Source organism: Eurosta solidaginis, chromosome 3, assembly GCF_040869045.1.
Source record: "Eurosta solidaginis isolate ZX-2024a chromosome 3, ASM4086904v1, whole genome shotgun sequence".
NCBI lineage: Eukaryota > Metazoa > Arthropoda > Insecta > Diptera > Tephritidae > Eurosta > Eurosta solidaginis.
The window spans coordinates 197,366,537-197,438,625 of record NC_090321.1 but is presented as its reverse complement, the minus strand read 5'-3'; the positions used below and the strand labels follow the sequence as shown (position 1 = coordinate 197,438,625).

The following is a 72,089-nucleotide window of genomic DNA, read 5'->3' as shown; positions in this document are numbered from 1 at the left end:
GACGGTGCAAACGGAGGTAGGGATTAAGAGTCTGTTTCCCTGACCTGCATGATTGCTGCCAGAAAAGAGGGGGGAGAAGAAGACGGGGGCAGGGGCTGATGCTCAGCATTGCTACCAGCTCTACTACGAAGGTAGTAGTTATGAGTGGTTACAGCTGTTTGAGTTGTTGGCGCCGTGGGGCGCGAGCAGCAGCGGGTACTTGTTGTGGCTTGCTGCGCAGCGAGGCTGCTGGAAAGTAGGGGGGGGGGGGCTTAGGCGTAGACTACGGGACGCCCTTGGGCGTGAGCAGGAAGGAGCCACAAAAGATTTATAAAAGTTACGTGGACGTCGAGTTTTGGGATCAAGCCCAGAACAACCTGTCCGATGCAACCATCCCTTGCACGAGACACACTGAACAGAGTATGACCGTCCTAAAAAGATTCTTTTCTGGCAAATGCAGCAAAACCATTTCTCAGGACCGGGGTCAGGAGACGGACCCGGATTGGGTTCGATACCTTCCCGGAGTAAGAGAATATGTAGCAGTCCTGCTGCAAGGAGCTGCTGGGAGGATGACAATTTGTGGGAGGGACGAAACAAATTAAATGGGGTCACACTGAAATGACAGTCCTTGGTCGGGAAAAATCCCGAGTCGCTCCGGTACATAGAACCGACTGCCTTGGGAAGCGGTCACAAGATCGTCAAATGGGAGTCTTTGGAGACTGCAGTTCCTATAGGTTTGTACGACGGTTATGTTGCGGATGGGAGGCCACATGCGGTGTGCATCGAGCTACTTGATATCGTATCTTCCGGTCTTTTTTCACTGACCAATTCCAAGGCGATGTCAGGACACAACGGATCTAATTGCATGATCAGTGGCGCAACTACCGGCACCATGTTCCCTATCCCAAACACTTCGCAGCCAGATCATTGATACCAAATTAGCTAGTAAACGGGTGTACAATCACAAGGTCTCATATTGGTTACCATTTTAAGGATAATGGCATCCGGTTGCTTCAGCAACACAGCTACAACAACAAAAACAACAGCAGATAGCGGCAGTAATTTTATGTTTCCAGGCACTGATTAATGAACCCCACCGATTCACCGCGTTTAGTACTTACCTTTTCCTTGGCACGTCCCGCGTGTTTTTGTACGGATTTCGCCAGCATGATTCCTTTGTTATTATCTGCCATCAACTAATTTGCGCACTATTTTAATTTAAGATTTCCCACACCGCTAACGGTTACAAAAATAGAAACGAAAACCGCAATTAATTGGATTGGCAACAACTCCAACTTCACAGATGCAAAATCGCAGTTTTAGTTTGCAATTAAATATATATGTATGTGTATCGAATGGAGCTAAGAGTTATTTGATCAAAAATGAACAAAATCACTACAAAAACAACTTTAATATAAAATTGTTTAGCTTTTCCGAGGTACTAGTCTAGAACAGGGGTCGACTGCTAATACGCGTCCAAAAATATCGAGAGAGGCGTCAAAAGGCGCGTATTGTCCTCGACAACAATAATGCGAAGGCGGAAAAGAAATATTGTATCTCTGTCCGGAGATATTTGCGGTACTTTTATTTCATAAAAAAAAATAGAAACTTTGGAATAAAAAATAGCGCGATTAAAATACATTGAGTCGTTTCTTTATTTACACATATTTTTAAGTATGGTAGCACCATATTTGCTCAATTCGCTGCGTTTTCTTGCTTTTTTTGGTGGGGGTCGTGTTTTTAGGATCGAGGGAGGATCACCCCACTAGGCCCCCTGGACCTGTAATGTAGTCTACAGTACCTTACTAAGTTGGTGGCCTTCGGCCGCGCTTATAAAAAATTTGCCATCCACCATAAAATTAAATGCGTGCAAAATCCCTTCGTACACAAAAGTGCACAACAATACAATACATGAAACTGCAAATATCTCCGGACAGAGCTGGAATTTTTGGTTTCCGCTTCGGATTATTGTTGTCGGAGTCAATACGCGCCTTTTGATACATCTCACGATGGACACGTATTACCTGGCGACCACTGTTCTAGACTTTTACCTTTTTCGAAACCTGCGAATTCCTCTGCACTTGCACAAACGCACACCACAACAAAAACTTAACAAAAAAAACAGGTGCTAAATATGAATGAATTTGGAGAAGTTACGGCGTTGTACAATTGGCGAACGCGAATAATAGTCCAACACAATAAACACGCGAGTGAATCCGTTTAGAATAGTGAACTAAATTTCCAATATTTTTTTACTACTGCGTATGTATAGAGCTGCACCTAAAACCGAAAGTTGCAATTACGAAAGGCAATGGAAACGTCAACAGGGCGCTAAGTGAAGTTGGAAAATAATCGATTGTTTTTAGTACAGGGGTATTGAGTGACCAATTTGTTAATTCGTCGTTTATAGGTCCGACACATAAGCAGTTTTTCATATAGATGAGTTTAACACATGCTTATGCATTGAGTAGATTGCATTTATTTTTATGGAGAATGGTAGAATGAGCGACACTATCGCCATCTGATATTGAAAAGTAGCCAACTCCCCAATTTTGTTCCAAGCACATCATAAGAAGAAGAATATGACATTTGCTTTGGTTAAGGGTGTCGGTACAATTTGCAAGTGAAATTATTTTTCCAACTGGTTGGTAAATTTTCTAACATGTAAATTTTCTAATATGTTAGCAAGTATTTTTGTTGTATAGGGAGAATGTTTACAACAGTGCTTCGCGAAATTTTGTATGTGAATGGGCAAGGCGTAATAAACTTCAATTGCCAAGTCTGAAGTTCCTTCATATTTACAAACGAGACATCTTGGTTGATTGTGGCGATGTTATTTGAATCCATAATCTTGCGTTAAACGCATCTATATGAAAAATGTCATTTGCCGTCTTTTAGTGAGTTTTACAGCTCCGGTCCACGCTCAATCCTTACGGGAATTCTCTGGATCATTGAGAGACTTGAGAAGCAGATGTCGTTAAATTTTGGCACACGTTAAATGTGATAGGCAGATGTCGCCGCTGTTTTTCATTTAACTCATACGACGAAAGGCTAAGCAGCGACATCTATTTTTGAAAAAGTAGGTATATTAAAGGCCGCGTTGCCAATCTAAAAAGAAGTAATTAACAAATTATCTGGCTCTCAAATTGAACCAGACTTCTATCTGGATTTATCTGACTCAAATCGTTGTTGTTGCATTTACATGCAAAATTATTTATCTGGCTCAGGATTTTGCCACCGGATGATAGCTATTGTGTCACCGTCTTATCTAAAACTTGTTTAGCATTTGCCGTCATCCGGTGGCAAAGATCCTGAGCCAGATAAATAATTTTGCATGTAAATGCAACACAACGATTTGAGCCAGATAAATCCAGATAGAAGTCTGGTTCAATTTGTGAGCCAGATAATTTGTTAATTACTTCCTTTTAGGTTGGCAACGCGGCCTTTAATAAACCTAGTTTTTCAAAAATAGATGTCGCTGCTTATCCTTTCGCTGTATGAGTTAAATGAAAAACAGCGGCGACATCTGCCTATCACAATTCACGTGTGCGAAAATTTCACGACATCTGCTTCTCAAGTCTCTCAATGATCCAGAGCATTCCCGTGAGAATTGAGCATGAGCAGGAGCTATAAAACTCACTGAAAGACGGCAATTGTCAATCAAACTTAGTGTGATATCTTATCTGTCAACTGCCTGACAGGATGTTCAATATAGCTGCTTTTTAGCGTTTTGACAGCGTGTTCAATATGGCGGCGCACAGGGACGGCTATCTTCAGCGGGTGATAGAAAGAGATACAGAATGAGACAGCGACAGTCAATTACAAATCAGGTGATCCAATCACTTTGGAATTTTGACGTATATGCAGAAGATATCACACTTAGTTTGATTCACAATGTTGTTTAGTCGCTGTTCACACACAAATATATTCGATGCAGACTTGTTACTTTGAAAAGAGGGGGGATTACAGGAAAAGCGGACGCCTCCGAATTTCTTGTGCTCGTTGTTTTGCTTTGTGCTGGCTTTCTTCTGGTGTCGGGTTCTGGATTTTGTAAATTTTTTTAATGATTAATTTTTTATTGATTTTGGAGGCAAATTGTTGTAAGTTTATTTGATATTTCTAATATTTCATAATTTTTTAAATGTTCAATAAATTTACGAAATTTTTAGAAGAATTGAAATAAAATGGCAAATTGTGGCATAGAAAGAGTCACCGCATGGTTCAACTACAGCAACAAAATACCTTTGTTCACATTAGCCGTGTTTTTTTACACCCGTATACGTTTTAGTGGTGGGTAATAACACTATTTTTTGAGTGTTAACACAGTAGCACAGGCACACTTTGCTGTGTTAACACATTGTGTTGACACAATTGTGATATAACTGATTATCGAAAGTCGATGAGTGTTGGCACAATATCAGAGCACAGTACTGTGTTACTTACCTCTAACCTAACGTTGAATGGCGAAGGATGGAGAGAAAACATAATCAGCCCAATTCTAATTATTCCCTCGGAATTTTGTTCTCGCGGTTTTTTTTTTATTCCCGCGGAAAAATTCCTCCAATTCTTTTCTCCTAGGGAGAATAATAATTGGGAAATAGGAATTTTCGAAGTCAGATGTTTTGTTAATTGAAATTACGTTGCGCATTTCTTATTTTGTTTAAAAAAATTAATAGTTTAATTATTGTTGCGAATTTGTTTGAAATTAAGAAATAAATATAAACAATTAACAGTATTGCATTTCAGGTGGTATTCTCTGAAATGAGTAATGAATTGGTGTCACAGTAATATCAACAGAGGAGCATAAGAAGAAGAAGACACCGGGATAACACAAATTTTCTGGGGGCGAAGTCGCCTATCGCCAAAATCTATTTAAGCCTTCTTAAAAAATACATGCGCAATTTCTGGATGACTACATCATATATACCAAGAGCTCTTCCGTTGCTTATGATATGCTTTTCGACTTAAAGTAAAGAATATTGTGGTAGAATGTACATTTTAGCACAAATTTGTACAAACAAGTGTTCTTTCTTAAAAGAACCAATTTCCTTTAACTATTTTGATGTATTCCCTTTAATTTAACAAGTGAAAAAAATCCTATGAAATGGCAGAGAAATCTCCCTCTCCCTCACATTCATAATACCTACATTCCTCCCATAACCGGTTTCCGCGTTTTCGAACATTGTTCAGAATAAGAGGAATGGAGAAGGGAAAAAACTCACACGGAATTTTTGTTAGAATTGGGCTGAATACTTCGCAATTCTAGTTTAACTAATGTGATGTGAAACAATTTCTTTATAATACTTGTCAATGTGTTGGTTACATTTTTCGTTTTACATCTCCCTTTGACAATCCCTATACTAGTGAAATGAGAAAAAAAAAACAAGTAAGGAAGGTTAAGTTCGGGTGTAACCGAACATTACATACTCAGTTGAGAGCTATGGTGACAACATAAGGGAAAATAACCATGTAGGAAAATGAACCGAGGGAAACCCTGGAATGTGTTTGTATGACATGGGTATCAAATGAAAGGCATTAAAGAGTATTTTATGAGGGAGCGGGCCATAGTTCTATAGGTGGACGCCATTTAGGGATATAGCCATAAAGGTGGATCAGGGTTGACTCTAGAATGCGTTTGTACGATATGGGTATCAAATGAAAGGTGTTAATGAGTATTTTAAAATGGAGTAATCCTTAGTTCCATAGGTGGATGCCGTTTCGAGATATCGCCATAAAGGTGGACCAGGGGTGACCCTAGAATTTGTTTGTACAATATGGGCATCAAGCGAATGGTGTTAATGAGTATTTTAAAAGGGAGTGGGCCTTAGTTCTATAGGTGGATGCCGTATCGAAATATCGCCATAACGGTGGACCAGGGGTGACTCTAGAATATGTTTGTACATATGGGTATCAAATTAAAGGTATTAATGAGGGTTTTAAAAGGGAGTGGAGGTTGTTGTATAGGTGGTCGCCTTTTCGAGATATCGCCATAAAGGTGGACCAGGGGTGACTCTAGAATGCGTTTGTACGATATGGGTATCAAATGAAAGGTGTTAATGAGTATTTTAAAAGGGAGTAATCCTTAGTTCCATAGGTGGACGCCGTTTCGAGATATCGCCATAAAGGTGGACCAGGGGTGACCCTAGAATTTGTTTGTACAATATGGGTATCAAAAGAAAGGTGATAATGAGTATTTTAAAAGGGAGTAATCCTTAGTTCCATAGGTGGACGCCGTTTCGAGATATCGCCATAAAGGTGGACCAGGGGTGACCCTAGAATATGTTTGTACAATATGGGCATCAAACGAAAGGTGTTAATGAGTATTTTAAAAGGGAGTGGGCCTTAGTTCTATAGGTGGACGCCGTTTCGAAATATCGCCACAAAGGTGGACCAGGGGTGACTCTAGAATGTGTTTGTACGATATGGGTATCAAATTAAAGGTATTAATGAGGATTTTAAAAGGGAGTGGTGGTTGTTGTATAGGTGGTCGCATTTTCGAGATATCGCTATAAAGGTGGACCAGGGGTGCCCTAGAATTTGTTTGTACAATATGGGTATCAAAAGAAAGGTGTTAATGAGTATTTTAAAAGGGAGTAATCCTTAGCTCCATAGGTGGACGCCGTTTCGAGATATCGCCATAAAGGTGGAGCAGGGGTGACCCTAGAATTTGTTTGTACAATATGGGTATCAAAAGAAAGTGTTAATGAGTTTTTTAAAAGGGAGTAATCCTTAGTTCCATAGGTGGGCGCCGTTTCGAGATATCGCCATAAAGGTGGGCCAGGGGTGACTCTAGAATTCGTTTGTGCAATATGGGTATCAAACGAAAGGAGTTAATGAGTATTTTACAAGGAGTGGGCCTTAGTTCTATAGGTGGACGCCTTTTCGAGGTATCGCAATAAAGGTGGACCAGGGGTGACTTTAGAATGAGTTTGTACGATATGGGTATCAAATGAAAGGTGTTAAAGAGTATTTTAAAAGGGCGTGGGGCTTAGTTCTATAGGTGGACGCCTTTTCGAGATATCGCCATAAAGGTGGACCAGGAGTGACTCTAGAATGAGTTTGTACGATATGGGTATCAAATTAAAGGCATTAATGAGAGTTTTAAAAGGGAGTGGTGGTAGTTGTATATTTGAAGGCGTTTTCCAGATATCGACCAAAATGTGGACCAGGGTGACCCAGAACATTATCTGTTGGATACCGCTAATTTATTTATATATGTAATACCTGCCAAGATCTTAAGGGTTTTTTATTTCGCCCTGCAGAACTTTTTCATTTTCTTCTACATAATATGGTAGGTGTCACAACCATTTTATAAAGTTTTTTCTAAAGTTATATTTCGCGTCAATAAAACAATCCAATTACCTTACCATGTTTCATCCCTTTTTTCGTATTTGGTATAGAATTATGGCATTTTTTTCATTTTTCGTAATTTTCGATATCGTAAAAGTGGGCGTGGTCATAGTCGGATTTCGTTCATTTTTCACACCAAGATAAAGTGAGTTCAAGTAAGCACGTGAACTAAGTTTATTAAAGATATGTCGATTTTTGCTCAAGTTATCGTGTTAACGGCCATGCGGAAGGACAGACGGACGACTGTGTATAAAAACTGGGCGTGGCATCAACCGATTCCGCCCATTTTCACAGAAAACAGTTAGCGTCATAAAATCTATGCCCCTACCAAATTTCAAAAGGATTGGTTAATTTTTGTTCGACTTATGGCGTTAAAAGTATCCTAGACAAATTAAATGAAAAAGGGCGGAGCCACGCCCATTTTGAAATTTTCTTTTATTTTTGTATTTTGTTGCGCCACATCATTACTGGAGTTGAATGTTGACATAATTTACTTATATACTGTAAAGATATTAAATTTTTTGTTAAAATTTTACTTTAAAAAAAATTTTTTTTAAAAGTGGGCGTGGTCCTTCTACGATTTTGCTAATTTTTATTAAGCGTACATATAGTAATAGGAGTAACGTTCTTGCCAAATTTCATCATGATATCTTCAACGACTGCCAAATTACAGCTTGCAAAAGTTTTAAATTACCTTCTTTTAAAAGTGGGCGGTGCCACGCCCATTGTCCAAAATTTTACTAATTTTCTATTCTGCGTCGTAAGTTCAACTCATCTACCAAGTTTCGTCGCTTTATCTGTCTTTTGTAATGATATCGAAAAAGTGGGCGTGGTTATAGTCCGATATCGTTCATTTTAAATAGCGATCTGAATTGAGTGCTCTGGGACCTACATACCAAATTTCATCAAGATACCTCAAAATTTACTCAAGTTATCGTGTTAACGGACGGACGGACGGACATGGCTCAATCAAATTTTTTTTCGATCCTGATTATTTTGATATATGGAAGTCTATATCTATCTCGATTCCTTTATATATGTACAACCAACCGTTATCCAATCAAACTTAATATACTCTGTGAGCTCTGCTCAACTGAGTATAAAAATCAGCTGATGAGATGAGCCAACCATATAATTGAGCCATGACTCCCCGTGTGTAAATACGATACTCAATTTCAAAAGAGAAATTGCCGATAATCAGCAACAAAACTTTTTGTGTGTTAACAGACATCTGATTGGAGAGACTCCGCCTCCCAGAGACGGATCCATCCGGATAATGCCATCTCCGTAAGCTGTATAAAGAAATCTGGCACTTATGAATTCAGCAGTATTAAGAAAAGGGGCATGAGAAGGCCCTCAAATACATCCACTATGCCAGAGATTGCACGGTGACTGCCGTTCTTAAAGCTGGAGTCATTGGTGCCGTATGTCGTATCGCTGTATCCGTATCCCTAACGTAATCAGCTGTTTATCGTTACGACGGTAAACTAAAACCCAATTGGTTGGCTACGATACGGTTACGACCTTAGCGGCACCAATAATCGATTGCATTGATTCTCATAAGATTGGTCGAATCAGCTGTTATAAGGTTACCGATACGGTTACCGATAAAGCACCAATGTCTCCAACTTAAGGACAAATACCCCGAACTCGTAGTTTAGAAAAGCAATTTCCCCAAGGAAATGCGCATCTTTCTAGCTAAACTTCGATCGGAATACTGTGAACTTCTACTTGCCCAGAACCAACCCCGACATAGCCAATGTATGTTCTGTTTTAACGTCTTGGTACATGACACCATGCAATGTGAAACCAACGCCTCAAACATCTCCAACGCTTCCCTTATCTTTCTGGCCCAGCCCTGTTGAAACAGCAAGTTTTCTCGGACTACCGTTTGAGGATAATGTTGAAAATTTAAGAGTCTTCGCACCAATTGATGTGGCACTGTTACAACAACAACAGCTAATTTGCTATCGAGCAGTCTGGCGAACGCTCTATACAGTCCATCGTCATATTGTGTAAGGAAAAGCAAAAACGATAATTTCGTGCACGTTTTTGGTCGATATCCAATTATGGAAAGGCACGCAGAAGAGGGGATAAGACACCACCGGTATTAAGAGGCTTAGAATATTTCCGCGGAGGGCATACTTGTCTGAAAACCGAAGGTTCGAGAGGTGTAAAAAATAGTGCCAGGGATATACCGGACTCATATCCATAAAAGAACTAACCATATTCGGTTTAATGTTCCTATGTGCTATGATTGGCTGTGTCAAAAGCCCATGACAGGTCTAGGGGTACCCTTAAGTGGTTCGTAGAGCAACGGAAAAGTCGAAAATATCGATCTTTTCAAATGCAACCAACAACACCACTAACATCTCGAACACCTCCCTCATCTCTCTAGCCCCACCCTGTTAAAACATCAAGTTTTCTCGGACTACCGTTAGAGAATATTGTTGAAAATTTGTGGTTGCTCGCACCTGTGGATGGGGCGAAGTACTGCTACACCAACAACACAGCTAATTTTCTATCGAGCAGTTTCTATACTATACTTCGCCATATTGTGTAACGGAATGCGAAAAAACGATATAAATGCTAATAAGCTAAAGCGAGATAACTATCAGACTCCAGCTTACTCGATGATACTAAAGGGAGCTAACGCTGAGACTCCGGTTTTCACCGAGAAGATGATGAACGCGGAGGACGCGCTTAACATTCTGCAGCGGCAGAACCCGAATATACCAACATGAGATTGGAAGGTACTTCATCCTACAAATTAATGAAGCGTATCTAAAATGCAAGCAATGTAGGTCAGACGAGCATACCATGATTTCAAATTTAAGACAAGGGAAGTAACAAAAGCCATTAAACGTCAAAAGTTCTTGAACGACTAAAGCTGGAGTCATTGGTGCCGTATGTCGTATCGCTGTATCCGTATCCCTAACGTAATCAGCTGTTTATCGTTACGACGGAGACATTGGTGCTTTATCGGTAACCGTATCGGTAACCTTATAACAGCTGATTCGACCAACCTTATGAGAATCAATGCAATCGATTATTGGTGCCGCTAACGTCGTAACCGTATCGTATCCAACCAATTGGGTTTTGGTTTACCGTCGTAACGATAAACAGCTGATTACGTTAGGGATACGGATACAGCGATACGACATACGGCACCAATGACTCCGGCTTAAAGCACAATCAAATTAGTTACTTCAATAAAAATAACTCACTGCTTAGCCAGTATCAATCTGGATTTAGACCTAACAGGAGCTGTATCACAGCTCTTCTAAAGGTCACCCATGATATAAGGTCAAACATAGACAAAAATAACGTAACATTTCTAACTCTACTCGACCGCTCCAAAGTTTCGACTCTGTAGGTCACACACTTTTATGCATGAAAGTCGATAAATTGTATAATTTCTCTTCATCGTCACTGAGCTTAGTTCAAGCTTACCTTTTCGCATTGTACAGGTCTACAAGTAGGATATGTAGCAGCACGCACATACACAGCCACGCTCACCTGATAAATTGCTTGTTCTTGTTCGTTTTTTGTGTGGATGCTATTTGGCAGTGTTGTACTTCTTAGGTCCAAGAAAATTTAGTAGCTGCTAACGAAAACTGTGTAAAATTTTTATTGCAAAATTACAAAGAAATATCCTTATTTACTTTCAAATGAGCACTTAATTACATCTCTTTTTAATATGCATATGTTTTAGACAATTTTAATTAACAAATTGTGATACTTTATTACTGGGGACGATTGCTAAAACATGGCCACAACCGTTGAGGGAAGTATTAATAGACGCGTTTTTGCCTCGGTTCCAATAATTCGAATACTTTTCCGCCTTTGGACTATTGATAACAGGACAAAACGCGTCTTTGCATTTTTCTTTCCGCTTTTTTGGACGGGTTATTGTAGTCGACTTCGGTTTCAAACTGTTTTTCGCGGAGAACTTTTGAACGGGTAGAAAAACTTAACTCCCGTGTTTGTATTCTTAATACTGAAATAACTACGCGTCCTCAGATACCCCAATTGAAGACACTTTATAATTTTCTGAAGGACCCATATGGGTGCACTTAAAATTTCCTACTAAATTCGTTCAAAAAATTTACCATCACAGCAACCCATATCTGATATTCCGATCCCTTTTTTGCTTCCCTGTGTCGCTTTCGACGAAGCAACCCCGGTAATTTTGACACTTCGTTCAGTGTCAAAACTCATGTTCCACGCAGGTTCCACTGGGTTCCACGCTAGTTTGACACTGACCGAAGTGTCAAACTGCCGTGTGTTAGAAAGGGAAAGAAATTGTTTCCCTCTCGGTCGTTCACGAGCCGTAAGTTTGGGAGACTAAACGTCGAAACTTTTGAGTGTAACAAAAGGTGTCCCCCAATGATTCTTGGTCCACTTTTATTTGTGCTTTATATAAATGATATCGTGATGTGATAAAGCATTGCAACATTCATCTCTATGCAGATGACGTTGAACTCCATCTTGGATCGACCTAGATCAGATCTACACTTGAGCTTGTCATAATGGCCTAGTCTTGAACCCAAACAAGTCCCAATGTATCGCAATATATAAAAAACGATTTGACCTCACAAATTTGCAAGAGATAAAGTTGAAAAACACTGTGATAAAATAGACACTGTAAAAAATCTGGGTGTGATTTTTTATAGAACGCTGACATGGAACAACCAAATATTTACTATGTAGGTCATGTGTATGGAATGCTGGAGTGCCTATGGAGTGTCCAGCAATTCACACCACCTAAATAGCTAAAGCGTATCGTATACCGACATTGCTATGTGGCTGTGAACTATATGCCGGTTGTGATAGCATGGGTAGGAGGAAACTTAATATCCTATACAACAACGTGGCTAGGTATATTTACAGCGTTAAACGTTATGATCACATCTCAACATTTGATCTAAAAATATTTTCCATCTCATTTGAAAATCTCTTAAAACTCAGATGTTTAACATTACTATATAAAGTCATAGTTACACATGAGCCAGATTATTTGAAGGAGCGTTTTAGTTTCATGAGATCCTCTCGATCACTCGCTATCTGTAGCATGACATATACTTACTCGGTTACCGAGCGTAATTTTTTTGTTTTCACAGTTCGCCTTTGAAATAATCTACCAATAGCGATTAGAGGTTTGAAAAACAAAACCCGGCTCAAACACGAAGTTATGCAACACTTGCCAAATGATTTGTATACCTCTCTCTATTTCTTTATTGTATATGTTTTTCATCTATTTTATGTACTCCAAAAATTGGTTTTCTGCAGATATTCTCAGGTTATAAACTTCAGCTTAGTTATCTACTTAACTGGTTAAGGATTATTTTCTTCTAGAGTATTTGTATGTGCTGCGTAAAAATTATAACTTATTAACCAGGTAACCTACATGAATGGCCTTTCAATATTTATATTTACAATGTTAGTTTATAAGATATCGGACACTGTAAATATAACCATAGGTTGTTGTGTGTCATTAAAGAATAAAGATTAAAAATAATACTTTACTATGGAGTTATTGTTTGGTGGACAGCCACACAAAACATTACATTTACCAAAAAACTTGAGGGGGTATGCAGAGTATCAATGATTACCATAACGGCAACCCTAAAAACTACCCCGACAGCAGCATTGCACGCCATTCTACACATCCCGCCTGCAGACCTAATGGTCAAAAGCATCACGTTAGCATCTGCCACAAGGCTTAAGGTCTCGGGGCAGCTTGGCTGCAGGCCATATGGCCATAGCAGTATAGCGCCATCTAATATTGGGCAAACGGAATATATAGTCCCGGGCCTGAGCTTCGAAAGAGATCTTGAGACCACAATTGGTGCAAGGTGCAGAAAATATAACACATGTGTACACGGATGGTTCCAAATTAATGGGAGGTGTCGGGTCTGCTGTTTACTGCTTCGAACCAGAAACAAGTAGATCCTAAAGGCTGCCAGATTACCGCAGCGTCTTTGAGGCGGATATTATAGCCGTGAAGAAAGCAGCACAAATTCTGGAGGAAACGTGCTGCAGTCGCGTCAATATATATATTGATAGTCAGGCGGCGATTAAGCAATAATCTCACTCAGTACTTCATCAAGACAGGAGTTGCATATGATCCACCAAGCAGGAAAAGCGTGCTCAAAAGCGCGGAGCTGTACAATTTTTAAGATCATGTGCAAAGCTTTCGATATTAGACTCACAAAGTGGCTCATATCTCTGAAGAGAGAAGACTTGAGGCTCATGATGGGCATACTAACTGCACACTGCTTTCTGGCGTCACATGCAACAGCAGGTGTAGGAAGTGAGAGCTGCAGGAAGAAACTGATTAATTTATTTAAAAAAAAAAAAACAAGTAAGGAAGGCTAAGTCCGGGTGTAACCGAACATTACATACTCAGCTGAGAGATTTGGAGACAAAATAAGGGAAAATCACCATGTAGCAAAACTAACCAAGGGTAACCCTGGAATATGTTTATATGAAATGGGTATCAAATGGAAGGTATTAAAGAGTATTTTAGAAGGGAGTGGGCCATAGTTCTATAGGTGGACGCCATTTCGGGATATCGCCATAAAGGTGGACCAGGGGTGACTCTAGAATGTGTTTGTACGATATTGGTATCAAAAGGGATTGTCCCTTAGTTGTATATGTGAAGGTGTTTTCGAGATAACGACCAAAATGTGGACCAGGGTGACCCATAACATCATCTGTCGGGTACCGCTAATTTATTTATATATGTAATACCGCGAACAGTATTCCTGCCATGATTCCAAGGGCTTTTGATTTCGCCCTGCAGAACTTTTTCATTTTCTTCTACTTAATATGGTGGATGTCACACCCATTTTACAAAGTTTTTTCCAAAGTTATATTTTGCGTCAAAAAACCTATCCAATCACCATGTTTCACCCCCTTTTTTCGTATTTGGTATAGAATTGTGGCATTTTTTTCATTTTTCGAAATTTGCGATATAGAAAAAGTGGGCGTGGTCATAGTCGGATTTCGCCCATTTTTAATACCAAGATAAAGTGAGTTCAGATAAGTACGCGAACTAAAGTTTAGAAAGATATATCGGTTTTTGCTCAAGTTATCGTGTTAACGGCCAATAGGAAGCACAGACGGTCCACTGTGTATAAAAACTGGGCGTGGCTTCAACAGATTTCGCCCATTTTCTCAGAAAACAGTTACCGGCATAGAATCTACGTCCTTACCAAATTTCACACGGATTGGTAAATTTTTGTTCGACTTATGGCATTAAAAGTATTCTAGACAAATTAAATGAAAAAGGGCGGAGCCACGCCCATTTTGAAATTTTCTTTTATTTTTGTATTTTATTGCACCATATCATTACTGTAGTTGAATGTTGACATAATTTACTTATATACTGTAACGATATTCAATTTTTTGTTAAAATTTGACTTTTAACATTTTTTTTAAGTGGGCGTGTTCGCCATCAGATTTTGCTAATTTTTATTTAGCACACATATAGTAATAGGAGTAACGTTCCTGCCAAATTTAATCATGATATCTTCTACGACTGCCAAATTACAGCATGCCAAACTTTTAAATTACCTTCTTTTAAAAGTGGGCGGTGCCACGCCCATTGTCCGAAATTTTACTAATTTTCTATTCTGCGTCATAAGGTCAACCCACCTACCAAGTTTCATCGTTTTATCCGTCTTTGGTAATGAATTCGCGTGGTTATAGTCCGATTTCTTTCATTTTAAATAGTAATCTGAGATGAGTGCCCAGGAACTTGCATATCAAATTTCATTAAGATACCTCAAAATTTACTCAAGTTATCGTGTTTTCGGACGGACGGACGGACATGGCTAAATGAATTTCTTTTTTCGCCCAGATCATTTTGATATATAGAAGTCTATATCTATCTCGATTAGTTTATGCCGTTACGGATTACCGTTATGCGAACAAAATTAATATACTCTGTGAGCTCTGCTCAGCTGAGTATAAAAACTGGTTTTGTCCAATACCCAGCCGAGTGTGGTACAGTGTTAGCTATTCGAATAATCTAACAAAAATGACTGTTCGAATAGTGACACTTGATTAATGAACGCACAAATAAAATTGTTTTAAGAGTCCTAGTCTGTCGATAACAAGTAGAAAGAGCTTTTTTAAAATTTCTTTTCTCTTTTTTTATTATTTCCATCAAACAATACATTGTGTGTCCTGTTTTCTTTCAATGCTGCAATATGAAAATGTGTTAGAATAAAAAGTTACTGTTTGTATATACATATGTATGTATGTATACGCTTTTGACATTGCCTGCACTTTTTCTCAGTATTAACTACTGCATATATCTAAATATAATGAGGCGATTTTAGTGATATTACGAATAATATAATTGAAATGAAGCCTAAAATCATAATAATGCTTTTAATTAAATTTTTAGAGATAGAAAAAGTGGTAATATAGGTATGATATTACTTTATTTTCATGGATTTTTTCTTGTATTTCGTCTTAAATTTTTTGTCGCACTCCCTCCTAATACGGCTTCAGTACTGGTGTAAGTGTGTAAGCTATAGTCCAAAACAACAAAGAAAATACAAGAAAAATACTATCTAGTTTGTTAAAAGAAACGAGCCAGTTTGTATTTCGTTAGGTTTTTTTGACATTCAGTTGTTTTTCTTAATCTTTTTCTGACAAATCAAAATTTTGTTTTTAGTTTGAATATTTTGTGCATAAATACACAACTAAAATGAACTTTCGTGTGAAAAAAGCAGGAAATAAAAGTTAAATCCGGACTTTTATTTTTAAAAGTCCGAGTTAACTAGTTCTATCGGATTCAGGTAATAAAAGTCCGAAAATAATTTTTATCTTGATCTAAATATATTAAAAGTCCAAAATTAACAGTTTTGCAAGGAATTATATTATAAGTGACCCACCAGAGTGCTAAATAACTTTTCTGTTATTTGTATTGTTTTTGTTGTGAAAAATGTTAATGAAAAAATAAAATTTAAAAAATAAATAAAAACATGTCAAATTATTTTATTTTGTGGACAATATTGGTGTCTCTTTCCTCTTGTTGGAAATTGTTTTTATTGTAATTTAGACTTTCCGATAAAGTTTCGTCAGTATTTTAGCGTGGAATCCAAGCAAAAATAAAGTAGCGTCATATACATATGTATGAATAAGAAAAAAAAAAAGAAACTAATTTGGCATGAGGAAAATACAAAATACAACACTGAAACCCAATAACGAGGATTTCAAATATGTATCATTTCAGCAGTGTTCTGTGTTGACTGAAAATTAAAAAAAAAAAAACTATGCTTAAATACAAATATGTATTTATATATCAATAGCAGCGTGATTATTTGCCTATTTCGAAAACGTTATGCGAAAAGTGACGTTAAAGAAATAAAGAAATTCAATTATATAAAAATTTTTATGCTAATGTGCTTTATATAGTATGTATATGTATTATGTTTTGTTTGATGCCCTTTGCACTGATTTACAAAACAAAAAACATAAAATTGTTTTTTTTGTTTACTTGCCAAATTTGCTGTTTATGTATGTTGTATGCATGCACGTATTTATATTAATAAACTTACTGCACAAGTAACTAATTAATGCTACTAAACAATAAACTAAAATCTATTCTTATACCGGTATGATGTTGTTGGTTATCCCGATATATGTATGTATATGTAAATACTATATAAGTTCTTGATTTTATTTATATTCCACCCGACTTCTGCGTACTACATACAAGTTTAGGCATTAAATACAGTAGGCTCATTCCATTTCAAGACACCCGGTCCGCGCAGGACACGATTTTTGATTTCGATGAAATTTTAATATGTTGTTCTTTGGTCAAAATAATAGAACACGTGTTTTTTTTGCCTCAAAAAATTTTTTTTCGGATTTATCGGCAATTGAATTCGATAAAATGCAATTGATATTTTATCGACCTATGTTTTCAACTGTCAATAACTTTGTCAAAAATTGACATATTCTCATGATTTTTTCTTTGAAATGTTCATTATTACTTTTACTTTTATATAAATTTATAAACAATAGCATATATGTAGTTAAAAAAAATTTTTTTAGTATTTAGTAAAAATGTATGACTTTTTTCAAAAATTAATTTCTCAAAAAAGGTTATTTTGTTTTTTTGTTTAAGCTTTTTCCATATTGAGTGAACAGTTCATATTTCAACTTGGCTAAATGCCATTAGCCAAAACTTGTTGTTTTCGAGATATGAATTTTTGAATATTCAACATTTTTTCCCCCATTTATTGATGCAATGCATTACAGCATACAATACCTTTGTCAAAAATTAACCGATTCGCATGATTTTTATTTGAAATGTTCGTTATTACTTTTAGTTTTATATAAATTTATAAAAAATTGCATGTAGTTAAAAAAAAATTATTTTTTTTAGTATTTAGTACAAATTTGACTTTTTTTTCAAAAATTAATATTTCAAAAAAAAAAAAAACACGGTTTTTGTATTTTGTTTAAACTTTTTCTATATCGGGTGAGCAGTTATTGCATCAATATATGGCGAAAAAAAAGTTCAATATTCAAAAATTCATATCTCGAAAGTAAGAAGTTTTGGCTAATAGGCATTTGGCCAAGTTGAAATATGAACTGTTCACTCAATATAGAAAAAGTTTAAACAAAAAAAATAAACTTTTTTGAGAAATTAATTTTTGAAGTCATAAATTTTTACTAAATACTAAACAAAATTTTTTTTAAACTATATGCTATTGTTTGTAAATTTATATATTTTTGAGGCAAAAAAAAAAAAAAACACGTGTTTCATTATTTTGACCAAAGAACAACATATTAAAATTTCATCGAAATCAAAAATTATGTCCTGCGCGGACCGGGTGTCTTGAAATGTAATGAGCCTGTAGCAAATAAACAGTAAATGAACGAGATTTTTCCACATAGCATTTATGGCTCTATGGATCATTTTCGAGTCTTCTAAGCGATTAAAATAATGATGAATCATTTTCTGATCATAAAAGATTTTTGTTGATAGAAAATCTTACTCCACATACGAACGTTTTATAACTCCCTTTTAAGACCAGTTTTAGTCTTCTTTGATTGGATATAAATACGCTTTATTTGTGATTGATTCTTGTTAATGTATTTTTAATAAATTACTTTGAAAGCGTACGAGGGAGTCATTTTCGAGTCACCTTTTAAACTCTAAAATTTCATCATTTTTTTCTTCGTGTAATATTTAAAATCAAATTGTGAATACTGTACATTTTGTTCATTAATGGTACTCATTTAACATTATAAATGGTTTGTAAACCGTATAAATTTACGACGTCTATTTATCAAAAGTCAATCATATATGTGCCCCGGTCTATGAAAAGGTAGCTTATGAAATTGCGAGAAACAGCTGTTAACACCTGTTTTTTTGCGAGTGTCGTAAAACCGTATTGGTTTTGCTGTTTCCGAATGTAAATAAAAGCGATGTTTGAATCAGCTGTTTTGCAGTGTTATCGGTGCACCGGCAATTTTGATGTTAATTTTTTGGCAAAATTTTATAAAATAATTGTTTTGTGCATCTAAACAGAAATAAACAAATTTATTGACATCAAAATGTCAGCAGTTGTAGCATTTATGTCATTGGAAGAAGAAAGTTGCGAGGTCAAAAGAAAATTTTGAGAGATCGCAGCAATCCATTTGAGTTGCCAGAGACAGCGTAATTAAAAATATTTCTTAATGTGGGTTTCTAAATATTTATAGTGTATTCGCAGTTACATTGCATACTATCGCATAAACAAAGAGGCTTTCCAAATGGTATTGGACACCATTGAAGGACGCTTAACTCGCTCGAAAGTTCTGCCAGTGCTACAACTACCAGCTACGTTAGGATTTTTAGCTGAAGGATCCTATCAAAGATCAGTTGGCAAGGATTCTAGCATGAGTGTAGGAAGAAACACGGTGTCAACGATTTTAGATGATGTGCTTCGTGAAGACCCTCGCAATATCTGTATGTTCCTCCATAAATTCAATCAAAATACTGTTTTGCATTGAATTTTTATGCTTTCCCCTATTAAGAGTGAAAATATATGTATGTAAATTTACATTTATTTTTTTGAAATAAACCTTTATTTATTTAAATTTTTACGAAATATTCAACTGCAAAAGAAAACCAACTATGAAAAAATCAAATCCATCGAAATCCAACAGCATTTAACTGATTGGTTTGTTTCCGATAGCAAAATCAATATTATCGGATTCTGTGACACCTAAAACGACACTAAATCCAATTCGAACATTAAACCGATAACATTGGATTTCATGACACCAAAGTAATTTTTAATTCCGATTCCGACAACAATTGGTTTCCATGACAGCCCTGACTAATTGTATTTTCAATAAATCAATTGCAAGCGCATGATTCAATCACAACAGGTTTGATCGACAGACAAATTTTTTGACAATTGCAGCCATTTTGTTCCCAAATCGAATTGACATACGTTAACTGTGTTGTTTCTTTGTGAGTTTTCGAAAAATATTAGTAGTAGAATAAGGAAGCAATCAGTTTACAAATATCCGATAAGTACTGAACTGCATAATTCCTTGGAACATTTTTTTATGAACATACGAAACCTAAACCAATTCAAAATTCATCGTTCAACGTCAACACCTCGACTATTAAATCGATTCTCGTAAAAATGTCATTAGCAAATAATGGAGATGTCATAACGAAATGTACGCATTGGGCATGTTAACTTATTCAGGTAAAAGTTTAGATCAGGAGTCCTACTGCTAATACGCGTCCAAAAATATCGAGATGTGACATAGACAACAATAATCATAAGGCGGAAAACAAAAATTGTATCGCTGTCCGGAGATATTTGCAGTTGAAGTTGGCAATTTTCATGTGGTTGTTGTAATGTTTTTGCGCACTGAAAAAGATTTTGTGTATAAAGGGATTTTGCACGCATTTAATTTTGATCCCACCTCATTGGTGGACCGGCCAGGGTAATTTTTTATAAGCTCGGCTGAAGGCCGCCAACGCAACCCGCGGTCATTTTTCGCTTTTGCTAAAATTTCCATTTCCGCCCACGAATTAATGTTATCGAGGTCAATACGCGTCTTTTGACACTTCTCTCGATGTTTTTGGGCGCGTATTAAAATTCGACCTTCTGTTCTATTAATTCCGTATGTTCGGAACATTCGTCTCCATTTAAGAATTTAGAGCATCGGTTTACATTTGGAATATTATGCATATTCGGACGCCGTGAGGTAGTATCAAATGAACGTATTCGGAATATTCTAAATTAACGGTTTATCCAGAACGCTTCCATGAATACTTAACGGAAAAGAGCTTTCCGACATTTCAAAATATAAAGATGAATACTCTCTGTGTTGTAGCAGGACCACACAAAAGCTTAACTCTCTGTCAAAGTCAAGGCCGGAATATAAAGTTTTATGACAATAAGCCATTTTTTTAAGTTTTTTTTGTCAGTCGATTGCGACTGCTGAGTATCGTATCACCCCATGTCGGCTGCCTGTTCAAAATCATGCTATCTTAAAATATTTTTCAAAAATTTCCTCAATTCAGGATTTGTCACAAATCGCCCTATATTAGAGTTAGATTGAAGAACGCTTCATCTCAGAATGCTTTTCATTAACTCCATCTTATGACAAAATGCATTGAACTTATGGTCATATAGTGAGTTTTCGAAACAAATTTTGAAATAGTGCATTTTTGAATAAAATTCTAGCGTACGGCATTCTTCAAACTATTTCTGAACGAATGACCAAATCAACATAACTTTATCAATTCACGAACTATTTAGTAGAAAATGAATTATTTCCCCAAAAACTTTTGGTATTTACATATTTATTATCTCTACTAATATACTACCAAAGATACATGTCTACTACAATTTCACTGAAGGGGATTGAATTATTCCCCTTTTTCCTTACTTCGTAAAAGAAAACCGTCCAGATTTTTCAATTTGGGAGTGTCAAAGATCTGTCATCATTGAAGAACGAAACACTAGTAATTGAAGCATGTTGCAAGCGTAGCAGTGTAAATGAGCAATCACTTCAATGCCATAAAAAGGTGTCCATAAGCATTCAGTAAGTAAGGTTATTTTTGTTAAAAATAATATTCCAAATGTGGCATGTTTTTCAATTCAATGCAATACTCCTATATGAAATTAGTTTTTTGTAGTTGTACTGAAGCCATTGTGTGGTGTTTTATGGGTGTTGTTGATGTTTCTATAGGTGTTACAAGTTACAACTTGCACATCATAAAATGCATCCTCTTTATGCAAATATTTATGTTTTTTGTTTGTTTACTTTTATTTTTTACTTCCTTACATAAGGCATGCTTAAAATAATCACTATTACAATAACTATTTTTTATATATTTAATTATAATGTACTCTTGTATCTAAACGCTGTTCTTTGTTTTAGGCCGTTGGTTTTTTTTTATCAAAACCAATTGTAAATCCACTCGCTCTTACTTATTATTTATTAATTAAAACTTTTCAATATATATGTATATTCCTCGTTGCATACGGCATTTACATTAGATTACCCGGCTTTAAATTTTGCTCCCTGCTCTTTAATATTATCTGCGCCCCATAAATGTTATTGTTATATATAGCTTTGAAGTAAAATATGCATGGTTGCTGCTGTTTTTCACAAGGATATATTACTTTTTTTTTTCTTTAATAATATATTAACTGTTTTGTGTTTACATTACAAAATATTTGCTGCTATTTTTGCGCTGTTCATTTATGTAAAAACTGATACGAGTAATTTTTGTTGTTTTTCACTTTTTGTATGGTTGTTTTGCTTTTGTTAAATTAAAATAGTATAAAAACATTAATTGGAGTTTTTTTGTAAACAAATGCTATGATGATGCGCCGTCAGTCAATATGGATAATTTTTTTTGTTTTAACCATCATGCTTTCTTTTCTTTCCTCGGGCCTGCGGTTCATCATCTGTGAAATAAAATAAAGTTCATAGGTGAATATCGAGGTAAATACATACATATATATATATAACCACATAGCGTTTAAAAAAAAATTTACTCTACTAACGCCCGTTTTTTCAGTGCGAGTTTAAACTCTAGTTAAAGTTGACTTTGTTACTGTTTAACTCTAGTCAACTTTAACTGGAGTTTAAACTCGCATTAAAAAACCCGGCCTAAGTCTTTTTTCGACCCCTTTTGATGACTAATATGCGATTAAAAGATGACTTCCTCGTACGATTGAAAATACTATAAAAAAAATATATATAACGCGATTGCAAATTATAAATACGAATCGAAGAAGACTAAAAACTTATAATTTCCGCAATTAAAATATGATTCAAACAAGGAAGGCTAAGTTCGGGTGTAACCGAACATTACATACTCAGCTGAGAGCTTAGGGGTATCAAATGGAAGATATTAATGAGTATTTTAGAAGGGAGTGGGCCTTAGTTCTATAGGTGGACGCCTTTTCGAGATAACGCCATAAAGGTGGACCAGGGGTGACTCTAGAATGCGTTAGTACGAAAATGAAAGGTGCTATTGAGTATTTTAGAAGGGAGTGGGCCTTAGTTCTATAGGTGGACGCCTTTTCGAGATAATACCATAAAGGTGGACCAGGGTGACTCAATCCAATTACCATATTTCATCCCTTTTTTCGTATATGGTATGAAATTATGGCATTTTTTTATTTTACGTAATTTTCGATATCGAAAAAGTGGGCGTGGTAATAGTCGGATTTCGCCCATTTTTAATACCAAGTTAAATTCAGTTCAGATAAGTACGTGAACTAAGTTTAGTAAAGTTATACCGATTTTGGCTCAAGTTATCGTGTTAACGGCCGAGAGGAAGGACAGACGGTCGACTGTGTGTAAAAACTGGGCGTGGCTTTAACCGATTTCGCCCGTTTCACAGAAAACAGTTATTGTCATCGAATCTATGCCTTATTATTACTTATGGCATTAAAAGTATTCTGGACAAATTAAATGAAAGAGGGCGGAGCCACGCCCATTTTGAAATTTTCTTTTATTTTTGTATTTTGTTGCACCATATCATTACTGTAGTTGAATGTTGACACAATTTACTTATCTACTGTAAAGATATTCAATTTTTTGTTTTGGTTTTTCTTTAAAAAGTGGGCGTATTCTTCATCCGATTTCGCTAATTTTTATTTAGCACATATATAGTAATAGTAGTAACGTTCCTGCCAAATTTCATCATGAAATCTTCAACGACTGCCAAATTACAACTTGCAAAACTTTTAAAATTACCTTCTTCTAAAAGTGGGCGGTGTCACGCCCATTGTCCAAAATTTTACTAATTTTCTCTTTTGCGTCATAAGGTCAATCCACCTACCAAGTTTCATCGCTTTATCTGTCTTTGGTAATGAATTATCGCGCCTTTTCGGTTTTTCGAAATTTTCGATATCGAAAGTGGGCGTGGTTATAGTCCGATATCGTTGATTTTAAATAGCGATCTGAGATGAGTGCCCAGGAACCTATATACCAAATTTCATCAAGATACCTCAAAATTTACTCAAGTTATCGTGTTAATGGACAGACGGACATGGCTCAATCAAATTTTTTCGATACTGATGATTTTGATATATGGAAGTCTATATCTATCTCGATTCCTTTATACCTGTACAACCAACCGTTATCCAATCAAAGTGAATTCACTCTGTGTGCAAAGCACGCTGAGTATAAAAATACTAAATTTTAGGCTTGCAGTGATTTATGGCAATAACAATAACCAAATATACAGCAATAACAAATTGATTATAAATACGACTCGCAGAAGATGAAAAATAAGTAATTTAATAAATTTAATATGACTCAAAAATTACTCTCTCGACCAAAGCCTGTTACCAACAGAAAATTAACGTATTTATCATTGACTCCAATAGCATCGTTAAATGCTATGTGGTAAGTACTTGCTTTTACAACCATTAGCACTTACCAACAGCTTCTTCATCAGCGGCATCTTTGTCATCATCATCAGCATCATCTGCTTTTGCGGCACTGGCACTAGCATTTGATGGTGATTTTTCTTTGCCGGCAGCTGCTTTGGCAGACACATTGCCGCCTTCGCCGTCACCCTCAACATCGCTATCATCTTCATCGGTGTCATCATCTTCAACAGCATTCTCTTCGTCCCATTCGGAATTATCTTCCTCTAAATCTTCATTATATACCTAGAAATTAGCATAAAAACAAAAAAATTTAATCTCAATCTAAATTAATAATATATTTATCCGCTAACCTCTGATAATGAAACATCCGATGTTGATACGTCTGAGCTACCGTAATCTTCTTCATCACATGAATCTGTAATGAAATAAGAAAACACATTTATTGTTTAACTAATTTACAAAAAAAAAAAAAAAACAATTGTTCTATGGTTTTCGAATGCTTACAAAATGTGGCATTTGCCAAATTTAATATCGCTAAAAACCAATAGAGTATCAGAGCAAACGGCAATGCAGGTGCATTATTTGCATCAGCATTTGTATTGTTGTTGCTGGCACCTTCATACGCTGTTGGTTGAGTGTTTGTGTCGTGGGATGTTGGGACTAACTCATCCGAAATAGAATTCGCCGCAGCATCTTTTAGTTTTATTTCTCTTAGTAACTCGTCCAACTCATCAATTTCATTTTGAACATTTTGTTTTTGTTTTACAGTTGTTGTATTCAACTGTTTCTTCGTTTTCACACGCCTCTCAAACTCTTCCAACTCATCCAAATCAATTTCAATGCCATTTAGACAAAACGCATTTTGTTTGTCTGAAAAAGTTGGGAGAGTTGGCATGAGTTTTCTTTTTGCTATATGAATCAACTCTGAGTTATGGTGTCAAATTTACTGTACAACTCATAATGAAATTAAGTAATGGAATGAAATTGTGATATAAAATGGGAATATTCTATTGAAATATAGTGAGCTAAATGAAAGTTCACCCTCTTCTTTAAACAATTTTCTTCGGGTTAAGAAAGTATAACTCTTATGCTCTGGCCAAGGTAGTCCAGATGTTCTATCTTCTGGACAAAGTGGTATATAGTTATAAGTTGTAGTAAACTAATAACATTCTAAACTCATATTTTGATAGTCTAATTATGTTATTGTTGTAGACGTAAAACTCAGGTTTGTGGGAGTGTTGCGGATTTGGACAGTCAGCGAATATGAATCCGATACGGCCCGATGCCGCCTGCCTTAGGAATGATTTGTTAGACCACTAGCACCATCGGTCGTGGCGAATGTTTCATGTCACTTAACGCGTAGACGCTATTGCCTAATGATGTTGTTGTTGTAGCAGTGCTTCGCCCCATCGAATAGGTGCGACCAATTACAAATTGGCATCAACGTCCTCTAACGGGGAGTCCAAGGAATCTTGCAGTTTCAACGGGGGGGGGGGGGGGGGGGGGGACCATAATGAGATGGGTCTTAGAGGCGTTGGTTCCACATTACAATTAAAGAGATGGTTGGTGTCATGTGGGGACACATTGCAAGCGGGGTATACATTTTGTATGTCGGGGTTAACCCCATTGCCTAATGATCGCCTTATATTGCTTCAAATTATATCCTGCCAACAAGGGATTTGGTTGTCTTTCTAAAGTTTGTCCTTGGCGGTATATGAACCAACTGGAAAAAAATGGTTTAGGTCTGACGCTTTGCCTGTATATTAACCTCCACACTTCTATAGCAAGTTGCAGCTTTTATCTCAGTTTTTCGAAGTCTTGGTATGGTATTACTTTACCACTTCCAAAGCCGTGTCTTAATATATTTATATTCAAAACAGCTTTCAACTCGAAAAAGCGCAAATATTAGCTTTTACCGAGTCCTCTCTGGGTGAGTAGTGGAACTCAGGGCTGTCATGGAATCCAAGTCGGTTTTGCGTTTTGTCGGAATTGCAAACCAATATTGATTTAAATTGGTGTCATAAAACCGTATTGGTTTTGCTCTTTTCGAATGTAAATAAAACCGATGTTCGAATCAGCTGATTTGAGTGTTATCGGTGCATCGGCAATTTTGATGTTAATTTTTTTGGCAAAATTTTGTAAAATTAATTGTTTTGTGCATTTAAACAGAAATAAACAAATTTATTGAGTGCAAAATGGCATCAGCAGTTGTAGCATTTATGTTATTGGAAGGTGAAAGTTGTGAGAAGGTCAAAAGAAAAATGTTGAGAGATCGCAGCAATCCATTGGAGCTGCCAGAGACAGCGTAAGTAAAAATATTCCTTAATGTGCGTTTCGAAATATTTATAGTGTACTTGCAGTTTCGTTGCATACTATCGCATAAACAAAGAGGCTTTCCGAATGGTATTGAACACCATTGAAGGACACTTAACTCGTTTGAAAGTTCTGCCAGTGCTGCTACTAGCAGCTACGTTACGATTTTTAGCTGAAGGATCATATCAAACATTAGTTGGCAAGGATTCTAGCATAAGTGTAGCTTGAAGCACGGTGTCAACGATTTTAGATGATGTGCTCAACGTTATGAATCAGTTAGTTTGCCCCCAGCGGGTGAAATTAGAAATAGACGAACCCGAACAACGCAGATCAAGGGACTATTTTTATACAAAGTACAAAATTCCCTCCATAATTGGTTGTATTGACTGGACACATATAAAAATCATCAAGCCGAGTACTGACGAACATTTATTCTATAATCGAAAGGGATACTTCAGTATGAATGCCATGATTGTAAGTAGTCTTTAATATTAATTTTATTTTGCTTATAAAACTGGATTGTACAAGTACCTGCATTTAGATTTGTGATGCTGACATGAAAATTCGAACGGTCGATGCTCGGTATCCCGGCTCTAGCCATGACTCTTTCGTATGGAACGTTAGTAGGGCCAGAAGAAATTTCCTTAGGAAGTATGAGTCAGGTGACCGGACATCTAAATTGTTAGGAGATAGTGGATGTGGCATAGAACCTTTTTTATTAACGCCATACAGAGATCCAAGCTACAACTCCAAAGAATATAAATTTAATTTGGCGCATTCATCAGGTCGAAATATTGTAGAGCGAACAATAGGAGTGCTAAAAAGCAGATTTCGATGCTTATTAGGCACCTTGCACTACAGGCCAGAAAAAGTGGTGAAAATTGTAAACGTCTGTTATGCGCTTCATAACATCTGCAGAAGGTACAACGTGGAATATAACGAAGAGAGCATTACTTTACCATCAAATAATATCGAGGAAAATGTTGAATCTCCACCTAGCGCTACACTGCAGAGTGAAGGCAAAAGAATCAGGGATGAAATAGCGAACAGTTTATAGTAAAAATATGCAATGCTTGATAGGTACATATGCATGTTTAAACAAAATTTTATTTCTTTATTTAAAAGAAAAATGGATATATAAGTATATATATTAACTAAAACAAAACCAAATATATATTCATTAAAACTAAAATAACATCCATTCAACGCTTTCTGATTGATTAAATAAGGTAATATTTAAGAGGTAATACATTTAATTTAATAAGGTACGAATAAGGCACATTTTAAGGTACTACAATCACAACCAACATTTTGGAAAATGGGAAATTATTTCTTTTTCTGTTTTTCGTAATCAAACTTTTGGAGCTCGAGTTCGAGTTGCTGCTTTTTTATCTCATTTTTTTCCTGCAACGCTCGCAAAATACCTGCATTATTACGGACAAGTTCGTCCTTCAGCGCAGTTACAGAGTTAGCCACAGATTCGTTGCCTTTTTCTATGGCTCTGTAGACTCGCCTGATGCTGCTGGCGTTTTCCTTTTCAATTTTTATAAGCTCGTCCAATTTCTCATTTATTTCGAGCTTTCTCTCGTTGTCTTCATCTAAAATTTTTTTTAAACGCTCCCCCGTACTTTCAGTCCGTTGCCTTTTAGGAGTGCTGGTAACCGGAGGCATTGGCCGCTTCGTAGACGTGGATGGTAATTCATCGTCACTTTCGTTGGGGCCAAGTTCATTGCCAGCTACACCTTCCACAGACTTTGTCATGCCACAAATGCGCACTATTGTCTCTTCCGTTTGAGAAAGTTGGTGCTTGGTGAAGGGTCCTCCACCAGTTGCTCGGGACTCGGTTTGATTTTGTGCGAGCTTTCTTTTTATGTCGCTTTTCCACTCAGTCCATGTCTGTAAGTATACAGGAAACGGAGCAATTTAAAGTTATATTACGTTTAAGTACCAACTATGTTTTACCTTTCTCCATCCATTCACATCCTTTTGTGGTGGACCGGCACTGTTTAGCGACGTAACTAACTGTTGCAAAAGATCGTCAACAGTTGGCTTATCCCGCTTCGTGAAGCCCTTCGCAATATCTGGATATTTTTCCATAAATTCAATAAAAATACTGTTTGGCATTGAATTTTTATGCTTTCCCCTATTAAGAATGAAAATATATGTAAATTTACATTTATTTTTATAAAATAAACCTTTATTTACTTACATTTTTAGAAAATATTCAACTGCAAGAGAAAAACAACTATGAAAAAATGAAATCCAACGGCATTTAACTGATTGGTTTGTTTCCGATAGCAAAACCGATATTATTGGATTCTGTGACACCTAAAACCGACACTAATTCCGATTCGAACATTAAACCGATAACATTGGATTTCATGACACCAAAGTTATTTTTTTGTCGTTTTTAAATCCGATTCCGACAGCAATTGGATTCCATGACAGCCCTGACTAATATACCATGTACAGCTCAGTAGGTATTCAAAATTACAGATTATTGACCTAGCTCCCCAATGATCTAAATATGCGTTATGTAGTTTGGAGTCGAATATGACTCCATGAACTTTACTTCTGTTGAAGCGTCCAATGTCACTCCGCACAATAATTTTTTCAAGTTAAAGGAATGATGTTGTTGTTGTAGGGATAAAGTTACTCCCCGGAGGCTTTGGGGAGTTTTATCGATGTGATGGTTCTTTGCCGGATACATATCGGGTACGCTTTGGTAACACAGATCCATTAAGGTGCTAGCCCGACCATTTCGGGAACGATTTATATGGCCACATTAAACCTTCAGGCCACCCCTCCCTCCCCAACCCCAAGTTCCATGAGGAGCTTGGGGTCACCAGAGCCTCGTCTGTTAGTGCAACGGGATTCGCCGCTCGAACGTGATGTTGACAATTGGGTTTGGAGAAGCTATATATTGCGCTGGCAACCTGAAAAGGTTGCGCTACACAACCCCTTTGAATCTGGTATTTAAGTCGCCTCTTACGACAGGCATACCTACCTAGGGTATATTCTAACCCCCTAACCCGCTGATGGTAGTCTTATGTGGGCTTTGTTTAGTCCACACTTGCACATCAACCCTTTGAAAAACGTCCTACTCTCTAAGAATTCGGCTATAAATGCTATAGCATGTACGCAGTTTTAATATATTAAATTATATTCACTTACCTTCGTCATCATCATCATTGCCATTAACTTCATCATCATCATCACCTTCTGAGGGCGCTTCAACATCATTTGCATCGAACCTGAAACATATAACATTTACTTTACTGGCCATTATAGTTTTGATTGATTTTTTCTTAGCTCACCCATCAAGGAATTTCAAAGATTTTAACATGCCAAAAATTTTCTCACGATAGTTCTCAATTTGTGTTGCTTCGTTATTAAACAAATCCAAGACGGCTAAGTGTTTGAATTCCTCCAGTGGTTTCAGTGTTTCTAGATCTTTAATTTTATTGCCCGAGAGATTTAGGTATTGTAACTTTGGGCTTGTTGTCAAGTAGTTGAGGCCATTTGATATTCTAAGGGGATTAAAAAGAAAAAAATGAAATTATAATAAATACCAACTTTGGATAAACTCATAATTTACCTATTATCTGAAAGCTCCAGCTTTTTTAAATTTGGTAACTTGGGGAAACCTTTAAGTGTGGTTAAACCAACATTAATTAAGCTCAAGGATTCGAGCGCAGTGTACTCATCTGTAAGGCCAACAATACTTGTACTCCGGCAATTGTCCAGATTTAGTTCTGTGATCTGTGAAGCATTTAAGTTAAAATTTAATTATTTTTTAATAACACAAACAAAGAAAAATGCAGTATACGTTTTCCTACTAAAATATTCCACCGTTCATATATGCTCAGGGATCTACAACAATACGAAGAAAATATGGCATAATAGGTTAAGTGGGAATAAAAATTACAATAATATTAAATTTGAGTGGAAAACAAATTTCGGGGTTGAGAGCAGCACTTTTTAATCTGTTGCTGCACGGGGAAATAGATAAGTTAAGATTCGGCGGTTCGATTAAAAAGGTGATTAAAGTTTTACTTTTGTCTAATTTCAGCAATGTGGACTTTATAACTGTAAGCCAGGAGGGCGACACCGGGAAGTTATGGCTGAGCTAAGCGTATATCTCCAATGACTCCGATATCAACGTAGAATCACCGCAGCATCTGGGTTAGTTCGGATACCAAATGCGAGAGAAAAGTCTTTATTCATAAACTGGATATGTTGGGCTTTCAACCAGGTCTCACGGAATGGACATCGACTTATTTTGTAGACAGAACTCAGAGAGTAGCCTTTAAAAAATGCTTTGTTCAATTTCATTGATGTAACTTCTGGAGTTCCTCAGGGAAGCCACCTTGGCCTGATTCTGTTCTTGCTGTTTATAAACGATATTTCTACACCAATAAAGTTTTCTAAAATTTTGAGGTACGCTGATGATGTAAATTTTTGTTTATCATATGCGTTAAGCGAAGAAAGGTTTTTTCTAAAATCAGATCTGGACAGAGCAAGCTTAACTTTAACCTCCATATTACTGCAAATGTCAATAGGGCTAGACAAAGTCCATAAAGGAAAAGAGAGACCCACCAATAAGTATACCGAAAAGATCAGGATGAAGAGCTGAGTTGATTTAGCCATGTCCGTCCGTCTGTCTGTTTGTATGCAAACTAGTCCCTAAATTTTTGAGATATCTTGATAAAATTTGGTGAGCGGGTATACTTGGGTGTCCGATTACACATTTGTCAGAACCGGCTGGATCGGACCACTAGAGCATATATCCCCCAATACAACCGATTTTTCTGAAAAGAGGATTTTTATCATAACTTCCGCAATTTATCAGATTAAAGTTTCAATTGTGTAATTTGTACACATTGTTGTCTGAAAAATTAATGAGATCGGTCGTATATATAGCATATAACCCCTACAACCGATTGTTCAAATAAGCTTTTCGTAATTTTAATAGCCAGAAGCTTAAAATTTCACCAAATGCTTACGTATATAGCATATATTGTTGTCTGAAAAAGTCATAGAGATCGGTCGTATATATTGCATTTATCCCCTACAACCGATTGTTCAGATAAGAAACTTTTCGCAATTTCTACACCATTTTAACAGCTAGAAGCTCCAGTTAGACCCTTACGTAATTAATAAAAAAAATTTATGTAAGGCGCGATAACCTCCGAAGAGATCTAAGGCCGAGCTTCTCTTCCAATTTGCGTCGTGCTCCTCTTGATTTTCCCTACAAATTGGCCGGACGGGACCTCAGCTTTCACTGAGAGCTTTTTATGGCAAAAATACACCCGGAGCGCTTGCCAAACACTGCCGAGGGGCGACCCCGCTTAAAAAAATTTTCTTCTAATTTAAAAACCTTATTTCTAAAATTTTGATGTTGCTTTGCCCGGGGTGCGAACCCAGGGCATACGGTGTGGTAGGCGGAGTACGTTACTATCACACCGCGGTGGCCGTCACTTACGTAATATATTGTTGAAATAAGTGATCCATGGTCATAGTTTTTTCTTGCAGACCACGAAAAAACGTGAAACTTTGCATCCTCACACAACGTACCTACCTATTTTTATACCCAGATGTACTTGTGCACAGGGTATTATAACTGATTGCATAACGCTTGGTTGTACAGGTATAAATGACTCGAGATAGATATAGGCTTCCATATATCAAAATCATCAATATCGAAAAAAAAATTTTATTGAGCCATGTCCGTTAACACGATAACTTGAGTAAATGTTGATATCTTCACCAAATTTGGTACACCAGCTTGTCTGGACCTATAATATATTGGTATTGAAAACGAGCGAAATCGGATGATAACGCTCACCTTTTATATATATAACATTTTGGAAAACACAAAAAACCTGATTATTTAGTACATAATACACCTAGAATGTTGAAATTTCTGTGGACTAATATTGAAACTCTTGATAAAAATTTGAAAAAAAAGTTTTAAAATGGGCGTGGCACCGCCCACTTATGATAAAATCAATTTTACAAATATTATTAATCATAAATCAAAAATCGTTAAACCTATCGTAACAAAATTCAGCAGAGAGGTTGCCTATACTATAAAGAATGCTTTGAAGAAAAATTATCGGTTAAGGACCACGCCCACTTTTATATAAATGATTTTTAAAAGGGCCGTGGACGAATAAAATAAGCTATATATTTGCAAAAAAGAGCTTTCTATCAATGGTATTTCATTTCCCAAGTGGATTTATAACAATAAATAGGAAAAACTTCAAATTTTAAAAAATGCGCGTAGCACCGCCCCTCCTATGACTAAGCAATTTTCTATGTTTCGGGAGCCATAACTCGAAGAAAAATTAGTTCAGCATAGAACCATATGTATATGTATTACTGGGCAGCCTTGTAACACTATTAAGCACACAAAACAAACAACAACAGCATTTCAAGTGTACAGCTGGTATGTAATGTTCGGTGTCACCCGAACTTAAGCGTCAGTTAACCTGTAGTTACCCAGAAACGTACGTACAAACAAGTAAGGAAGGTTAAGTTCGGGTGTAACCGAACATTACATACTCAGCTGAGAGCTTTGGAGACAAAATAAAGGAAAATCACCATGTAGGAAAATTAACCTATGGTAAACCTGGAATGTGTTTGTATGACACGGGTTTCAAATGGAAGGTATTAAAGAGTATTTTAGAAGGGAGTGGGCCGTAGTTCTATAGGTGGGCGCCTTTTCGAGATATCGCCATAAAGGTGGACCAGGGGTGCCTAGAATGCGTTTGTACGATATGGGTATCAAATTAAAGCTAATAATGAGGGTTTTAAAAGGGAGTGCCCTTAGTAGTACCTATGTATATGTGAAGGCGTTTTCGAGATATCGACCAAAATGTGGACCAGGGTGACCCAGAATCACCATATTTCATCTCTTGTTTCGTATTTGGTATAGAATTATGGCATTTTTCGAAATTTTCGATATTGAAAAAGTGGGCGTGGTTGTTGTTGTTGTTGTAGCGATAAGGTTGCTCCCCAAAGGCTTTTGGGAAGTGTCCAACGCTTTTATTTAATTGTCTGATCAACGCCATAGATTGATAAGGAGTGTGATGACTAGTACCTAGGACCTACCTAATTATTTTCTAGCTTTTCGTATTATTATTACTTCATGTAAGTATTGTTTTCAATAAAACCGTTTACCTTAAAAAAATTTTTTTAATTATTTTATTTTCAAGTTTTTAGTCTTCATTTAATTGCCTATTATTTCTCATTCTATTTAGTTCATTTAGTGACTCATTATTACAAGGACTCTCTCCTGACTATTTGTCACAACCTAAGTCCTCAATACATAATCCTTGCAAAGACTTTACTCGACTCTGCGCCACGTATGCTTGTCCCTCCTCCAACTCCAAAATATTTTGATGTCACTTCTACCGGACTGTATGCAATATTTGTTCCAAATTAGAGCCAAATCGGGCATCATAGGTCGCTTTCTATTCATGTATCTATGTATTATGTGTTCCAAATATGGGCAAAATCGGACCACAAATATGATTTTTGTGAATATCTCGATCCATGCGCCACCTAGCGGCGATTTTTTTTCACAGGTCGATTTCTATTCTTGTATGTATTAAGTGTTCCAAATATGAGCCAAATCGGGCCACAAATACGATTTTTGTGAATATCTCGATCCATGCGCAACCTAGCGCCGATTTTCTTATGTCGATTTCTATTCTTGTATGTATTAAGTGTTCCAAATATGAGCCAAATCGGTCCACAAATACGATTTTTGCGAATATCTCGATCCATGCGCCACCTAGCGGCGATTTTTTTTCATAGGTCGCTTTCTATTCTTGTATGTATTATGTGTTCCAAATATGAGCCAAATCGGGCCACAAATACGATTTTTGTGAATATCTCGATCCATGCGCCACCTAGCGGCGATTTTTTTTCACAGGTCGATTTCTATTCTTGTATCTATTAAGTGTTCCAAATATGAGCCAAATCGGTCCATAAATACGATTTTTGCGAATATCTCGATCCATGCGCCACCTAGCGGCGATTTTTATACCTTTCATGAAAATGAAATGGTATATTAATTTCGTCACGAAACCCAAAATTGTAAGTCCTTAAAGGAAAATAGATAGACCCACCATTAAGTATACCGAAATAATCAGGTTGAAGAGCTGAGTTGATTTAGCCAGGTCCTGTCTGTCCGTCTGTCAGTTTGTCTGTTTGTATGCAAACTAGTCCCTCAATTTTTGAGATATCTTGATAAAATTTGGTGAGCGGGTGTATTTGGGTGTCCGATTAGACATTTGTCGGAACCGCCTGGATCGGACCACTATAGCATATATCCTCCATACAACCGATTTTTCAGATAAAGAGGATTTTTGTAATACCTTACTCAATTTAACAGATTGAAGCTTCAAACTTCACCATATAATTTCGTATATTGCACATATTGTTGCCTGAAAAAATTGATGAGATCGGTCGTATATATAGTATATATCCCCCACAACCGATTGTTCAGATAAGAAACTTTTCGTAATTGCTGCCCTATTTTAAGAGCAAGAGGCTTCAAATTTCAACGAATGCTTACGTATATAGCATATATTGTTGTCTGAAAAAATCATACAGATCGGTGGTATATATAGTATATATATATATATTTTCGCAATTTTAGCCCCATTTTAACAGCTAGAAGCTTCAAATTTCACCGAATGCTTACGTATATGGCATATATGATTGTCTGAAAAAATCATAGAGAGCGGTTGTATATATAGTATATATCTCATACAACCGATTGTTCAGATAAGAAACTTTGCGCAATTTCTACCCCATTTTAACAGCTATAAGTTTCAAATTTCACCGATTGCTTACGCATATATATTATATATTGTTGTGTCAAAAAATCATAGAGATCGGTGATATATATAATATATAACTTAACAAGGGGGCAGACACACTTACTTGTAAGAATGTGCTGACACCACACTTCAACAAACACAAGCAAAGTCAACGTAGGTAATTGATCCGATATCATATTGGGTAAGCAGACAAAATGCAATCCATGGGAACTGCAGCGTAAGCGATATGATATGCGGACAAAATGCAAGCCGTGTGATTCGCCACGCAAGCGATAAAATATTATTTTGGCCAATCGTGGGAAGTGCAGTGTCAGCAATTATGAAATCACTTAGATTAATGTAGAAGCTTAGAGCTTAGTTTAAGTTAATGATAAAGTCAGTCTGTTTTTGACATTGAACGGAAATAAATGGTAAATATTGTTAAGCGGAAAAACCTATTTTTATTTGGATCTTTTCAGGTTGCAATGGGGCCGCGGGGCGGCACCCAACTTTAACTTTTTGGAGCCCTAGTCCTTGGGCTCCTTAACTGGCGCCCGTGCAGGGACCCACTGGCAAGTGGGTCCTTCAAAAAGGACCTCCTTAAATGTGAGGTCCATAGTGATTAGTGACAAAGTGATAGTGATAGTGGAGTGCTAAGAAAAAAATAATAATAGAAATTTTACCGATAAAGGAATAAAAAAATATATAGAGAGGCAAGACCTCAGCTTAGATAATTTAAGGCTTGTACAGCCAATAACGAAAATACCAAAACCGCGATTCACCTTCGAGGGGACCCTCCAGTTATAACGATAGCTTAACTCTGCGATTCCCTTCGGGACCCTCCAGGGTATAAAAGTTCCTCTCCCTAGGAGAGGTAAAACGAATAATAAAAAAAAAACAAGTGAATAACAAAAAGTTGAGTGAAAAGTGACGCAATAAATTACTACGTCCAATCCTAAAAGCCCTCAGAGGGCTATACAGGAATAATATTAAAAGAAAGCGAGCCTGTGACCCCTAAGATCCTCTGGCGCGCGAATAAAATTCAACACGAAAATTGAAACATTTTATAAGTGAATTATCCTACGGCCCCACTATTGCTATTCCAAGTGCACGTATAATCACACTGGCTGGGTGAGTCCGTATACCTATACTTCTAGGACGGACCTCACCATACCAAAGGCCGAAAAATGGTTAACGACTCCTGTGACCGTGTCATGTACACAAAATTTTTTTTTTGCGATATGCAACTTGCCGCTCCCTTCAGGATACGGCAAAACTTTCCTTCTGAAAAAGTTAACCCGAGCGTACACATAAGAACACACTTGGGCCGGCTTTAAAAGTTAACCCGAGCGTACACATAAGAACACACTTGGGCCGGCTTATCCTTTTGTGGAGTTTCCAGGGTACACATCAGCACACACTGGAAACGGTCACTCGTTACTTGCGATACTTTCAGCGTACCCATAAGAACACGCTAAAGATTCGCAATATGTCCAGGGCGTTGTGGAGCAACTGTGCCTTAGTAGGTTGCCTTCAATCTGATTGTCGACGACTAAAAAGGAGTGACACAGCCTCCCCTGACCAAAACCATAATTATTTAAAGACTAATGTACTGTGAAACGCCAACTTGGTACATGTCGCCGTTGCCATAAGAACACGGTAAAAGTTTCACAAATGTAACTAAAGTCCTTTTTTTCTTTGCAGGAAACTGTCAAAGTGTAAGGACAACCTTAAAACTAAAACAAAAAACAAACAAATCGTCTGTGCTATAAGGACTATCCCGTCAGGTGATCGCGAACGCCAGTAAGTAACACAAAAAAAATAAAAAACAATTTTTAAAGAGCCACCGTGTGCCAAATTAAAATTTAAAAATATATTTTTTAATCTCAAACTAAATTTTTTTTTTAATCTGAAATGGACGCTTTAGCCACGAAAGTTAATGAACTTAATGGGGGCATCAATGCTCTCCTCGAGCAGATTAGGCGGCTTGAGACACGCCTTGGGGGTATAGAAAGCAACGGTGTTGCTCTGAACTCTAGGCTAGGGAAAATTGAATGCAATAACGCGAGTTTAGAACAAAATCTTGCCAGAATCGATGAGCGATTGGGAAGAGTAGAACAGGGTGGCGTAAGAACGCAGCCACAGGGGGTATTGGCAGCGGTGCGAACACCACTGTCGGAGCAAGACCTAAAGGATATTGGCAGACTCCCCGACTGCGTGAAGGAGCTGCAAGTTTTTGAAGGCAGCCCTTCTCAATACATCTCTTGGGTTCACAGCGTTGAAGGAATTCTGTCGGACTACGATATCTTCAAGGAAAGGCCCCTGTATCGTGCCATCCTGCAACATATTAGGCAGAAAATCCGTGGCTTTGCCGATGCAGCACTGGTAGCGTATAATGTTTTCGATAGTGATTGGATAGAAATAAAAAGGGTATTATCGCTGCATTACGCAGACAAAAGGGACATTAGGACTTTAGAGCACCAACTGAATCAGCTAGCTCAGAGAGGTTCAAAACTAGATGATTTCTACGCAACGGTCAATCATCTGTTGTCTCTAATAGTGAACAAAATCAAGTGCGATGACTATAGCCAGGAAACCGTGTCGGTCCTTGTGGAAACGTACCGTAACAGGGCACTCGATGTTTTCATACGGGGCCTCAGTCCAGAATTGTCACGTATGCTTATAGTGCAGAAGCGTACACGGCCTGCCTTGACATCCTTGACGTTAAGGAACACAATAGTCCATGCAAACACTCCAAATAGAGTAGTTGTCCCCACCAATACCCTGTCGCAAGTTACTCAGAGACCACCGTTACCTCCTCGATCACGGTCTACATACAACTGGACGAATCGGAACAATACTCAAGGGAATGGCCGGTCATCCTACAACAGATTCCAAGGCAATCAAGGGACGAACACCGCACCTCCTGCTAGACCCGCAGCCCCAAATCCTGCGGAAAGAATGGATGTTGACGACAGTGTTCAAACCAGACAGGTGAACTACATGAACCGACCGACGAATAACAACGGCTCTACAACATGGAAGCCAACACCGCAGATGTAGAAAGCGGATCTTCGACGTATGCTGAATCGACAGAAGACAACTTCCAGCAGGTAAATTTTATGGCGGACGGGCCACCAGCCTATTTCATATGAGGACTACCGCGCAATCCAGTATACCCTATCTCACTTGTTTGACACCAAACAAAGTAGCCCTAAAGTTCTTAGCTGACACAGGGGCAAATAAAAATTTTATAAGATCTGAATTGGCAACTAATACAGTCCCAGTCAATCCACCTTTCTCAGTAACCACCGTAGCAGGACCTGTAGTAATAAACAAAAAAATCAGTGGGAGATTTTTCCAAAATGCTGGTAACGAAGCTATGGTGACCTTTTACGCACTTCCTGGTTTAAGCTCGTTTCATGGGATAATAGGCGATGACACCCTCAAAGAACTGGGTGCCGCCATAGACAGGAAAAAACATGTCCTTACAATAGATCCCAATATAAGAATTCCGCTCAAAAACAAAGTCGTAGGAACCCTAAATTTTTTCGAAACTGACGATATACCCGACGCAATTCTCCCAAGCCTAAAAGCCATGATAGAAAAGTATTCTCATTTGTTCGGTCCACTTAACATCAAATCAAATATTAAAACCACAGTTCGAGCTGAGATAAAGACTACCACGAATGAGCCCATATACACGAAAAGTTACCCATATCCTGCAAACATGAGGGAAGAGGTAGAAAAACAAATTACTGAGTTGCTTGAAGAAGGAATTATACGACCATCCAAAAGCCCGTACAATTCTCCTATTTGGGTAGTTCCGAAAAAACCCAAACCCTCTGGTGAAAAGCAGTACAGAATGGTAGTGGACTTCAAACGTCTGAATGCAGTCACCGTGCCAGACGCCTATCCTATCCCAGATATTAAGGCAACGCTGGCCAGTTTAGGAAACGCAAAATATTTCACAACTATAGATCTGACCTCAGGCTTTCACCAAATCACAATGAAAGAAACAGATATACCCAAAACAGCGTTTTCAACAATGAATGGAAAGTACGAATTTCTGAGATTACCTTTTGGGTTAAAAAACGCTCCGGCTATATTCCAGCGAATGATTGATGACGTTCTTAAGGAGTCTATAGGGAGGATATGCTACGTGTATATCTACGACATTATTGTCTTTGGAAAAAGTACCGACGAACATTTAGTAAATTTAGAGATAGTGTTTAAACGGCTTGCGGATGCTAATTTGAGAGTGAATTTGGAAAAAAACTAAGTTTATGAGAACGGAAGTAGAATTTCTGGGTTATGTAATAACATCCGACGGGATGAAGGCAGATCCTTCAAAGGTCCAAGCTATAGAGAACCTCTCACCCCCAGAAACGCTTAAGGAACAAAAAAGCTTTTTGGGAATGACGTCGTATTACCGAAAGTTCATTCGAGATTACGCTAAGGTTGCTAAACCTTTGACCAATCTCACACGCGGTGAGAATTCGCAGGTCAAGGCAAACCAATCTAGAAGAGTGCGTATCAAAATGAATTCCGAGGCCCTTCAGGCCTTCGATACTCTAAAAAAAATACTCGTTTCCTCAGATATTCTCGCATTTCCAGATTTCGAAAAACCGTTCAACCTTACCACCGACGACTCAAACTATGCCATTGGTGGGGTGCTATCCCAAGGAGAAACAGGGAAAGATCGACCCATCGCCTACATCTCAAGATCTTTAAGCAGAACAGAGGAAAACTATGCCACAAACGAGAAGGAAATGTTGGCTATAGTTTGGGATCTAGACAACTTGAGATTCTACCTCTATGGGGCGAAAAAAGTTAGAATTTTTACTGACCACCAGCCTCTCACTTTTACGTTAGGAAGTCGAAACTATAACGCCAAGTTGAAGAGGTGGAAGGCTAGAATAGAACAGTATAACCACGAATTGATTTACACTCCTGGTAAATCGAATGTCGTGGCGGATGCTCTCTCCAGAATTCCATGCCAGGCAAACCATTTGACAGCACCGTCGGAACCCAACGATGCACCAACAGAAGCTAGAAGTGACGAGGGGACAGCTCACAGTGCTGAACAGGATTCTTCGGACCTTATTCCACACGTTGAAGCCCCTTTGAACGTTTTCCGAAACCAAATAATTTTTACGGAGGTGAATGCAATGACTTGTGTTGAAAACCCACATCCAGGATTCACTCGTCATTATGTGAGACTAGATATAATTGAAAAGGCCAGCTTAACCGAAGCCTTAAAGGAACGCCTAAACCCAGCATTCATAAATGGAATAAAGATTCCAGAAAGTTACTTGCAACTCCTACAAGAAATATATAGAACATTTCCTTTTATACAAAATTAGGATAACTCAGAGGGTGGTCGAGGATGTGGCCAACGAGGATAGGATTTGCGGTATAATAGAGACAGAACATAGGAGGGCCCATAGAAACTCAAAAGAAAATAGGGAACAAATCTTGGAAAAGTATTATTTTCCCAAAATGGCTAGTAAGATAAAAAATTTCACTTCTAACTGTGAAACCTGCCTTGCTAACAAGTATGATAGGCATCCGGCAGTACCACCGATAAAAGAGACTCCAGTGCCGAAATATCCATGCGAAATAGTGCATGTGGACATTTTTGAAATTCAAGGGGAGAAATTTTTATCTTGCATAGACAAATTTTCAAAATTTGCCAAGCTTTTTCACATTAAAAATAAAGCATCCGTCACTCTCCGCGCTAAGCTAGCCAAAGTAATACACTATTTCACAACTCCTAAAATGATAGTCACCGACAATGAGAGGGGATTTATGACTCCATTGGTATGTAACTACATAAGAGGTTTGGGAATCGAACTATATCAGACTCCAATTCAAAGAAGTGAAGTAAACGGCCAGATCGAGAAATTCCACTCTACCATTATTGAGATTTATCGGTGCCTCCGGAAAGAAATAAATAACGCTAGACCAAAGGAATTGGTGTATATTGCTGTCGATTGTTACAACACAACAATACACTCTGTAACGAAGAGGAAGCCTAGCGACATATTTTTCAACAGAACCGAAAGAATTAACTACCAAGGACTAACCAACTTCAAAAGTAGGGTCCACAAGGAGATTAGGGAACAAATCAAGAGAAACCCGGAGTTAAGAAATCTCCGATTGAATAAAAAAAGGAAAAGAGCTAAGGAATTTAGGCCAGATGAGATTTACGTCAGGGATAAACAGATAAAATCAAAACAAAAGGCACTTTACAAAAAGGAAACGGTTGGTAAGGACAATACAGTGGCATTGCTCACAGACACTGGCAAAAGGATTCATAAAGCGCAGATAAAAAAGACGCCAACATAAGGTAAAAAAAAACAAAAAAAAAAAAAAGATGTCCCAATAAGGGACCCAAAGATTTGAAATTCTATAGCACAGACGACGCCAAAAAGGCGTCAATTTCAAGATCAAAGATCTTTTCTATAACAAACCACATAAGCGATTAAAGAGGCAACATAAAATATTGCAAAAAACAAAAGAAAAAAAAAAAAAAAACAACAAAAAAATAAAAAAAACAGAGGAAACGATTTTTCGTTTAAAAAATTTTTAATGAAGCAATATCTGCCCACAAGAATATTAATTACACGCTTAATAAAAGAGGCAAAATAAAAAATAAATTTTTTTCTTAAGAAGAAATCTGCCCACAACAAAAAACTAATTATGCGCTTACTAAAAAAGGCAAACATAAAAAACTTTAAAGAAGGGGGTAAAGAGGAAACATTTCAGTAATTCTTAGAAATATTATCCTCTTTCCTCAGCTTCTTTACCACGAGTTTTTGTAAGGCGGCAGGATCCAAGGGTAGTAGCCTTTAACGCTACCTTTCAAACAAAAGTAAAGAATTACAAACTACCTCCCTTTCATATCCATGCTCTCGGATCCTGTGGACCTTCCAAGTACCACGATGGGTAGCCGGGGACGGTGGTAGGATATAGGAATATACATTTAAACGCAACAAAAAACACATAAATAAAATAATAAAATTCAAAAAAGCACACAAAAAATTTAATTTTTTTTAACTCTTCCCTTAGTGTGGAAAGATTTTTTTTATTATACAATAGAATGTTCTTTAAATAATAATAATAAAAGGAAAAAATACAAAAGAAAACAAGATTTACATTATGTAACCATTTATTATTAGTTCACCGTCCCTGGGATAAATAATAAAAGTGCCTAAAAACAAAAATGGTCAATACTAATCTTACCAACACTAATGAGTTTTTTTCTCTCCATAATGGAACACAGTTTATTTTTAATATCTGGCGTATACGGGCTCAACATCTACAATTATGGCTCCCCACTGGTAACTATTGAGCACGGGCGTGGTTGGATCCTGAACGGACACATCAGTTTAGTCCATGTGGTCGACCTAAACTACTTCAACACGGCTTTGGTCAAATTGATGGAGTCAACAGAGCACGATATTACAAGCAGGGCTGTGCGGACTGTGCTACAATTCCACCCAAATCAAACTAAGCTGCGTCTCGACGAACTACAAATAAGCAAATCACGAAGGGTACGTTCCATTGACTGGATTGGTTCAGCATGGAAGTGGATAGCTGGGTCTCCAGATGCAGCGGATTGGGACTATATTCTTCGAAGCATGAATGACGTGATAATAAACAACAATCACCAGTACCGGGTCAACGAAAAACTATTCAACGGTACCCGCGAGGCAATCGAGAAAGCAAACGAAGCGATGCTCCACATTAACGCTATACGCAAAAACATTAGCGAGGAGAATATCGAACTTCTTGACCTAAGCAAAGTCCTTATCTTGAAGGAACAGGTGTCAGAAGTCGTCCAAGCGTGCCAAATGGCGAAATCTGGCGTAATCAACACAAATCTTCTTGATCGAGACAAGATTGGAAGGCTCATAATGGAGGAAGATTCCCTACCATATCAGAACACCATTGAAGCCATAGAGTACGGGTCGGCCTCCGTGTATTGAAACGGTAGCACACTTTTGTACGTACTCTCAATGCCAAAGGTAAAACCAGATGGCTACCGACTCCTAATAACACGGGCCGCTGTTATAAAAAGACAACACGTTGACCTCAGCTATAAAAAAAATGCTAATAAACGAAGTTGAAACGTTCGGGGTGAACGAGGATTGCCCTTCGATCAGCAACACAACAATTTGCTCTCCCAAATCCCTGACTAAACTACGGGAAAACGGGTGCCTAGCTAGGCTAGTTAAAGGTGGCAATGCCAAATGCCGCTTTGAACCAGACAACACCAAAACCGTCGAGATGATCACAGACTCAACAATATTTGTTACAAACTTTGAAGGCCTATTACAAGGGAAGAACTACTCCACAACCCTAAATGGAACGTACGCCATTATTTTGAACAACGAAACAGTCACGGTGGGAAATAAAACATTCACCAGCAGATCAGTACGCACAGCGCAGGCCCTGCCACCGCCCTTGGTAAACATCACGAGCGAAGGACTAAAATTGAACCTTAACTACATTCACGGCCTGAGCATGGAAAATATTAATCAGCTTAAACAACTTGGCAATAATTTTCACTTTTCGCTAATTTTTGACGCTCTTGCCTTGGCCATTCTAGCAGCCGTATGCTACATTATCTGGAGAAAACTCACTACTACAATCAACTTTCCTAGACTAAATCAGACCATAGATCAGGACCAGCCAAGCCATGCAAAGGATCCTTCTGAAAAAGGAGCTCATCTGCGGGACGCAGATGTTTAAAGGGGGGGTACTTAACAAGGGGGCAGACACACTTACTTGTAAGAATGTGCTGACACCACACTTCAACAAACACAAGCAAAGCCAACGTAGGTAATTGATCCGATATCATATTGCGTAAGCAGACAAAATGGAATCCATGGGAACTGCAGCGTAAGCGATATGATATGCGGACAAAATGCAAGCCGTGTGATTCGCCACGCAAGCGATAAAATATTATTTTGGCCAATCGTGGGAAGTGCAGTGTCAGCAATTATGAAATCACTTAGATTAATGTAGAAGCTTAGAGCTTAGTTTAAGTTAATGATAAAGTCAGTCTGTTTTTGACATTGAACGGAAATAAATGGTAAATATTGTTAAGCGGAAAAACCTATTTTTATTTGGATCTTTTCAGGTTGCAATTAACTTTTTGGAGCCCTAGTCCTTGGGCTCCTTAACTTATATGATGGTATATATAGTATATATATATTTTTTTGCGATTTCGGCCCCATTTTAACAGCTAGAAGCTTCAAATTTCACCAAATGCTTACATGTATAGCATATAATTTGGCCTGAAAAAATCATAGAGATCGGTGGTATATATATTATATACTTCATATAAACTCTCATTTTTGTCCCTTTTTTACGGATAGAAGCTTCAAAATTCATCAAATTTCATCAAATAGTTACGTTTACGTCATATATTTTTGAAATACGTGATTCGTAGTCATAGTTTTTACATTCAGACCACAAAAAACGAGAAGCTTTGCATCCTCGCACAAAGTACCTACTTATTTTTATACCTTTCATGAAAATGAAATGGTATATTAATTTCGTCACGAAACCCAAAATTGTAAGTTCTTAAAGGAAAATAGATAGACCCACCATTAAGTATACCGAAATAATCAGCTTCAAGAGCTGAGTTGATTTAGCCATGTCCGTCTGTCCGTCTGCCTGTTTGTATGCAAACTAGTCCTTCAATTTTTGAGATATCTTGATAAAATTTGGTGAGCGGGTGTATTTGGGTGTCCGATTAGACATCTGTCGGAACCGGCCGGATCGGACCACTATAGCATATATCCTCCATACAACCGATTTTTCAGAAAAAGAGGATTTTTGTAATATCTTACTCAATTTAACAGATTGAAGCTTCAAACTTCACCATATACTTTCGTATATTGCACATATTGTTGCCTGAAAAAATTGATGAGATCGGTCGTATATATAGTATATATCCCCCACAACCGATTGAAATTTTCGTAATTACTGCCCTATTTTAAGAGCTAGAGGCTTCAAATTTCAACGAATGCTTACGTATATAGCATATATTGTTGTCTGAAAAAATCATACAGATCGGTGGTATATATAGTATATATATGGTGGTATATATAGCATATATATATAGTATATATATATATATATATTTTCGCAATTTTAGCCCCATTTTAACAGCTAGAAGCTTCAAATTTCACCGAATGCTTACGTATATGGCATATATTGTTGTCTGAAAAAATCATAGAGATCGGTTGTATATATAGTATATATCTCATACAACCGATTGTTCAGATAAGAAACCTTTCGCAATTTCTACCCCATTTTAACAGCTAGAAACTTCAAATTTAACCGATTGCTTACGTATATAGTATATATTGTTGTGTCAAAAAATCATAGAGATCGGTGATATATATAATATATATATGATGGTATATATAGTATATATATAATATATATATATAATATATATATATATATATATGTGGAATGAAACAAGCGTTTTGTGTTATTTAAATATTTAATTTCACTTTGTTAATTTAATTTGTTTCTTATTGTTTAATTATAGTTATTTTGAGTTTTCCTTAGCATTAGATTAAATTTTTAGTATAGACAATTTTCTTTTGTGTGCGACTTTTATTTCTTCTGTGCGCTTCGGGTTTCAAAGTTTAACTGAACGTGTGTGTTTTCAGTCGTTGTCGTTGTTCTCGTCTTTTTTCGTTAAATTGTTCGTCAGGTTAGAGTTTGTTATTTTGGTTGTATTTTAAGGCTAAGGTTGCATTTAAAGGTATCAGATCCCACATATATATATATATATATTTGCGATTTCGTCTCCATTTTAACAGCTAGAAGCTTCAAATTTCACCAAATGCTTACGTGTATAGCATATATTGATGTCTGAAAAAATCATTGAGATCGGTGGTATACATAGTATATATCTCATACAACCGATTGTTTAGATAAGAAACTTCGCAATTTCTGCCCCGTTTTAACAGCTAGAAACTTCAAATTTCACCAAATGCTTACGTATATAGCATATATTGTTGTCTGAAAAAATCATAGATATCGGTGGTATATATATTATATACTTCATATAAACTGTCATTTTTGTCCCTTTTTTACGGATAGAAGCTTCAAAATTCATCAAATTTCATCAAATAGTTACGTTTACGTCATATATTTTTGAAATACGTGATTCGTAGTCATAGTTTTTACACGCAGACCACAAAAACCCTGAAACTTTGCATCCTCACACAAAGTACCTACCTATTTTTTATTTTATATTTATCTTAAAAATCGTTTAGATATGTTCAAATTTCACCAAATGTTTACGTGTATAGCATATATTGTTGTCTGAAAAAATCATAGGGGCCGGTGGTATATATAATCTCATACAACCGATTGTTCAGATAAGAAACTTTGCGCAATTTCTTCCCCATTTTGACAGCTAGAAGCTTCAAATTTCACCAAATGCTTACGTATATAGCATATATTGTTTTCTGAAAAAATCGTTGAGATCGGTGGTATATATAGTATATATCTCATAAAACCGATTGTTCAGATAAGAAACTTTGCGCAATTTCTGTCTCATTTTAACAGCTAGAAGCTTCAAATTTCACCAAATGCTTACGTATATAGCATATATTGTTGTCTGAAAAAATCATAGAGATCGGTGGTATATATAGTATATATCTCATACAACCGATTGTTCAGATAAAAAACTTTTCGAAATTTCTACCCCATTTTAACAGCTATAAGCTTCAAATTTAACCGATTGCTTACGTATATAGTATATATTGTTGTGTCAAAAAATCATAGAGATCGGTGATATATATAATATATATATGATGGTATATATAGTATATATATATTTTTTTTTGCGATTTCGGCTCCATTTTAACAGCTAGAAGCTTCAAATTTCACCAAATGCTTACGTGTATAGCATATATTGATGTCTGAAAAAATCATTGAGATCGGTGGTATACATAGTATATATCTCATACAACCGATTGTTCAGATAAGAAACTTTGCGCAATTTCTGCCCCACAACAGATGTTTGAATATAAGACAAAGTGATCTTTCAAACCATTTTAATACGTTCCCTGTTGAGCTGACATTGAAAGCGCCTGTTTAGAACGGTTAGGAAGAACTAAATATCACAATTGGATTCTTATAACTGGCAGTGATACGCATTTCGATATGAACAATAAACGCCATAGAAAGTCTTTAATGAGTAGAAAATATAGTAACGCACCGAACGCCGCCGCCGAATGTCAAAAATGCTTATCTCTAGTATGGCATGCGGGTGGTTTGAAGTCGCACACGACACCTTCACACTGGCATGTGGTGAACGCTGTGGCTAAATCTCAGTTGGTTGTGAGCATTTTTTTTGCCTAAGGTGGTAAAACTATTATAAAGTATTTGTATGCTTCTATCATTATGAACCCCTCCCTGCACTGCCGGCGGTTCTTGGCTATGCCTGTGAGCTATTAAATTTTTTAAAATTTCTGGGGCCGGTTGGTAACATTCCTGCCCAACTTAAAAAGGCCCATTGTTGTAAACTGGGCTACATAACAAAAACTTGCATTATAGTCAAAGTGATGTTTATTCCAAAGGCCGGTAAGAGCGGGGATTTAAGGGGTTGATAAGCGCAACACAAAGCTTTATAGCTTCAAAGCTTCCGCATTCAAATTGTCAACCTCAGCTACGCGAGGGGAATACTGTTACAAATATGAATGTATCATGCACATGTTTAGAAGGAGATGGAATGGCTTAGAAGGTTTAATCTAGTCATATTAATCGTTCCCGAGATGGTCGGGCTAGTATTTTTATGGTGCTTTGTTACCGGAACGTACCGGATCTGTATCCGGCAAAGGACCATCAACAGCGATAACACTCCCCAAACCTTCGGAGTGTCGTTATCGTTAATTCAACAACAACAACAGACAGTAAGAGCGCTCAATTATCGCCTAAGGACTTCAGACAAACAAGCTTTGCTAATTTTACCCCAAAAAATTTGAGCGTCTGCTTTATCTGTATATTCGGGACATGGTTTCTCTGGGGCACTATCGGCATCGCAGGGTAAACTAGAAAGTTCAAAGTAGTAAAATCGTTCCCAAATGATGTTAGATTCGGGAACATCCCGGATCTATAACCGGCAAAGGCTCATCAACATCGATAACACTTTTCAAAACCTTCTTGACCGGAGACCGGGTTGTTGTTGTAGCGATAAGGACACTCCCCGAAGGCCTTGGGGAGTGTTATCGAGTTGATGGTCCTTTGCAGGATGCAGACCCGGTACCAAGCCCGAATATCTCGGGAACCATTTGTTATGACCACATGCGACCTTCTCGGCCATACCACCCTCCCATACCCTAGATCCATGAGGAGTTTGGGGTCACCAGAGCCTCGGCTGTTAATGAAACAAGATTCGCCACGGTTAGGTGAGGTTAACAATTGGGTTTGGAGAAGCTATGTATTGCGCTGGCACCCTGAAAGGGCTGCGCTACACAAACCTCTTGGATCCGGTATTTTAGTCGCCTCTTACGACAGGCATACCTAGCGCGGGTATATTCTAACCCCGCAACCCGCTGGGGGTCCGGAGACCGGGTATTCGCTGGTTGTTAAAATTTTAACAGTATACTACACTGGTACAAAGACGATTTTACGGGACGGGTCCGGAATCGGATGCAGCTGCGAAAGCTTACTTTCTTTATGTTAGCTGGGAAAAGATACATTTGCGCCAATAAGAATACGCTGGCTTGTATTGGCGCGTTGAAAATGTGTTTGAAATACAAAGAAAATAAAAAAAACTGTTATCAGAGCACAAATAGGATTTCAAAAGGTTTCCCTCCAAACATTACTGAAGAATCAAATAGAAACAATTTGGTATTTCATCGGATGCAGCTGCGAAAGCTTAGTTTCTGTATGTTAGCTGGGAAAAGATACAGTTGCGCCAATAAGAATACGCTTGTTTTGGCGCGTTGAAAATGTTTTTGAGATACAATGAAAATCAAAAAAAAAACTGTTATCAGAGCACAAATACGATTTCAAAAGGTTTCCCTCCAAACATTACTGAAGAATCAAATAGAAACAATTTGGTATTTCATCTCCGCACCGAGCGAAGTATTTAAAATACCCAACCAGACGAGATTACTTGAAAGTGGGTGAAACAAATGGAATGCCGAAAACAAAGATTGTCGCCCCGATTCGGTTTCTATTGGCCCCAGCGCAGCGAGCGTAACAAAGAGGAAGTTAGTTGCACTCGAGCAAGCGTTCATAAATGACCCACGACCGACCGCTTATTGTGCGTCGCGTTGTGAGTGTGGGAACGCAAAAGAAAAAGTAATCCAAAAACAACAAGATTCAAGAAAACTTCACTACCCGACAATCACAAAATCTACAAAATGGGTTGAGAAATGCGCCTCCTTTAAACCCATTATACCAAATAACGCAATAAATCTTAAAGGTTAGAAAGTTATTCAATGATTCAGTATCTGGAAGCAGCGCTTATGTAATTCGGCATTCAATTGACGGAAGCCCACAATATGAAAGCCAACATGGCAGCGAATATAGACCGAGGGTAGACATACGGCGAATTTAGCAGGAATGGATGATATTGTGAGATACACACACACCGCCGAGAATGGAATAAGATGCAAAACGGAACTGACCAAAGGAAAATGTCAAGTATTTGACGTTATGGAAGCAATAGCAACAACGACACAACAACACCAAAATGTCACGATTAAACAGTACAAATAAGAAAGGTGGCACACAAAGTTGCCACTGTACAATACAATATCAACCACCAATGATGCATTGTTATCAATATACATATAACTTTGTGGTGTGCTATTACCCACACATGCATGTCGCCACATCTTTCACATTGCTATAGATAAGTAAATCATGTAGTAACTGTATTAAAATTAATGGCTTTGATAACTAAATGGCAAGGTATGGATTCGCCTTGCTAAATGGTTAATGTAGGATGCAAGGTTTACCAAATCATACAGTTTGAGCAGATCAATTCAGAAACGAGGCGCAAATGTGAATATATACCACCACTATCTATATATATAAAACTCAAATTCTGTGTATGTGTATATGTTCGCTATGGAAATGTACTTCCCACACTTCAATCATCACCAAATTTTGGCTATAGGTTCCTTCGATCAACACGAAAGTTTTAGGCTAAAAATAATTAATAATGAAAATTGGTAAGGAGCTATATGACGTTAAGTCCTAACACCTCCAGTAAAATGTGGAATTGGGAAAAAAGGGGGCCGACACCTTCCCTACAAATGGGATTTTTCAGAGTTTGGCTGTTATTCCGTTTGGACGTTTAGTAATCTGTCGTCGTTAAAAACAGTTGTTAGCTTCAGTCTATCTACATCTTCTATAAAAATCAAATTCTGTGTGTGTTCCCTATGGAAACGTATTTCCCACACTTCAATCATCACAAATTTTGGCTACAGGTTCCTTCGATCAAGACGGAGGTTTTTCATATTTCAGAATGAAGAATTTTAAATTTAAATTTTTTTTTGGCTATGCGAACGAGCAATCTTGGCTCCCAAAAATGATCATGCTAACAAAATCAATGATCGCATTCAAAACCAAATTCCTGGTGAAGTGACGAAATCGATCGACACAGTTACAGACGAAGATAAAATTGTGAATTATCCAATTGAATTTCTAGAACCAAGGGGAATGCCTGCGCATATATCAACTTTGAAAATTGGCTCACCAATCATGCTTCTTCGGAATTTAGACCAACAAAAATTGTGCAATGGAACCAGACTTTGCGTTAAGAAATTAATGCCGAATGTAATCGAAGCAACAATCATCAGCGGTAAAAGCAACGGTGATGATGTGCTCATACCACGGATCCCAATGATTCCTACAGATTTGCCATTCAATTTTAAGCGCTTACAGTTTCCTGTACGCCTTACTTTTGCAATTACAATCAACAAGGCTCAAGCACAATCGCTTACTGTTGCAGGATTTAATTTAGAGAGTCCGAGTTTTTCCCATGGCCAGCTATATGTTGCTTGCTCTAGAGTTGGAACGCAAAAAAATTTGTTTATCTTTGCACCGAACGAAAAAACCAAAAATATTGTGTAGCAACACGAATTACAATAAGATACAATAATAAAATGTTTTAAACGAAAATTTCACCAAATATGCGTACAAAATTCAATTCAATTTACAGAATAATAAACTAAATTATCAACAAACAAAACAGAAAAAATAACGCAACATTCATTCGATCTAGGGCGTTACAACGTACGCCGGGTGAAGTAAGTATATATATTTTGGATGAAATTGTTAACGAAAGCTAGTGGATGACATTGTCAAGGAATTTTTAAAACATTTTATCTACTGTCTGAAGTCTGCCTTAGGTTGCGTAACACCGGCACGGCCAATATTTCTAGATTAGTGATGGATAATCAATGAAAAGCACATTTTAAATAACCATCGCACATAGCACTGAGCCGTGCAGAATTCGATAGTAGTACCTACTGGTAATCAAGTCAAATGAGATTGTGTACCATGTTGTTGTTGATGATCCTTTATGTTTATACAATTACAAGAATCGTATCTTTTATAAATTCCACTGCATTTTAGATATGTGCTCAAATAACTTAATATGTTAATGTTAAACATTAAATATCGAAATATTTTCATTAGATATCAGGTTCGACGTGATTGGTGTTTCAACTCTATTAGCCGACGAACCTGGTAAGGGCAAATCCTCCAAATAAATTTCCGACAAAGAAAGACTAGCACTATAAAATAATTTTGCCAAATTGTTGTTAGGAAAATTTAATAAAATACAAAATACAAATATAAAGATTATCATCAAATATCTATCTGCTATAGCAGAGAAGCTCGGTCTACATCTCCTTGGAGGTAAATCGCGCCAAGTTTTTTTTTCTTTTTTATTAAGAGTCGGCATAAAAAATATAGACCCTTCTTCTCCTCACGACCCAAAACCTACGAGAAGGGGGTTTATCGATAGAAGAAGATGGCGCAACACTGAATAAATATAGTTGGTAAGAAGGAATAGAAGTAGCAATTTGTCAGTCAAACAAACCACCGCTGTATAGATAAATGGTTAGCGCAGCGTGCCTAAAGCGTACTGATGATGAAGGCTTAACACCCTTCGAAATGGATCTATCTGCGCAGCTATGGCAGGTTATCAGAAAAATTTTCTACTTACTATTCCAAAAACAAAATAAAAATTTTCAAATTTAGAAAAATACAAAAAAAAATAACAATAATTACCATTTGAAAAAAAAAAAAAAGAAATATTGTTCTGGCCTTGAGCTCGAATCGAACCTAGAAGAAGAAAATGTTTAACCTGCGTTAGAAGTTTATTGCGCGGAATACGCTCCGGCCAAGAAAGTGTTTCTACCGGAACCCGCCTAGGGAAGCAGGGGTAGAGGGCGGCCCCCAATCCGCTGGAAGGACCGGTGGAAAACGATTTAAACTGCCTTGGTGTGACCAATTGGCGCCGGTTGGCAGATAGAAGAAGCGACTGGCGCGCCTTGTTGGACGGCCATAATCGGCTGTATAAGATATGAAATATATAATGCACAGGTGTACATACCTAAGCGATATTTAAGATAAATATAAAATAAAAAAATAGGTACGAAGTTTGCGTGAGGATGCAAATTTTCACGTATACATAACACTCATTTACTTCAATAGTGTCATAACTCAAAAAACATGACTTTTGGGTTAATACATATAAACCTACCCAATGTCATGATCTATGTTGTATAAAAAAAACTTTGTGATCAGTTAAAAATTTACCACGTGCTATAAAAATGAAAATATGCCTTTATATGCGCAACATGTGACAGTTACAATATTTGAATGGCTCTCCTGGAAAATTGTGTTTTTGTGTTTTTGTGTTTTTTGAGTTATGACACTATTCTCAAAACGTAGCGCTGTAGTAGAATTATAATTTTCTTTAAAAAAAAAAAAGTAGTAAATCTACTTTGGCTGTTGTTATTGTTGTGTTAGCAGAACTTCGCCCCATTCAATGGACACGACCACTCAAAAATTGTCATCAAAGTCCTCTAACGGGAGTCCAAGGAAACTGGCTGTTTCAAAAGGGGCGGACCAGAGACTGGAGTTAAGAGGCGTATGTTGCACATTACAATTGAAATGATGGATGGTGTAATGTGGGGAGACATCGCATGCAGGACATACATTACGTAAATGGCAGTTCTGATAGCAGCATTTTGACAGGTCTGCAGCGTTTTCCAGTATGTGTTTTTAAGACCAGGCCAAACTGGTGCCGCTCATGAGCGTCCGGCCAATTGCTTTGTTCGTGGTTAGCAACGTTTCTTTATCTTTCCCCCAGGTGTTACCGGCAAGCGACTTGAGGATTTTGTTGTGACTTTGCAATTTAAAGACAATTTTGGTGGCATGCGCCTTGAAGGTCAGAGTATTATCGATCGTTACCCCTAAGATCTTTGTGTGACTGACAGTCGGTAGTGTGACACCATCGACGCGAACGTCCAATATTTGCGACATCTGTTTCTTCCACGTCGTAAATAGCTTGGCCGTAGATTTTGTCGGTGATAATGCCAGGTTACGCGTGGTGAAGAAACTAGGAAGATTGGGAGATAGCTGTTTATTTTAGAAACTAATTCAATAATTGAAGGGCCAGTTCCTGTTGCCATAGTCGTACAGTCGTCGGCTTAGGAAATGATTGTAAAATGGGAGTTTTGATATGTAGAAATTAAACAGAAACGGGGATACGACACGACCCTGTGGTACCCCCTGTTTAATTTTCCTAGGTTTAGAGATTTCGTTCCTAAATTTATCCGACACTTTCCGACCATTTAGATAACTTGTGGTCCATCTTTTTAGAGTAGCGTGCCGTGGTTGACTGTGGCAAAAGCTTTTGACAGGTCTGGTACCACGAACACCGTCCTATGATGTTTTTCCTGATTTAGTACGTATTTTAGTCCGTGTTTATGGCATTTAGCGCGGTGGTGGTGCTGTGCATTTTGCAGAAGCCATGTTGGTGTGGCTTTGACGTGAAATGAGGGAGAAAAACGGTTTCCAATGATTTCGCTACTGGCGAAAGGAGTGATATCAGTCGATATGACCTTCGTTAGCTGGTTTGCCAGGCTTTAGTAGTGGAATTATCCTTGCCGTTTTCCATTGTTCAGGAATGACAAAGGACTTCAGCGACAGGTTGAAAACGTGCGTTAAGTAGTTTATTCCCCCAGTGCCAAGGTGTTTTAACATTGACATGGCTATTCATTTCATTGGCTATTCCGTCTGGGCCTATTGATTTGGAGGGCTTGGCCTTGTGAATGACCGCTTCAACCTCTGTGGGGGTGATGGCAATGGGTGGAACGTTGTGTTTGTGTTTATGTGACCGCCTGTTTGCACGTTGTTTCGCTTTGTCCACAGAATAATGCATTATAAATTGTCGGCAAAAGGCGCTCGCGCATTTATTGGCATCAGATAAAGTTGTATCGCCGAAGGCTATGGATACTTTATCGTTGTCTTTAGTTGGATTGGGCAAAGATTTGAAAGTTGACCACATTTTACCAACACCCGCAGAGGTTGCAGTTCTTTAGATGCTCCTCCCATTTGGTACGTTTGTGTTCATTTACCAGCCGCATAATATTGAAGTTGAGACTCCTAATATGGGGGTCTCTTGGGTCGAGATGTCTCGCCATGTCACGTTCTCTTTCTAAGTTTACGGCTTCAGCCGGGAAATGCGGTATGATTGTATGTATATGTATGTGTATGTATATGTATATGTATATGTATGTATATGTATGTATATGTATATGTTTATTAAGTCTATGATCGAAAAGAATCTTACAGACTAGATACAAATGAATAGAAAGATATAAAAACTATATAGTCACTCTTATATATGTAATTACCGTGTAAATAATAAAAAAGAAAAAGATAACAATGAGATGAATAAATAATAAAAATAAATTACAGCCACACTTCCAGAGAAGACTTGAACGTACTTCTCGACAAAGAGAAATCAAGAAGGAAACTCCCTGAGTCTATTAAATACGGTAAGTGCGCGGAAAATCGGGTCAAACATGCAATAGTTAGCTCTACCGACACGCAAGTAAAAGGGCAAGAAAGTACTAAGACACCTATTGGGTACATTAAAATTAACTTTAGCTAAAAGAGCTGAACAATCCAAAGAGCCAGTGATGAGATCCTAAACAAACATTAGTAGATGCGCAGTTCTCCGGATTTCAAGAGACTGGAGATTGATAAGTATGCATCGCGAGTAATAGGATGGGGTTGGATAGTCAAAGTTAATAGAAATTAAGCAAAATCTAATGAATTTTCTTTGAACCCTCTCTATTCTGGCAGAGTGGCCACTATAGATAGGATTCCAGACAACTGAGGCGTATTCTAATTTTGAGCGAACTAAAGAGATATCCTACCGGCTCGAATAAAGCGTGCAGAAGCTGAAGCGATGACGTTGCAGAACGCACGCTCGTCTTGCCGGCCATCATTTGGGATGGGGAGAACAGCAAAAGATTGACTTGTGAAGGTTTTGTAGCTTTTCCTGTTTGTTTTTTTTTTTTTTTGTAGTGAATCATGGCGGAACGATACAAGGTGGCAGCATGGCGACATACCTACAAACATAAATAAAAATTTCATGTACTTTGTTTTTGTAAATTCAATGGACAAATGTCAAAATCAAATCAAATAAAAAAAGCTCATAATCAGCTGTCCCATGCTGCCACCTTGTATCGTTCCGACATGGTATTGAATAAATCATGCTGACACAACTTACAGTTAATTTAAAAATTTGTCAAAATTTATTACTTTTTAAAGTTTGTGAAATTCTGCTATTGACAGTGGTTTCTAAGCGCGGCCAAGGGATGCAAAAGGTTTTCTGTTCAAATATATGATGAGTCCCACCCCCGGTTTCTGAGTGGTGCGGGATCATTATTAGGGTTCTTTGTGAATATATTTTGATGGAAGCAAAATTTTTCTTCCGCCTTCGGATTATCAAATCCAAAACGTGTCTTTTGATACTCCTTGCCTCCCGACATTTGTGGACTCTGTACTAACAGTCGACCAATTTCTAGACTATACGCACATATGCACATCATTTATACGAAGAAACAAGCGCACAACTCTATCCGCCATTATCTATCCATACGAAAACTAAGTGCAAACACATTTGCGCCTTTGTTACAAAATGGAAATAATTTTACATATCAATGGCAACCCTCTGGCAGCGTTATTGCGCTGTTAATATCGCTGAAAAAGGTACAGATGTAGTATATCCTCGTATTTCCTACACCCGGTTCACCCTGTACATAATGAATGTGTATGTGTTCCCGTGTATATACGCCTGCACTTGGGTGCGTGTGTGTATACATATATGGTTTGGAGTTCCTCACGCGCGTTATTTGTATGGCTTAATCGTTAGTTTCATTTCAGATAAATTTTGTAACAAACTTATACACATTTTATGTGCTATAAACTTGATCGTGATGAAGAAAGCAAAAAACATGTGTACACCCTGTGTCTGTATATGGAGACACACGCACTACTAGCCCTTTAACAACCTGCTGGAACAAAAGATGTGCTACACAAAGGGACAACCAATGCATTGCTAATACAAAGGGAGGGCGGCAAAAGTAGATACTGGCACACATTGAAATTTTACATTGAAACTCAAATATGTAAAATAGTATTCAAACATTTTTTATAAAATGCTTACCTGATTCGCTTTGCGTGCGCGTCTTTCCAATTCTATTCTCTTTTCCATTTTATTGATGCCCTCGTCTTACTTTTACACTTTTCTCAGGTTCAGTTTTCAACTTTTTAATTATACAAATTTACACTTGAATATTTATAGTGATCACACCACCACCACTGCTTAATTCAGTTATATACAATTGCAGCACAACCTCTTGTTCTGCTGGCAAATCTTTTCTCGTTTTTCTTCAACAAAACTAAGATTTCAATGTTAAGCACTGGCACACACCGTGTTGTCGACTTGAAAATCTAAACGTTCCTTTGCTGCTGTTGTTCTTCTATATAGTTTTCTACCCCACTCACACAAAAAACGTTGTTAAATACCAAGACGGGTGTATGCGCCAATAAAACAAATTGCAAAAAATGGAAGTACGAAAAGCAATTGTCGACCGTTGTTGCTGTTTTTGTTGTAATGGCTTTGGTTTGCCTTTCCTCCTTATTTCTGCTGGTCTTTTGGGTTTCTTCGTCGTCGGCCCTATTTTTTCGTCTATACGTGGTGCGTTCTATTGCAAATTTGCGTTAACGTAATTTCACTTCTTTTACTTTGCAACTACACTTTGCTTACCTGAGTGCTGTGCTAAGAACTGCCAACTTTGTACAGAAAACCCGATTTGTATGATTTCTACACAAACTAACCTTTTAGGTTTGAAAGTACTATGGTTGTTTGCTTTAGAAATTCCTGGTGCGTGATATGTTGATTAATCGAATTATTAATTGCTTGCAAAATATTTTCGCTACCAAAACATAACTAAAAAATTATGTACACTTTTCCACGCTTTTCTACTACAAATGGCTGCTTTTTCTTCTTTAGTTTTTTCACGCCGATTTATTTTGCGTTTCGCTTGTCAAACAGTAATGCCAATGCAATGATTTATAATTGGCATTCAAGGCGAATTCAGTAGAGGTGGTGTTATCCCAACAGTTGATTGCTTTTTCTTGATAATTTTCCATCAAGGCGAATCTATACCAGGTGGTGTCAAAGCGAATTCAATCAATTCGCCGTGCAGATGAATGTCAAGTCAAGAGAAAATTTTCATAGATTTCGATTAACTGACATTTTGCTGTACAAGACTTTGTATGGAAAATTATCAAGAAGAAGCAATCAGCTGATGGGATAACACCACCTATAATGAATTCGCCTTGATTTTCCATACAGCGCCTTGTACTACAACATGTCAGTTAATCGAAATCAATGAAAATTTTCTTTTGACTTGACATTCTTCTGCACGGCGAATTGGTTGAATATGACAATATGATATTCTGCCTTTTCCGCCAAAACAACTGCAGTTACAACCAATAAAAAATTATAATCCGATGAAATGTTTACGTCCGCACGCTACGAATTTTCAATGCAAATGGCCCTTGGTGATTTATGCATTTGTGTTGGCCTGGCAAGCGACAATCACTCGATACGCACGCAACTACCCGTTGCTATGGTAACCATCAAGCAAATTTGTGCGTTGCCCGGCAGCTTAAAACTCACAGTTACTGAATAGGGCCCCTGTTTTATACCATACAATTCTTGAATTCAACTCTGTTGGCGTTCCCTTTTGTGCTTCTATTCGCTTTAACTTTTATCAATTTTCCTCAAGGCGAATCTATACCAGGTGGTGGCAAAGCGAATTCAACCAATTCGACGTGCAGAAGAACGTCAAGTCAAAAGAAAAATTTTATTGATTTCGATTAACTGACATGTTGCAGTACAAGGCGTTGTATGGAAAATTATCAAGAAGAAGCAATCAGCTGATGGGATAACACCACCTGTAATGAATTCGCCTTGAATTTTCCTTGAAAGCAATTGTGAAACAAAAAGTGTCATCAGCGTTGCCATATATTTTTTTTCCAAGTCGTCAGACGCTGCCCAAAAAATCGTCATAAATATGGCAACAACCAATAACAACCAAAGTTGGGTTCCCTGCAAAAACGCTCCACGTCATTTTACTAGTCATTTTACGGTCATTGTGACTTTCTGCAGAGGTTATATTCATAGTCACGTTTGCATGGGCGTGATGAACTTTTGTGACCAAATTTTCCGTTTCGTTCCTATTAATGTGATCGTGCATTCCGCTCCCACTTATAGGATGTGAGCATAGCACTGTGCTGCTCACACACGTCACAATGCTCGTCAATTGGCGGTCATTTTTCCGTCACTTCACTCTACATTTTCGAGCCATTTGACAATCAATTTTACTGCGGTTTTACCATTTATATAACCGCCATATAACGTGAATTTTACCTGCAGATTTACTTTACCTGGAGCAGCCATATGAATAAAATATGAACCAAAAAAATTGAATTTTCAATATTTATTATTTTCAATATTTATTATTTTCAATATTATTATATATGTACATGAAATTGGAACTTATATTAATCCAGTTCATATAAAACAGAAGAACTTTAATAATAAATAAACTCGCTTAATTGGTTTTTGTTTTCCAATCTCTTCTAAGCGAGCAAAAAAATAATATTAAGCTTTAGACAAAACTCCAGTTATTTGAATAATCTACAACTTAAAGCTTAGTAGAAATTCAGATCAAGAATATTCAAAGGTGTCGTGGATCCGATTGCTGTCGTAATTGATGAACTTAAAAATGTACGACTAGTAATTGACTCAGACTTATTATTGTTCTAAATCTAATCATTCAAGCAATAATTCTGCAACCCATAGCAGGAGTATTGATTGGTTTCAAATCTAATTCCAACAGCAATCGTACCACGACATACTTTATTATATATGCACATGAAATTGTAACTTAAATTAATACAGTTCATATAAAGAAAAGTACGTACTTTATTAATAACATAAACTCTCTTAATTGGTTTTTGTTTTCCAATTGAAATCTTTTCTAAGCGAGCAGAAAATAATTTTAAGCTTTAGAAAAAACTCCAATTATTTGAATAATCTACAACTGAAAGCTTAGTAGAAATTCAGATTAGGTTTACTCTTTTTTCAGATCAAGAATATTCAAAGGTGTCGTAGAATCCGATTGCTGTCGTAATTGATGAATTTAAAAATGTACGACTTGTAATTAAGTCAGACTTATTATTGTTCTAAATCTAATTATTCAAGCAATAATTCTACAACCCTTAGCAGGAGTATTGATTGGTTTCAAATCTAATTCCGACAGCAATCGTATCACATCCCTTATTATATATGCACGTGATATTGCAACTTAAATTAATACTGTTGATATAAAGAAAAGTAAATACTTTAATAATAAATAAACTCTCTTAATTGGTTTTTGTTTTCCAATTGAAATCTTTTCCTGTGCAAGCACATCGCTATCCTGTGTTGGCAAAAGATATGATTATACTGTCATCGATAGATAGTCGGACGAGCCGTTACTCGGCGAAGTAGAGATGACCGTTGTGTTGGTGGCAGCTGTTACAACAGCAGTTTCTAACTTTACACCATCCGTACAGTGTGATGAATGCTTCACTGCCTTTTCCAATTGCTTGGCGCCAGCAATTTCTGCTGTTTGTAAAGCTTTAGCTGTAATGCAAATATATAGATGGGTTAAAGTGGTTTTCGTATGTTATTCAACAACTCACCCTATACCATCATCACAGCCTCCTCATCGATTTTGAATATGTGTACTGTTTCAGTATTCAGACCCAGTTCGTTTGATGCAATATTTTCGATTTGATGAATATGTATACTATCCGTTAGGCAGACAATTAGGTGCGTTCGATTCATTCATATACTGTGGGTATTTGAGCCGTAGACGCAATTGATATATTGTAACATTTGTAAACAGTTGGGTTTTTCTGCTGTCACCATCACCACTAGAGAGCTTTTGAAGAAACGCTCGACCAAGATATGTTGCGATTTACGCGCATAGATTTTTTCCACCTTGTCAGTTATTGATGGAGAAAATGCGAAAGCCATTTGACAATCCAATACGGAAATGGAACTGTGGAGGAAGAAACATTTTATAAAATTTAATAAAATCAATAAATGATAGTTGTGTTAAAATGGGGTAAAGTATCGTATGTTAAAGTATAGCGAAGTTTGAATAGGTCTCATTCTTCATTCTTAGAAACATGTACGAAGGTAGGTAGGTTGAACTGGCCGGTCCATGAGGACCTCACATAGACTGATTGAGTCCGTAGTGTTACCAGAAGTATGTTTTAACGACCAAACTGAAAAACCCTATCAAAAACCAGCCACAACAACAACAACAACCTATGTTATAAAATAACTGCGTCCTCTTGGCAAATACTAGTAGCTTCCTAGGACTTAAGCCACTTGCTGCTTATAGATCTGACAGCTGTATCACTCCTAATAGCTGGAGTCTTAGCCTGGCAAGTGCAGGGCACGAGCACAGAACGTGCTCGATCGTTTCCTCCTCCAACCCGCACTTCCTACACCTGCTATCACTGACCAAGCCTAATTTAAAGGCATGTGACGCCAGAAGGCAGTGTCCAGTCAGAATACCCGTCATGAGTCTACAGTCCTCTCTTTTTAATGATAGAAGCAACTGTGTTAGTCTAAGGTTGTAAGACCTACACATAATCTTCGACACTTTACAGCCCCGCGCTTGAACCCACGCCTTTCCTGCTTGGTCGATCATGTGCACCTCTCGCCTTCGCTTAATCTCGCCCAATCTAATTGGGACGTCTACGGAGCAAGCTTCAAGGGATGCGCCCTTTTTAGCTAATTCGTCCGCTTTTTCATTCCCATCTATTCCCATATGCCCCAATATAGATGTATGCTTCTCCCTGTCCCGATTCTCTCCAGAGACTGCTTACACTCTAACACGCATTTAGATGCTGTGCTATGCGAGATTATTGCCTTAATTGCGGCTTGACTGTCAATATAAAAGTTAACACGGTTGCAGCTTAAGCTATTCTCTTCCAGGGTTTCTACTGCTTTGGTTACGGCTAATATTTCCGCTTGGAAAACGCTACAGTAATCCGGCAGCCTGTAGGATCTGCTTAATTCCGGATCAGCGCAGTATACCGCAGACCCTACTCCTTCCACTATTTTGGAACCATCGGTGTACACATGTACCGCCTCGTCCGCCATTTGCGCACCCTTGCGCCAACCGTCCACCTCTATTGTGGCCTTAAGATCTCCCTCAAAGTGCAGGTAGGGAATCATGTAGTCTGTTCGTCTTGTGACTGAGGACGCTATACTACTATGGCCATATGGTCGGCGCTCAAGCTGACCCGAAGCATCGAGCCTGGTTGCGGTCGTTAACGCTTTGTTCTTTGCTACCAGGTCTACAGGTGGAATGTGCAGAATGGCATACAGTGCAGCCGTCGGGGTTGTTTTCAGGGCTCCCGCAATGCAAAGCATCGATAGTCTGCATATCCCTCTAATTTTTTGAGGTATGTTGTTTTTTGTGTGGCTTTCCACCAAACAAGAACTCCATAGTATAGAATAGGGCTTACAATCGCTGTAAAAACCCAATGAGAAAGAGAGGGCGATAGGCCCCACGTACACCCCAGCATTCTTTTACATGCATAGAGTGCCGTTGAGGCCTTCTTGACCCTCTCCTCCACGTTGAGCTTCCATGACAGCTTACTGTCTAGGATGATTCCTATATATTTTGTGCAAGGTTTCTCCTGTAAGGTCACCGCTCCTAACTTAGGCCTGGTCCAATTTGGGACCTTGAGACCAAGGTACCTCGTAAGATATTAAAAATCCTCAACGCTTTTTGGCAATAACTTAAAAAAAACTCATATTCATCAAATTTCTGTTTAACTTCTACATATCAATAGCTACCTTTACCACCAGGAGTCACTATTGCTTCTACACCTATGCTATTGTTTCCTACACCGATGAGCTTTGTAATAAAATAAACAGCTATCTCCCCAATCTCTCCAGTTTTGTCGCCTCGCGAAACCTGATATTGTAACCAACCAAATCATCGGTGATCTTATTTAAAACATGGCCGCGCCAAATGTCGACCATATGACATTACCCTACCGACTGTCTTACACCTTAAAATTTTGGGTGTGACTTTCATCAGGATCTACATTTTGGTGAGCACGCAGCCGCAATTGTTCCGAGAAATCAGAGCCGTACCAAAATCCTCAAATCCCTCGCTGGCAGTACCTGGCGAAAGGATAAAGAAACGCTCATGACTACACACAAAGCAATTAGCCAGCCGATTAAGTGCTATGCGTCAACCATATGGTCGCCAAGCCTAAAAATTACCCACTGGAAGATGCTACAGGCCTGCCAAAATACTGCTCTCAGAATTGCCACGGGCTGTCTTCTTATGTCCCCAGAACACCATCTGCATAATGAGGCGAGAATACTCCCCATCAGGGAGAGAAATGAGATGCTGACCAAACAGTTCCTGTTGAATACCCAGAAACCTGAGCATCCCAACAGACATCTAATTGGACAACCAGCACCGCCTAGGGGTCTAAGGAGTTATCTCCGTAAGCATTTTGAGGAAATACGGCTCCTGAGAACCCAGCCGTATGAAGCGAAAAAACACAAGCAGGTCCTTGGTGAACTCCATAAACAAGCGTCGGTAGCATAAGCTAGGAATTGCCCGGTGAATCCAGTACTCAAAGAAAAGTATCCAAACCTCGCGGAAGAGGAACGCATACTCCCCAGAGAAAAGCGAGTCACTCTAGCTCAACTTCGTTCTGGATACTGTAACAGGTTAAACTCTTACCTATCCAGAATCAACCCCGACATACAAAATGTATGCCCCGCTTGCAATGTGTCCCCACATGACACCAACCATCTCTTTAATTGTAATGTGGAACCAACGCCTCTAACACCCCTTTCATTATTTTCGAAATTCCTATTCCCCAATTATTGTTCTCTCTAGGAGAAAAGAATTGGAGGAATTTTTCTGCGGTGCTATTAAGGCAATGACCTTTGACCTCGAGTAATTTTTTTTTAGCTCGAATAGGATAGATGGGGACTTTTAATTTTAATATTTTTATGGTAAACTTGATGTCCTCACTAAAATTTGGCTTTGTAGTAATTTTTGTTATTTTAATTGTCTAAATTAGCCGTTCTAATATTAAAATCGCCACTCTCAATACAAATCAAAAAACAAGTATGAAAAAGTTGTTAACGTTACAGTGCTTATGGATTCATTTTAAGAGTGCATTAAAAGAAAAAAGTTTTGTTAAGCACATTTTTAAAAAGGAAAGGTCGGTAAAAATGAGACTTACCATATATTCATATCGGCTGCTGAGTGGAATATCACCAAATCTCGGCTGCCGTTCCAAAAACTTCCTTTCTCAGAATTCGTTTGAAGAACGCCCTATCTTAGAATAAACATTCCAGCTATTGTCAAAATGTGTTGTATTTGAGCTCAGATCGGTCATTTTTGAAGCCAAATCTGAGTTAGGGCATTCTTCAACCGAATTCTGTGATAGGGCTTTTCTAATATACGGGGTTATTCAAATATTTTCTGAGAAAGGTGCTTTTCGAAACGGCACCCGAGACCGGGTGATATTGTTGTAGCAGTGCTTCGCCCCACCTAACTGCTACAACAACAACCGGATGATATTCCAATCAGCAGGCGATATGGATGTAAGGTTTCATTCAGTTGTCCCATTTTTACTGAGCTTTTGTTTTTGTGTCTTTCGTTTTACGGATATGTTTAGATATAAGTTTTTTTATTAACTTTTAAAATAAATCCATTTTTAACTGCCAGCCATTCAAACTCTGAACCCTATTGTATATTCTTACGATTTCAATGAGAATGATTTCCCACACTCTGAGCGCGAGTATGGTCGCTCGCCGGTATGCATACGTATATGGCGCTTTAGCTTAGATGAAGTTGTAAAATCTGTGAATTAACGATCAGTAAAATGAATATCATTTACAATCACAGTCTTATAAACCTTTACCCTTGTTGTAGAAATTGCACGTATATTTTCGTTTGGGTTTTGGCGGCTGCTGAATTTTAGTGGCCAAATTTTGCTTTAATTTAGCCTCCTCCTCCTTTAAGGCTGTCATATTTCGCTCCCGGGTTTCTGAATCTTCGTCTTTGTGCGTAGTTAAATGCGTACGTAACTCCGTAAAGTGAGGAAAAGTTGATGGGAAAAACTCACATCTATGAATATTTTTGCCCAGATGTGTACGTAAATGCGACAGCACTGGACCGCTTACAGCAAAGGTGCATTCGCAGTATTCGCATTTGTATAGTTTTCCACCGGTATGAGTACGTATATGACGGCGTAGATTTAGAGTGTAGGTAAAGCTTTTTTTTTAAAAGCTTGTTGTCGCTGAAGTTTCACTGCCTTTTTGAGCGCTTTAAAAGCTTATGTGTGATGATGCATCATCACCACCCAAGGAACTATTAGACTGATCTTCGCAATTTTCCTCTAGTATATTAGATGGTCTGAGAAGTCTCATCAATTTCAAAGGTGAAGTTTGTAAAGTGGTATCGCCCACTATTGTGGAGTCCCACATTTTAGATGGCGCTTCATTATCTTCTAGTAGTGTTACATCAATACTTTTTAAAGGAGTTTCATTATCCAATTGATGCTGCTCCTGTACGCATAAGTCATGCAATAGACGTTGCAGTGATTGTGCTTCTTCATCTATTTCTTGTAGTTCTACGATTATATTATTAAATTTATACCACGCAATCTTATCAATTTTCAATATGTTGTATATTCACTTACCTTGTTTACAAGGGATTTTAAAATAGTTTCCATCGGCGCTGCGCTTTTTAGCATCTTCTTTAACCATATCCTTGTTCTCGCTATGTATGTACTTAAATAGTGTGCTGTCCGGATCGGATGCTGTTTTATCACACATTTTTTCCAAAGCCATAAAACTTTCATCAGACGTACGTTACTGTTGGCATTCGAATATAGTTTCGTCACAAGATGCCTTAGTTGAAAAATTATAAGGAATCCTCTTTATAGTGTTTGCATTGTTGGATTTATTTTCATCCTCCATTTCAAATATTTTGTTCATTGTATTTCCGCTAACAGCAACGTTACTTTCGTGTTGATCTACATTCGCTACACGAGGAGCTGCGCGTGCTTCTAGCAAAGTTTGTAGATCCTCCTCTAAATCCAACCTAAAGCGTTGGCAAGGTACCGGCTCTTTAGCAGGCGTTGTAGCCTTTCTAAATGTGTTCGTGAATCGAGAAAAAAATGTTGAAGATATTGTTTGTATTAATTTTTAATAATAGGTATATATTACCATGCTAAAGTGATTTATCTTTTTAAAAGTATAGTAATAAAGTTCTACAAGCTAGTAGCTACTTTTTAGTCAAAGATTTGGAAAAATTTCAAATTCTTATATAGTAACCCAATTTACTCTACAGTATTTAAAACATCCATCTCCGTGCTCACTCAAATGTCTCATCATAAACAAGCATACAATTTTAATGATATATTTATAAGCATTTACCGTTGCATGACAAGTAATTTCTTGACTTTTGCACGCCAAGCTTTATTTGCTTGAAATTTTTCCAATCCAGACATTTGTATTCAGGAAAATTGAAAAAGAGCAACAAACATCCAAGTTATATTTTGTTGAACCAAAGCAGACAAGACGCGGTAATCTTCCAGGGTTTTCGTTACGAAATATCTTTTCCAGATAAGCTTATACCTCTTGAGCACGCTACGTTGTGTTATTATTTTATCCAATAGTTTCTTAATGGTTGCCACATCATTTGAAATTGTGGCCTTACCACTGGAATCAACAATATGCTTGTCCATATTACGTGAACCCAATGTAGTGCGTACAGCGTCCACAATTGAATGCGAGGTATTGATGTTGGATATGATGAATATTTTTTACATAAAAACTCAGGTACCCAATACAAGTTCAGGCATACCGCCGATAACACACCTTTTAAACGACGTTGTGTGTCCAAATCACTTAGCGGTTTTTCTTCTATGATTTGTAGCAATTCTTCAACAAACGTTGGATCATGTATGGGATGCGACCAAAGTGGACCGCCCATCTATAACCCTCTGAAAAAGCGACTGACGAGCCTTTTTGAACGGACATAACCGTTTAAACGGTTAAGCACCAATTAAGTAAGAAGGAAATAATTTGATTTATTCGAGTTTAAATACTTAAGTGGGATAGTTGAAACTTACATGATGTTTATCACCGCAATGCGCACAATTTGTATTAACATTTGGTCCAGTTGGTATACCGAATTTTACTTCCGCATTGCCTTTATCTGAGATCTTGCTTTTTACAATACCCATAGGCTGTAGCGTATAGGTATCACAACCAGTGCATTGAAATACCATTCATTGTTTGCTGTGTTCATAATATAAAGATATGGTAAGTAATTGGATTGTGGTAAAAGGCCAAAATGCTGTATACCAACCTCATGCTATATTTACACTTCGCTTGACTACTATACATACGCACAAATACGCGTATATAAAAATTGGCAGAAATGCTCAAAAGTGGCTCAATATATTTTCCATAACGATTAGAGTGCGTTTCAATGCAATGCAATAGTATACGCAATCCCATCTCATGGCAGCATTTCATACGCAAAGGCACAGAACTATATTTGCACAGCCATATCAATCGCAGTTACAAGTAATGAACCCCCACTCGTCAGTGATTGTATAGCGCCATCCAGAAACCGATTCGGACAACCATAAGGATCTAGGTCTATAACATCGAAACGCTTCTCATATGAAGTTGAAAGGTACATGAGAGTCCTATTGCGAATTTTATTATTGATTATTACAGTTAAATCACTAGCTATTGATTCGTATATCAAACCTACATTACATCCCCTTCGCTTGGCACAATTAAATGTTCCACTCCATTGTGTCGCATATTTACGCTAATGGAATCTACTACCACCTTAGATAGATCATTTGCAACAATTTCACGCACGCCTGCTACTTCTTTTGCATAACTTATGCTACGTAAACCTCCTGCAGCAAGCGCTTCCAATATTCGCAGTCCATCGTCGTATTTTACACCACCAGCCGTGTATGGTTTCTTGTCATTAGCATTGCTTGTTTTCCTTTTTATTTTGTGGATTTTTATGCGCCGCCGCTTCCCGCTCTCTTATCAACCGCTTTGAGTATACATTAAGTACTGAAATACTTAAATCACGATTAAATTCTTGTACTGGCTTGTAGAATACGGCCCCGCCGGCAATAATTTCTGTAGTGCTTTCTTTGATCACACGTTCGGGTGCTTTGTCGTTCGTAGCGATCTGTTAATTCATAAAATTTATGGCGATTTTGTTAATAACGCGAAACATATATTTACCTTATTTTCAGATATTTCCTCAACTTCCATTTTGGCTTTAAACTGCTGTGCATCCAAGTTTTTGTTATCAGCTGTTCGGTGGTGGCATACGCTGGTTGCTGCTTTCGTTGAACAGTGAATCGTGGAAACTGTTTCAACAGAGGAAATATTTAAGCGTTAAAGATGCAAAACACTGTTTTTTTATAAATCAACGATGATAGCCAGCCTTGGGAGGTTGTTGCTGCTGCTATCGTGGCCTTGCATTACCCGGTTGCTGTTGTGGTATATACCTTGGTATAACTGGATGTGGCGTCATTGCCCCACCTGGTCCAGTTGATGCGGACCACGAACAACAACCACCACGACCTACACTGTTTGGGTTCACTTTGCTGCTGCAAACACACCTCCGTCACAATAATTAATGGAGACCATGGAGGTGTATCTCAACAAGAGAGGCTATTTTATTGCACACATAGCCGTTTTTTTACACCGAATTTTCTAATCTTTTTTTTCTTGTATGTATGTGGAAATCAAAATTTACTATTCTGCATTAGAATTGCTCACGATTATTTATACTATGCAATTACATATTTCACTTTCTTTCTTTATAAACATGCACACATTGATGAGTTTTTTTTTGCTAAAACACCCTTTAGTAGACCAAAAAATATTAAAGAATGCGTATATTAATTTCTGCAAAATGTAAATCACACAAACTGAAACAATTTTCCACTTTTCTGCAGAATTAGAAATGGCCGATTTTTTGCACGCAAAAATGACTTATTTTGCTATCCCTATGAAAATAATAGGTGCGAGAGAGCACGATACATTGTGGGAAAGCAAAATTTGTCAGCATGCTATTTTATTTGCACAATTTTTCATTCCAAATCGTCACCCCTGTCAAAAATTCGTGTGGCTGTGTGCGTTTTTGGTCACACGATTTTTGCAGGGTTATTACCAGGGGACGTACGACTGCATTCGCCGGAAACTAAAATGAGATCGCCGGATTTCATTCAACAATACTAACTTTAAAAGCGCTTTTCTGAAAATTGTCTTTGATTGTTATTTTTTTTTTGCCACATACAACATATAAAGTCGTTTTCAATTCATTTCGTTTTATTTTATAAATAACAAAAACGTCTTAAAAGATACTTGTTTTCAGTCATTTTTGCAATTATAATTTTTTTTTCTTCGAGCTCGAATCGAACCTCCTAGGTATATCATTTTAGTTTCTTAGTTACACATTTTCGCGTTAATTTTTTTAGCATATTTATTTGTCGTTCACTATTATGACAGGAAAAGTTATTCAATTTTAAATAATCTTGGGCTTACAAAATTCCTTTTAATGTATCAGATTCCAGACGGTTTCGGATTTTTTTTTTTTTGTTTAAATTTATTTTAGAAAAAATTCGTTCTACATTCGCTGAAGCGTGTGGCAAGCACATTACATCTGTAACGAATGCACATAAATTAGAAAAAACCTGTATGTAGAGTCAGCTCTTTTGATAATAGAAGTAGTTTTCCAAAAAACTTCTGGAGGAACCTTAGAAATGTCTTCAAAATAGAGGAACTGCGGTATTTGTAGTGTAGCATTTAGTTTTTGGGTAATTTTGGCCTCACCAAAAATCCAATTCACCTCTTTTTCGTCACATTTTTTTTTGTGAAATATCATCTATAGCGTACTTTATCAAAAGTTGTATGCCACCAACAATTTACAATTTATAAAACGAAATTCGGGTGAGCCCGAAATGGCGTTCCCCAAAAATTGGCGGGTAATGTGGTACGCAAACGTAGGCTAATTTTGTATAATATACCATCTAACCCGAATAATAACCAGATCAGTTTTACTAAAGAAAATATTAAATATCTTCTTTTAAAATTACCAATTTTATTAATAAAAGATAAATAGCTTCTCAGAAGATAAAATAAAATGTAAATGAGCCTCCTTGGCTCGTTGATATTAAAAATGAATAAGTTATTGGAAATATCAAAATTGCTTAAAAACTTCAATTTATGTAAGTCTCGCAAATAAAAATTGGATTTTTTTTGGGAATGGAGACGTTATGAGCCCACACTGTATCGCACTGTAAACAAACACTCCATTCTGATATATTTCTTTCGTCCTTCCATAACTTTTCGCAAAAGGAGCAAATTACTCCGTCTGGAGGCATTTCAACAAAATCCCCTTAGTTCGATTCTGCATAGACGACGCTTACTTCGGAGTCACTGGTTAATTCTTCACATTCAGCTTTTAAAGCTTTTGCTGCTGGTTTTTTGAAGGATCATTTTCTTTTTTAATTGTTGGCTTCACTTTTTCCCGGATCTTCCCAATGTTTTCTTCCAACTGATTCTTATATGGTGATTTTGTTAATACTGTCGCTTTTGACTTTCTTCCTCTTCCGGTAGCAACTGCTTTTCTATTCTTTGGCAATGGTAAAATATGCCATGATGAAACGACTCCTTTACTGGCTGATGCCACAGGTTCTGAGAAGTCACTCGATTTGTATTAGATGTTGGTGAAGTAAGAGTACGTCCAGTCTCCGAAGTTGGATTATTTTGCTCGGAAACTTCAGAGTTTTCGGCAGTTACGTGCTCATACATATCATTTGCAGCAATATAGTCTGCATCAGTAAAAATATTTCGATCGAATGGGTATATACCAGTACATCTGAAACCGTTAACTGCAACCTGGCCAGTGTGAACCTTATAATACGCTTTGGAAAAGAGACCAACTAAACCGAATTTAGAAACTTTTCTCTCATAAAACGCTTTAATTCGTTACTGTAATAAGTCTTGAGTCGGCTCATGAAAGCTCTGTCTAGCGGTTGCATTTTACGAGTGGAATGCGGAGGCAATGATATCATTACCACTCCGTTTTCACGAGCTAAGTTGATCACTTCAATATTTATTACTGCAGTGTCCATTTAAATCAATATTATTGGATCTACATATTTCTTGGTGGTTGAATATTTAAAATAAATCTTACATAGAAGGCAGGCTTAAATCGTCATTTTTCATTACAAAATCGTCCAAGCGTCATTCTAGTTGACAATCGTCAAAATGACGACGGCGTCGTCAATCTGTCAACGCTGAGTGTCATTCAAGCAGAAAGAGGATAGCAGGAAAAAATTAATTCTTTACAGGTGGTGCTATCCCATCAGCTTGCACATATAAAGGCATATTTTCATTTTTATACCACGTGCTAAATTTTTAACTGATCACGAAGATTTTTTTGTACAACATAGATCATGATATTGGGTACGTTTATGTGTTATTAACTCAAAGGTCATATTTTTTGAGTTATGACGACGTTGCAGCAAATGAGCGATATTAATATTTATTCATTCAATCTAGTTAATAGAGTAAATATGAACAGCCAGTTAAGCAAACATTTAAAACTATGTAAATAATGCAATATACCAGTCGTCATAATTTGAGTTTTTACCAGTTTTCTTTAGTTAACATTTTTGACAAGAGACAAATAATTTTTTATTGAAATATCAGAGGATATGCGACTGCGCCTTGTATAAACACATTTGACTGCGTGATTTGTGATCAATCATTTGACCTCAGTATGAATGTGACATAAAGGTAATTTCACCTTACTGACCGTAGCGTTTTAGTCATGTACCATATTTGTAGCCATAAATTACTAATACATTGAACAAAATAAAACGCACAAGCAAGGCAGCAAGAATTCTTTGTAAATCCGGCCTATCTGTCATGCGATAACTG

The 72,089-nt window shown here is 37.4% G+C and overlaps 3 protein-coding genes and 1 pseudogene across 9 annotated transcripts in view; all 4 read right to left on the bottom strand.

Annotated features, from left to right (window-relative positions):
* Amph (amphiphysin) overlaps positions 1-2,260 on the bottom strand; it is a 283,794-nt gene extending 281,534 nt beyond the window's left edge. For 3 of the 6 annotated variants that reach the window (XM_067774496.1, XM_067774501.1, XM_067774502.1), the window contains exons 1-2: positions 2,031-2,260; positions 1,101-1,374 (exon numbers count right to left, since the gene is read on the bottom strand). In XM_067774496.1, coding sequence (XP_067630597.1) covers positions 1,101-1,172 — 72 coding nt within the window. In that variant the 5' untranslated portion in view covers positions 1,173-1,374; positions 2,031-2,260. Of the gene's footprint in view, positions 1-1,100; positions 1,387-2,030 lie in introns of all 6 variants that reach the window. The other 3 variants (XM_067774497.1, XM_067774498.1, XM_067774500.1) reach the window with 3 other exon arrangements.
* Positions 2,261-15,841: 13,581 nt separating this feature from the next.
* Positions 15,842-57,994, bottom strand: Mapmodulin (acidic leucine-rich nuclear phosphoprotein 32 mapmodulin). Of its 2 annotated transcripts, XM_067774492.1 has the most exons (9): positions 57,738-57,994; positions 57,135-57,675; positions 30,142-30,305; positions 29,861-30,073; positions 29,718-29,797; positions 24,735-25,100; positions 24,581-24,645; positions 24,278-24,512; positions 15,842-22,289 (listed from the first exon to the last, which is right to left on the bottom strand). In XM_067774492.1, exons 2-9 carry the CDS (start codon positions 57,180-57,182, stop codon positions 22,243-22,245), a joined length of 1,218 nt encoding a protein of 405 aa, XP_067630593.1. In that variant the 5' UTR covers positions 57,183-57,675; positions 57,738-57,994; the 3' UTR covers positions 15,842-22,242. The 2 variants fall into 2 exon arrangements, with proteins under 2 accessions (XP_067630593.1, XP_067630594.1); XM_067774493.1 differs by lacking the exon at positions 24,735-25,100 and having other exon boundaries at positions 57,738-57,988.
* LOC137244856 (uncharacterized) lies at positions 27,505-28,777 on the bottom strand. The gene is made up of 3 exons (XM_067774495.1): positions 28,753-28,777; positions 28,506-28,686; positions 27,505-28,439 (listed from the first exon to the last, which is right to left on the bottom strand). Coding segments are annotated over exons 1-3 (753 nt in total). The 5' UTR covers positions 28,755-28,777; the 3' UTR covers positions 27,505-27,869.
* A 1,469-nt stretch (positions 57,995-59,463) lies between the features above and the next one.
* Positions 59,464-69,236, bottom strand: LOC137244854 (tRNA (guanine(26)-N(2))-dimethyltransferase-like; annotated as a pseudogene).
* Between the last annotated feature and the right edge of the window lie 2,853 nt (positions 69,237-72,089).

What these genes read in the sequence shown, in the direction of transcription:
- LOC137244856 (XM_067774495.1), bottom strand. An exon ending in ATGTGAATGGATGGAGAAAG is followed by an intron (nt 28,440 to 28,505) that starts GTAAAACATAGT and finishes GTATACTTACAG; the next exon opens with ACATGGACTGAGTGGAAAAG.
- Mapmodulin (XM_067774492.1), bottom strand. Translation starts at nt 57,182, where the DNA reads ATGGAAAAGAGAATAGAATTGGAAAGACGCGCACGCAAAGCGAATCAG. An exon ending in GCGCACGCAAAGCGAATCAG is followed by an intron (nt 30,306 to 57,134) that starts GTAAGCATTTTA and finishes AATGCTTCACAG; the next exon opens with ATCACAGAACTAAATCTGGA. An exon ending in CAATGATGATGATGACGAAG is followed by an intron (nt 25,101 to 29,717) that starts GTAAGTGAATAT and finishes CAACTTTTTCAG; the next exon opens with ACAAACAAAATGCGTTTTGT.